Source organism: Magnolia sinica, chromosome 2 (assembly GCF_029962835.1).
Source record: "Magnolia sinica isolate HGM2019 chromosome 2, MsV1, whole genome shotgun sequence".
Lineage (NCBI taxonomy): Eukaryota > Viridiplantae > Streptophyta > Magnoliopsida > Magnoliales > Magnoliaceae > Magnolia > Magnolia sinica.
The window spans coordinates 44,263,564-44,335,652 of record NC_080574.1 but is presented as its reverse complement, the minus strand read 5'-3'; the positions used below and the strand labels follow the sequence as shown (position 1 = coordinate 44,335,652).

The 72,089-nt window shown below is 40.7% G+C and overlaps 1 protein-coding gene across 1 annotated transcript; it reads left to right on the top strand.

The window, feature by feature from the left end:
• The first annotated feature begins 40,345 nt into the window (after positions 1-40,345).
• LOC131237059 (protein STRICTOSIDINE SYNTHASE-LIKE 5-like) lies at positions 40,346-68,895 on the top strand. Its single transcript, XM_058234702.1, has 4 exons — positions 40,346-40,915; positions 51,205-51,512; positions 67,843-67,975; positions 68,446-68,895. The coding sequence occupies exons 1-4, from the start codon at positions 40,499-40,501 to the stop codon at positions 68,719-68,721; spliced, it is 1,134 nt and encodes a 377-aa protein (XP_058090685.1). The 5' UTR covers positions 40,346-40,498; the 3' UTR covers positions 68,722-68,895.
• The last annotated feature ends 3,194 nt before the right edge of the window (positions 68,896-72,089 follow it).

Sequence of the window (72,089 nt, the reverse complement as noted above, 5' to 3'; positions counted from 1 at the left end):
TTTCAGATTTTTAAGACCTCCTCGAGTGTATCCTAAATATTTTTTCGGGAAGTTAAATTTCCTTAGGCACTCTCACTACATGATCTTTTGCAGGTAGTTAGTCTACTGTGGGTCAACCTTTCTTTTTACAGCTGGATATGCATCCCCAGGTCTGTGACTTTAGACATACATTCATACATCCATGCACATGTTCATATTATATTACTCTCATTATGAAATGCTAAATTGGTTGAAACTATGTTGGAATACTATGACACGCATGAATCTTTAAGAGAAATTCTCATTGAGTTATCACTCACCCTATCGTGCGGTTGCACCAAATAGATGCAGGTTTAATGATAGAAGAATACCCCTCAGTTGAGATCTCAGAGATGCCGAAAGAAGAGTTCGACGAGGAAGGACTCTATGCTAGCATAGTTGAGCTGTTTGAGCTCAATTAGTACTCTATGATTTACATGCTTTCGTTATTTGGACATTATGCTTTTAAATTTCCAGGATTGTAATTAAGATCCCCCGCTGAGGGATTTCATTTTGCTTTTAGTAAACTTCTTTGTTATTACTAATGATATCCTTAGCTTATGCAAAAGTTGCCTTTATGTTATGGGATTTACTATTAATTAGATGTATAATAGTTCACTTTAAGACATAATACTCGGGTTCTCAACGAGGAGCAATCAACCTCGTATTGTAAGAACCAGGGTGTTACATTCAGTGTCCGGTCGCTTGAACACCAACGTAGCAAAAGTGAACTTGAATCTAATGTATACATTCTAGAACAGAATGACCTCTCTAGCAACTCAGACCATAATGGAGCCCAAGTAATGATGAGCAGAGGAGGTCGGCCGACCTTCATTAATGGTGGTGCGTGATAGACGTTTTGTGCGTATATTCACAATTCGATCTTGAGACGCAACATGTGGAAGATAAAGAATGCTAGACTTAAACTTTTCGCGAATAAAATGACAATCCACCATTATCCATTTTGCCCTTTCATGAAAAAGATATTAGAAGTAATTTGGATCGCACTTGTATTATTGACATGAAGAAGAGTCGAGGTCGAAAGAGGAATTTCAAAATCTAAAAGAAGTCTATGAAGCTAAATGATCTCACTACTGGCTGAAGACATAGCGCGATACTCAACTTTAGTGCTAGATTTGGAGACCGTTTTTGTTTTTTGCACTTCTAAGAGATAAGTAATGTGCCTAGAAACAGACAATAACCTGATGTGGATCGTCAAGTGAGAGAACATCCTGCCCAATCAATATCAAAATATTCGATATGCTCAAGAGGAGATGTTGAAGAAAAAACAAGGAACGATCAATGGTGCCATGCAAATGTTGAAGTATTCGTAAGACCATATAGACATGTGCAAGGTGTGAGGCTCGACAATAAACTAACTAACCACCTAGACATCATATGCAATTTCAGGTCTTATCATTATTAGGTAAACAAGACTACTGATGAGGTGAGAGATTAGGGTAAGTTGCTCAAATAGATCACCATTTTATTTGTCTTAATGAATATTCAACTCCATTACTATCTCAATTGTTCGTTGATAAAAAATATTGGTGACATTGATGAGATCCTGGGTATATTTACACTGGCTGATGAGTATACCTCGATCAGTCCATGAGACTTCCAAACCTCTAAAGTATATAAGATTGTCTGGATCTTTCATATGAAAGGATGATTGAAAAACATTCTAAAGTTCTGGTATTCCAATTTTATCATTGCCAGTGAGAAGTATCATCAACATAAACTAACAGGATAACAATACCATGGGAGAAAAATTGTATAAAGAGAGGGGTTACAGTTGCTCTGCTCAAACACAACCGTAACCACAAGTTCATGAAACCATTGAAACTAAGCACGAGGAGCCTGCTTTAGTCTATATAATGCTTTGTGAAAACTTGTAAATTAAAATTTTTGGATCGGTAGAACTGGGAGCTTGGGCCATGTAAATGATCTCCTATAAGTTCCCATGAAGAAATGCATTTTTGACGTATGTCTGGTGAATAGACCAATCACAAGTAGCCGCAACAACAAATGGTGTTTGAAAATTTTTTATTTTTGCAAGAGGAGCAAATATTTCTTTACAGTCAATACCATATTCTTGTTTATAACCTTGAGCGACACGATGAGGCTCATACTAATCAAGGGATCCATCCAATTTGAGCTTGATTGAGTATACCTATTTACTTTTAATCACCTACTGACCAGGGTGATGAAGAATGAGATCCAACATATGATTATCTGCAAGAGCTTGTAATTCTTTTGTTATGGCATCCCTCCAACACTGGTGTATAGAAGCCTGAGAATAAGATGTAGGAACGAAGACAGACTCAAGAGCATAAAACATAGAACAAATGAGTCTGTCAAGAAGATGTGACGTTTGGCTAGATCGACATACCTCTAGAAGTGATGAATCGGCCACAAATTGAGTAGCAGGAGGGAATGGAAAAGGTAGCACTTCTACCTCTTCTTGTTAATAGGCCTGTAAAAGAACATGAGATGATCTTGCAACTGGTGGGATATCAAGAAACTGGGTTAATCATCTAAAATCATTAAAAGTAGTCAAATTGGGTGAGACTGGAGTATGAAATGGGATATTTTCTAAGAAAACAACATTCCTTGATACACAAACACGATAAGTAATGAGATCATAGTAATAGTAGCCCTTATGAGTATCTCTAACTCTAAGAAACATGCAATGAATAGATTTTAGAGAAAGTTTATTACGTTCATGTGAAGGAAGATGAACATAACAAACACAACCAAAAATATGAAATAGTGAGTAAGTAGAGAGCGAACCAACTAGAACAAAATATGGATAGACATTACCAAGAATTTTTATAGGCATGTGATTGATGAGATTAATCGAGTGTAACATAGCCTCAACTTAAAAAGTGTGTGTAACAAAAGTGTCTGCCATCAACATGTTGGGAATCTTGACAACGTGTTTATTTTTTCGTTCAACAACACCATTTTGTTAAGTGTATTTGGACATATTTTCTGATGAATGATTCCGTGATCACGTAAATAGGCTTTTAAATTTTAAAAAAATATACTTCCCCCTGAATTTGAATGTAGGACCTTAATCTTTTTCTCAAATTATGTAGCCACTATAATGTAGAACTATTTAAAGATTGTGAAAACTTGTGACTTGGAGTGCAAAAAACATATCCATGTATATCTTGAGAAGTCATCTATAAATATCACATAATATCTCATGCCAGACTTAGATAAAGTCGAAGATGGTCCCCAAACATCAGGACGCATAAGCTCAAAAGGAGTGGTGGATCAAGAAGTACGAGGGGCAAGAGAAATCAATAGAAGTTTTATTAACTTTCATTTTTTTCTAAAATAGTAAAAGTAAACAAATGGGATAATCTATCTAAATAAGGATGGGTAATGTGACAATACCAAAGTTTTCACATTTTATTTGCATTACTAATATCAGTTGAATAATGAAAAAAGAAACAATGAAATAGAGTAACCGCACTGTCAAGATCAAGAAAGAAGAGTCGTCTATCTCTCCTACTCTTCCCAACTACTTTCTCTATTGCCAGATCCTGCACAAAATAACAATCAATAAAATAGATCACTAAGCATTAGATCTATACAAGCTAACCAACAAAGATAATATTGGTAGACAAATTTAGGACATGAAAGACGTTCGTTAGAGTAAATGTAGGATGTGGAGAAGGAGAAAATGGTAATTACAAAACAGAAGAAATTGGTAACAAGCTCCATTAGCAATAGAGATAACTTGATTAGCTTTGTACAACTACACATTATGAAGATAGGCGATAATACATGTCATGTGGTTGGATGCATCAAAATCAAAATACCAAGGAGACTAAGAACTTGTATCTGACAGTCCAACAAATAAGGCTTGCACAATCTGTTGGATCATCTTTAATGAAAGAGGTCCACTTGGACAGGTAGTAGCCGAATCCCTGACAAATGAGTCCTCAATTGCAGTTAAATATGCTTTTCCTTTGCCCTTGATCTTCTTCTTTCTACATTCATGTATACTATGGCCATGGATCTTGCATTATGTATAAAGAGGTCTTGCTTTGCAAGTCGTCACTAGGTTACTGAATTTTAACACCAATGACATTGGATGCGAGATTACAATGCTTTAAATAATAAAACGCAAATTTTAATTAAAAGTTTGAATTTGACTAAACTAGTATTTACCCAAAATAGTAAAATTTGTAAAATATACAAAGTTATAATTTAATCATACAAGATGATTCTTGACAAAATTAGAAGCAATTCCTAAGAAAAATCATGTACTAAAATGCTAAAATGAAAGACATACATCCAACCTAAAACTTACTAAAAAATAGTAAGTTTTTATGTAAAACTACAATTTTGAGTTGAAATAAGTCATTTTCTTGCGAAACAGATTGACGCAACCTATTATGGGTTGGTTCAATTCGCCCCGAATGGCCTGTTACAGTAAAAATTTGCCCCGGGCATCCCGTAACAATACCTAGATAAAAATAGGGTCGTTTTCAATTCACACTTCGAACATTAATTTCTCCTTATTCAAAATGAATCTCTTTGATCCAAACGCGCCTAAGGCCCAGTTACATTATGCCCTACGAAGGACTGGGCCCAGATCTGATGAAATACGTTCACTTTCGTTTGGTGTTCTTTCAGTCCATCTATGCTAAGAATAAGTCTACAACTTGTTCTACATCACTACAATGGACATTTGAAGTGACCGCAATGATGGCTCTTATAATAGAGAGAGAGTGAGACAAGACCGTTTAGAGAAAGAGGACACTTGATTTTAGAAATTTTATGGGAAATGGATTGCATCCTATCCCCGCCTAGAGCATTAAACGCTTAGGGCCTGTTTGATTTTCTAATTAGAGAGGTAATTCAAAGTAAATGGGTAATAATTATTTACCAATGTACTTCTAGTTGGATTTTCAACGTGATGTTACCGCCACCTTTCATTTATAACACTCCTCATGTCACCCGATGAGAAAAATGTTAAATCATGGGGCCCACTATGATGTGTGTGTCTTATCCACACCGTCCATCCCTTTAGCCAACTCATTTTAGGGCATGAGCCAAAAAATGAAGCAGATCCCAAGATCAAGTGGACCACAACACAAGAAACAAGGGGAATTGAACTCCAACTGATATTTTTTCCCCTTTATCCATGACTGTGTGACCATATGAATAGGTTGGATGACAAATAAACATCAATGTGGGCCCTAGGGAGAAAATAGCTTTTAACCATTGACATCTTAATGATCATTGTTCCTTAAGGTGTGGTCCACTTGAGCTTTTGATTTTCTTAATTTTTGGGTTCATGCCGTAAAATGTATTTTTTAAAAGGATGGATGGTGTGGATAACTCACATATATCATGTTGGAGCCCACATATTTAAATCAGTAATGATAGATATTGTATGGACCGCTTTTCGAAATGTAATTCCTGGTGAATTTTGAAAGAAGTGGGGTAAGTAATAATTACTTATTTCCCTGTATTTACCAGGGAAATTAAAAATCAAACGACCCCTTAATGCATCCAAGTAGGGGCTCTGTGGGGCCCATTGTGATGTATGGGTTTTATCCACACCATCCATTTTTTAAGATCATTTTAGGGTATGAGTCTAAAAATTAGGCCGATCCAATGCTCAAGTGAACTACACCACATGAAGCAACAACTATAATGATATGTATCGTTGGAACCTTCTTGGGGGCCGCCGTGGTGTTTACTTACCATCCAACTAGTTAAAAAGGTTGTATAGACCTGAATGAAGGGAAAACATAAATATCATAATGATCTAAAACTTCTGCCACTCACAAGAAGTCTTTAATGGTGGGAATTCAATCCTCACCATGTGGTCCACCTCAGCCTTAGATCCTAAAATGATCTGGAAAAATGGATAGACAGCTAAGATAAAACACATACATCACGGTGGACCCCGCAAAGCCCTACCTGAATGGATTATCATGGAGGCGAGGGTAGGACACGGACACCTTATAATTTTATAGGGTCAAGTACTGGCCCATTGAGTTGAACATTGGTGATTCTATTGGCGATTCCCCTAGTGTTTTAATCCTACCCTTGTCCCCGGATGGGGGATCGGGCAGGCCCATCAATGCGGGATCGCAAGAGATCTGGAGCGAGGTGCGGAGGAAGAAACCATCGACCGAATGCAGATTTTTTATTGGGATCCTTCCATTCACGACATCAATTGAAGACATTCGAGCCAGATTCAGACAGTTCAGCACCCTAGTTGATGCATTCATACCCTCTTTCTCGGTATTTGGTAGAAGCAAAGGATTCTCATTCATCACATTCAAGCACTGGGACGATGCGAAATCAGCGCTGAACCTCCTCAATGGGCGATTTCTGGGCCGACGTCGAATGACGGTCAGCTTAGCTAACAATCAGCCATCTTCCAGGGCCGTTGATGGCAATGTAGGATGCAACAACACACGGATTGGACCCCAGGTACTCTCTATTCCTCACCCTACCCCTTCCTCTTTTCTAGCTACGAACCAGTCAGAACAAACCCTCGGAATCCCAAATAGAGACAGTAGCAACAGGCCTATTCCCCGATCCTTTGCAGAGGCCACTACGCTCCCCACCCCCCTGCCGCCCACTAGCCGTACCATTATCGTGCCTAAGTGGATCTCCGACAAAGGTAGAGTAGATTTTTCTTACGCCTTGGTTGGGGAGGCCATTGATTTGGTCGTTAGCCCCACTTCCCTGCATGAAGGGATCAACTCGTCCTCCTTTCATTCCACCCCGATGGAGATATTCCAATTATCAGAATTTGCCTTCTCCTTGAAATTCACCTCCAGAGAAGTTGTGGTCGCCTTCTCGCATGACAAACTCCTTCACAGTAAGCTGGGCTTGGCCAATATGCGACCATGGGGACTAATGTTGAAAGTTCCGGGTAGAGGAGTTTGGTTTCGTATTGAAGATATCCCTTTACACACGTGGACCGAGCAAACTATTGGACAAATTGCCGAATAGGTTGGAGAGGTATTAGAACTGGATCTGCTCTCTTTATCTGGGTTTAACAGATGGTACGCTAGGGTCTGGATAATTCCATGGCAGAATCTCGATCCCTGTATGAAGCTAAATCTCATGGTAGAAGGAAGACCCTTTCCGATCCTGGTGTTGCTTGAGGCTTCACAAGTAAAGGACCTAGATCTGGGTGGGAAGGAAACGCGTAATGAATCACGCCTGGAGGGAACGAAGCAATGGGTTATTAAATCATTTGGGCACCAACAGGCCACTGTTATCTCAGATGAGGGAAGGGATTCTACCACTTTGATCACTATAGGAGGGGATGAGGGACTATGCCCTCCTGATGCTCGACCAATTGCCTCTTCGAATCCTCAACTGTCTCAGCTCCATCAAGCACAACTGATTGAGAAACCGGTCAGCCAAATGGAAGCTAGGTTGGCCTCTGCTACCCCAATCCTCGCCTAACCCACTCCTTAATAGATGGCACAATGTGCTTCTAGAGATGGAACAGGGCCCCTTGCCGTCCCACAGGGGAGTCCTCACCCAATCCCTCGTTCTGACCCTTCTACTCTACCTCCCCACCCTCAGCTTCAGGGTGGCCTGGACTCGTCTTTACATGAGGGCCTACAACTATCTCTACATACCTTAGCCTCCTTGCCCTGTCCCACACTACATCTCAACCACCTTTAGACCTTCGCCCCTGCTAACCTCCTTGATTTTCACTGTTTTGGATTTCCAAAAATCCATCAATTTTTATTTTTATTTTTATTTTATTTAATTAACCTAAACATTACTTAATAACCATTAGCACTTAATGTCAGTTTATACGGTGTACCAGTGAAGAACCGCACAAGTCCTGTTAATCATGTAACGCCCCGTCCAACCGAACATGTACCGAGGCGTCCCTCGTAGGAATTGTCGCAGACCGCTCGCTTAAACTACTCATGGTTTGGTGTCATAACTAAATTAAGTTAGATTAGCCCATTAAAGTAGACCGGGTTGTGATTGGGCCAAGTGCGCGCCGTCAAGCCAAATGATTTACACTTGGCAGCGGCCCGTGCGGGCTATACCGCAACATGGGAAGGTCGAAAAATTATAAAAATTGAGGGGAACATAGATCTCACGGGCTTGGGGACCATCGCGGACCATGGACCCAATGGACACCGAGAAGTATAATCGCACTTACCGATGCGCCCACCAATGGCAAAATTAAAATCGCACGTGTAAATAAAACTGAAATGTAAGACATTTCAACCATCAGATTTCTTCATAATTTACGATGAGGGTCTAATGTATTTTTCTACACCCGCCCATAAAATCTGGGTCCCGATCGTGGCATGGTGACCGTTGATTGCGAATCAGACTCGTGCGACCAAACCCCATATCTGATCATCCCTAAATTTTGCATGGCCCTTCATCGGGCCATGGAGCACCTATCCTATAAGTTTCATGGTCAGAGGGCCACCAGAACTACCTCGGTTATCCAAACAAGCTTTATATCGCTCGTTGGTGGACCACTAGTTCCAAAACTATAGAATGATGTCCGTCTCATTGGGCTTGACGTCCATCGCGGGAATCGGACCTGGGTACGGTCCAGAACCGGTCAACTTGAGCTGAAGGACGAGTGCATGAGAAGTGCAAATACCCTAAAGGAAGGAGTTGGAACTTAAGTGAATTGAGTCATCCACTCTTATGCAAAGTTGAGGATTTCGGACCGTCGGTTTGCGACCAAACTTTACCCATAGAGTAAGGATATTTCTTTGCTCATATCCGTATAGCCGCGGGCCTGATCGACTATCGATGACCGTTGAACAGACTTCTTATCATATCTGTCGATCGGCGCATCCAAATGGCAGGCCGATCATATCCATACGTAGATCCTCATTAGGGCTAACTATCCTACGGTGTATATTGACTTGTACACCCCATAGTGGGCCCTAGAGGCTAGAAAGACCTTCTCATAGGTCTAGCATAGTGAAAACCCATCCCATAGGGCCATTTACACCAAACCTGACACTATATAAAGGCCTCATTTGGGGCACCCCTCTCCCCATACGAATTTACCCTAGAGAAAGGAAAGAGAGGAGAGAAAAGAGAGAAAGGGAGAAGAGGAAGAGGAGAAAGGAGGAGAAAGAGAGAGGAAGAGTGAAGAAGGGAGTGAAGGTGGACCCTAGATCGAGGTGGGGCCCAAAGAATCAAACCCCACAACTCCCTACCTCTTCTCCAAGAAAAATCCCTCCTCTACAACCACCCATTCATCCCGTTGATTGTCTAGGTAAGACCCATCACCCATTTTTTTCTTAAAATCCTCGTGATGAGAAGGGATTTCATAAATTTCTAACATGCAAATGGTTGTATTAGGGAATCCGGCCGTCCGACCCCAAAAGCCCTCATTCCTAGGTCATTTCCAAGATCTCAATGATCCATAGGTGCGGACTATTACTCTTAGGTGACCTAGCACCAATTTTAATACGAGATTAATGATTTTGATTGCTTGGATGTTATTTTTGAAAGCCTAGAAAATCCTACGAATTGTATGTTGGTTGAAATGGTATGGATTTATATGTTTGACTCTCTCTCATGATGTCGTTTATGTTTCTCACATGATTTGATGTATGGATGATCATATGCTCATGCCGTGTTGATTTTTATACATTGTTGCTTCATATTTCGTATGATTTCATTACTCTTGTGTGTATGATTTCTCAACATGGAGGAAGTGTTAACTTCCTCAATAACCCACACCACACACATACACTTTATTTATAATATTAATGATTTTGCTTGTAGGAAAATTTGAATTGTATGTTGAGCAATATGAGATCAAGGTGTTGAATATGTTTGATGTTACATTGGTAGTTGGCATGTTATAAGTCACTATTCCTACCCTTGGGTTGGTCAGGAACATGAGGAGAGCGAAGGTGGTTCCGTTGGTAGGACCACCTTGAGGCTAAACCCATGGGTTTGGACGAGTACGTGTGGGCGGCAGTAGTTAGGCTACATGGGTCGCTTGTACCCGATGTCGTTCCGCCACATACTTGCCTGAGCTCGTGCGGTTCAGTCCACTGGCTGACCCACCTAGTTTGTTAACCTTGTTTGCTCACACATGTATGGAAACTGGAACACCCCACCACCGTTGTAGCCCATCGATACCGGATAGAATATTGATCCACAGTCTCGTGAGCCGGGCATGGTGGAATGGGACACTATGTCCGAGCTGTCGGCCTACGCTGGGGTGACGCGCCTCCCCGTAGTGACCGCGAGCGACCCCACATTCAGCACCCCCATGTGCTTGAAGTCGGGGATGGGGGAAACCCGACGGGGTCAAGGATCGCGGGGTCTCGGCCTCACACATTGGGGGGTCTTGGCCTCGCAACTAGTTCAGGGCATTTGATACGTGGGGTGTATCAGATTCCCAAATCTGCTGGATGAATGGACTTAACTAAGAACCTGGTTAACATCATCATTGCATGACATTAGCTAGGTTGGCGACTCGGCAGTCGAGGTCGCACTGAGGGAGTGTTGCATTGGCGATCGTTAGATGTTGTCGCACGAGGGAGCGTTGTGGTGAGGGCATACATCATATCATCCTGCATCCATGCACATTAACAAGACTAGATAGATGTTTATGATTGATTGCTTTTCATTAAATTCTTATTATAATTGATGCTTGATGCGACTTAAGGCTAATAGCACCCACTGAGTTGATCACTCACTCCCACTCTGGGACGGTGTTTTAAAACACCAACCAGACTCGTTCATAGATGCAGGTAATACAGATTTCATGGAGTCTGGCGATGCGAACCTCGAGGAGGAGGACGAGTTCCCTTACTTCCAGTTGATGAGCAGGACCCCGTCGGATCAGTAGATGGGTCGTTGGATCGCTGCGCAGAGGGCTCAGCTTTATTCCTTTTGGCATATTATTCTTTGTGATTTTGTTGGGTGACACCATGTGTGACCCTTTATATTTTTCTTGGTCATGTATATGTGTGTATATATATATATATATGTATGCTAGTTCTCTTTCATTTCAGTCGGCAGGTGCATTTGTGCTTCATGTTCCAGGAAGTTCCAGAATGCGCATTTAGACTGGATTAATCGCATATTAATGAAAACCGGTTGTAAGTGACCCCGGGAACTCGGGAGTCGAGCGTATGCACGACCCCCGATTTTCAGGGTGTTACAAGATGGTATCAGAGCAATAGTTTGGAATTCCTTGGGCCATGGGTCATGAACTCACTAACGCGTTCGCTGACTTGAGAGGAAACGCAATAGACGACACAAAAATGCTAGGAACCACCCTAGTCCCTGAACTGTCGCTCCTAGACGGAAGGTAAGACTCCTAGAGTGTTAGGGTTGGGTAGCGAGAGTAATTAGTGACGCTAGAAAAAAGGTCCGAGAGCCTTACGAAGGGCTTGGGTTGAGGAGAGAGAACATAACAATATTAGAATTTGAACCGATAGCCTTACGACACGTTTCAGCCCATTCCTGGGCAAGAAGTTGGGAACTTAATGACGAGACCCGATCTGACTAACTAGGAAATTTAGGTAGTCTAGGCCACCTAATACCTAAGGGCCCGTTTGGCCAACTGCGTTAGGTGGGATTAAGGTGAATGGAATAGTAAGAGTAGCAATACATACATGTCTTAGGTATTGTCCCTAGATTGTCTGTATCCCATGTTTTCCTATACCAGGCTTGGGATGCAAGCAATCAAAGGTAAATCGTGGGATTTCCTTTCAAATTACACTTGAAAATCCTATATCACACCTTCTAACACAAGACTCATTCTACAAAGCCTATAAAATAAGTTTTAAATTTCGTCCTACACCCATTCCTCACATGTTATTCCCAAATCTTGAGTTGGGAGTAGCATTGCAACCCCATTTAGTACAACTAAATGCCCTTAGCCAGACAGGCATAAGTCGAAATCTCTCTTTTCAACATATCTCTTTAAATATTCACCTGGCATCACCCTATTCTTAAATTTCCCGGGTACATTGGTAGGAACGAGTCAGAAATTGAAAGATTTGACAGTTGAAAACATCGTTCTAGACCAAATGAGTGAATACTAGGCCAAATTTAATCATTCCAACCTGCTCTGGGATGAAGACTTAAGGGTGAATGAAAATTTACCAAAAATGGGAAAAACTATAGAAAAATTATATTTTGACTGCTAAACAGGAATAATCTCATGAAACTATTAGGCTCATTGCGTAGATGCACTCCTCCTACCCCAAAATCATATATAGTACTTTCCTGGGGGACTTACCGGTGCCCGGGAAATCGAAAAACTAGGAGTCCCAAGCAGGACCCCAGCGTGCCCACGCCCACCGGGTGTTCCCACGCCCAAAATACATCGTGGGCCGGCGTGGCCACGCCCACCGGGCGTCCCCCACGCCCAAAACTCCAGGGGCCCGGCATGGCCACGTTAGAATTTTCTGGTATTTTACGCCAACTTCAAAAATTCATATCTCCCTCGATATAAATCTGATTTAGGTGATCTGAAAGCAAGATTGAAGCTTAATAAGTCTAGTTTTATATAAAAATAAAATAAAAATTATAATATAATTATATTTGGAATGAATTGACAACTATCTAAAAAAATTGTTGGTTTTAGATGGTGGTTACTTTTAGAATTTTTATAATTTATTTACGACTCCAAATTATATGAAATTTAGTGATATGACTTAAAAATTAATGATAAATCATTATAAAAATTTTAAAAATATTTCAGTTACTAAAAGTATAAGAAACGTTGCAAAAATTAGGGATATGTAGAGCCCATTTCCCTCTACTCCCCCTCCAACATCCTCACTCTCCCATCCTCAAACTCATCTCTTCAAAATCCATCTTCTCCTCCTACAAACTCCCCATCTCCTCTTCCTCATCTCCAAACCACCTTCCCAAACTCTTTCTTAACCATTTTTTTTTCTCTTAACCCTGTTCTTAAGTCCATCTACAAAATCTCATTTACAAAGCTAACATCAAACCTACTCTCTCCAACTAACTCCCATCTTTTTCTTTTTTTCATATCCAACCCAAACCTATTTCCAAAATACATTCCCCAAAAACCAACATCACACTTCATTCCTAAATCCCACTCCATTCACTCAGTCACTTTCAAAACCCATTACAAAAAAAAAAATCCCTTCTCCTTCTCCATTTCTTCAACTTTTCTCAAATCTCACTACCCACTCTCTCAAATTTGCATCTTCTCAAATCATATTTTTCAAAACCTATCTCCAAGACCATTCTTAAAACCCCTTTCTCAAACCCACTTCTAAAACCCACTCTTAAGAACTGTTCACAAAAAAAAAAAATTCTAAAGGTCATTCCCCAAACCCTTTTCTAAAACTCAATCTCAAGCCCCTTTTCAAAATCCCTTCCTCATATCCAATCCACCTTTAGCTAAGAAAGATAACCTTCCTTGCAACCATTGCTTCTTTTTTTTTTTTCCCTCCTGGTGATCCTTTCTCTCATGGGAAAGAAAAGACCGGCTCGCGAGGAGGCGGGCTGAGCCAGGAATCGTCCTATATAATTAAATTAGATTATTTTTAGTATATATATATATATATATATATATATATATATATATATATTTATTCCAAGTAGTTTCTAGCATGGTTGGATTACAACTCCGTAGAAGGATTGAATTTTATTACTTAAGATCTTGTAAGATCGTATTCGATGCAAACTTCGCTAAAACATTATGAGTTCCTAAAACTTTTTCTTCCTTCCCTTTTGCATCGTTCTTAGCGTCATTAGCCCTCCAAATTTTTGAGATATCTCAAAACTTTTGATTCTTTCTTTACCCGAAATCAATGAAAGCAAAGGGTGATTTGGTCATAGCCCACGCCCATAAGATCAAGATGATAATATACAGAAACATGTTTAGGCCTTTAGGGGTGTTTAGCACATGGTATTTGATAGGATTAGGTGGAATGAAATTGCATTTGGTCTGTGTAATTACATCCAACATTTGAAGAGGATGGAAAGGGTAAGATTAGGTGAGATGGAATTGCATTTAGTTCCATGAAATTGCATTTGATCCCATGCATGAATTCCATGGATTTTGAAATCTACTACACATATAGGCCCTACATTGAGGTATGCATTAAACCATGCCATCCATCCATATGCACCATTTACATGTGACATTCTGATTATATACGTGTACAAATGAACGACATCCGTTGTGAATTTGGTCTGCTGATTACAAATTTCATGGTCCACCAAACATGATTTAGCTTAATCCGGTGTTTTCCGTGGAAATTTTTTTTATCCCAAACATGGGATTGGATGGCTGCAATACCATGGTATTTCTAGACATGCAATCATTGTGAAATAATGATATTAATCCCATCTAATACAATTCAACACTATTCAATTCCACTAACCAAACAGGCCCTTAGGCTTCCAAATCCCACCCCATTTCCTCCCTATTCCACTCACCTCTCTCAAATCCAAGGGCTTCGTGGGACCAATGTCATATATGGATTGTATCCATGCCGTTCATTCAGTTTTTCCGAATTATTTTAGGGTATGAGCCAGACAAATAGACGGCTAAAGTGAACCACACAGTGAGGACTGAACTCCCACCACTAAAAACATTTTTGAGGTATATGTGAAAAACGGCATGTCAAAGAATGCACTCTACATGTTCCATAATATGGGGAGGTGTGGATGAGGCCTATTTTGAGATCCTGTAACAGCCTCTTCAATAATTTGGTTAGGAGCCGTGAAGCCCGTGAAGCGATTCATGTGTATGATCAGATAATTTGAGTTGGGATCATGCCTGATCTTTTCACTTTTACAACGATGGTGAAGGTTTGCTTTAAGAATGGGATGATGCATAGGCTAGCTGAGCTTGTTGCAGGTGTAGAAGATAAGGGGTTTGAGCCAAAATGCGGTTACTTTTAATTCATTGATTGATGGATGGTGTGAGTTGGGTAAGACAGAAGTTGCATCAGACATTTTGTTGATAATGGGTGAGAAGGATATTTTGCCGAATGGGGTTAATTATACTTCGTTGATTAAAGCCTATTGTAAAGAAAATGAGATTTAAAATATATATTTGTATATACATGATATAACTCATTTGACTCTATCGCCTAATTTGCTTGCTCGGCTTTACCATTTGAGGTGTGCATGTAATAGTTGTGTTGGGTTTAGTACTAGATGGGACCATGTCAAGATGCGAGGGTAGTCAATGTGAGGCTCCGCCATGGCCGGCTCCTGGATCCTAGTGTCATATCTCGAGTATTTCCCTAAGTGCAGACTATGAAGCATTCACACACACCCTTGTTGCGAATGAGTCAGCCTACCACTATAGTGTAGTCACGCTATTTTGGAGAGGAGTGTAACATAAGAGAGCCTTCAAGGTAAGCGAATTTGTTATACTAGGACTGAAGAATGAGGTTTATTTGGTTAGTTACAAATGAGGACCCGTATTCCTTATGTAGACCTAAGATCTTTTTAGCTACCTTACATAGATAGTTAAGATAAGGCTTACGATGTCATCCCGCGGCTTTTCTAGGGTCACCATCCCTTCTAAACCCTAGAGAGAACTCTTTCATTCTAGATCTACTTCAAACCCATCTCCAAAAACCCATCTCAAACCCCCATCACAAGTCCAACACTAAACCCATTTCCAACAATCCATCTCCTTGCCAAGGGAAGTGGCATTCCTAGCAACTGTTGCCTCCTCCTCCATTCTGTGATTCTTTCCCTCATGGGGAAGAAGCACCCCCACCCTCATCCAACCCAGAAGAATAGAAGCTTAACACATGGATAACTAGTAGTTGTTTTGAGTCAGTTGGGACTATTTCCATGTGTTGAAGGATAATTAGAACTTTTGCTTGACTAGGTTATATTTCCCTTACGTTTGGAATATCTATGCTGAAATCCATACTGTAGGATGTAACTGGCCATACTAATGGCACTTTGAATCCAATATGTATGTATGGATTGCCTTGAAATTTTCTTGTTGCCTTGTGAATGCTTGTATGTATGATTGCCTTACTGCGTCCTTATTAACGTTATTAGCACTTTAAACCACCAGAATACTTTAAAAAATTTCAACTATTCCTTAATTCTTGAAATTTATGAAACTATAGTGCAGTCTGCTCTTAACCCACTAGACATGAGATCGAAATGGTGATATACATATAAGATTTTATACTACTAGAAACCTTTTTAGGATAATCATTTGACCATAGGCACCGTGGGAGATTTAAATCACTAAGTTAGACAAGAATTAAAATGAGAACTCTCTCGGACCAAGACCTAAAGGATAACCTTATAAATAGGAGATTTAAACTTTCCAATAATGGCCGTTTCCTAAACATTTAGATTGATCGGACTACGGAATTACGGAAGTATACACCTGCGAAGCATTCGCGGCTTGACTCAATTCTCAATCCTGGGCGACTACCAATGGACTCACTGCTTTGGCCGAGCAGAAGACCAGGATCCACCAGGGCGAAGAAGGGATACGATGAGCCTTCTACCCTGATCAGGTAGATGATCGACGTATCGGGTTCAAGCCTACTACAACCGTCTCTCCGTATTGGTCTACCATTGAAAACAAATATTTTTACTTTAGATAGAGGAAAACCGTCGCCATGAATCTAAATCTTTATAAATAAATTTTAGTAAACCATCAGAGTGAAAAAGTTTTAAGGGGGGTAGACTAAAATGAGCCAGCCTAGCATAGATAGTATACACCCTACCATGCATATAAACTTGAAATCAACAAACCTAGGCAAATGAAATAATGAAGTCTTTACTTACTACCCTTAGGCAATTTCGGGGACGAAATTATTTTTAAGGGGGGTAGATTGTAACATCCTTGATTTTCACTGTTTTGGATTTCCAAAAATCCATCAATTTTTATTTTTATTTTTATTTTATTTAATTAACCTAAACATTACTTAATGACCATTAGCACTCAATGTCAGTTTATACAGGGTGTACCAGTGAAGAACCGCACAAGTCCGGTTAATCATGTAACGTCCCGTCCAACCAGAACAGTGTACTGAGGCGTCCTCGTAGGAATTGCCGCAGGACCGTTCGTTTAAACTACTCATGGTTTGGTGCCATAACTAAATTAAGTTAGGATTAGCCCATTAAAGTAGACCAGTCGGGTTGTGATTGGGCCAAGTGCGGGCCGTCAAGCCAAATAGCCATTTACACTTGGCAGCAGCCCGTGCGGGCTATACCGCGACATGGGAAGGTCAGAAAATTATAAAAATTGAGGGGAGCATAGATCTCACTGGGCTTGGGGACCATCGCGGACCACGGACCCAGTGGACACCCAGAAGTGTAATCTGGCACTTGCCAGATGCGCCCCACCAATGCCAAAATTGAAATCTGGCACGTGTAAATAAAACTGAAATGTAAGACATTTCAGCCATCAGATTTCTTCATAATTTACGATGAGGGTCTAATGTATTTTTCTACACCCGCCCACAAAATCTGGGTCCCGATCGTGGCATGGTGACCGTTGATCGCGAATCAGACTCGTGCGACCAAACCCCATATCTGATCATCCCTAAATTTTGCATGGCCCTTCATCGGGCCATGGAGCACCTATCCTATAAGTTTCATGGTCAGAGGGCCACCAGAACTACCCCGGTTATCCAAACAAGCTTTATATCGCTCGTTGGTGGACCACTAGTTCCAAAACTATAGAATGATGTCCGTCTCATTGGGCTTGACGTCCATCGCGGGAATCGGACCTGGGTACGGTCCAGAACCGGTCAACTTGAGCTGAAGGACGAGTGCATGAGAAGTGCAAATACCCTAAAGGAAGGAGTTGGAACTTAAGTGAATTGAGTCGTCCACTCTTATGCAAAGTTGAGGATTTCGGACCGTCGGTTTGCGACCAAACTTTACCCATGGAGTAAGGATATTTCCCTACTCATATCCGTATAGCCGCGGCCCTGATCGACTATCGGTGACCGTTGAACAGACTTCTCATCATATCTGTCGATCGGCGCATCCAAATGGCGGGCCGATCATATCCATACGTAGATCCTCATTAGGGCTAACTATCCTACGGTGTTTATTGACTTGTACACCCCATAGTGGGCCCTAGAGGCTAGAAAGACCCTCTCATAGGTCTAGTATAGTGAAAACCCATCCCATAGGGCCATTTACACCAAACCTGACACTATATAAAGGCCTCATTTGGGGCACCCCTCTCCCCATACGAATTTGCCCTAGAGAAAGGAAAGAGAGAAGAGAGAAAAGAGAGAAAGGGAGAAGAGGAAGAGGAGAAAGGAGGAGAAAGAGAGAGGAAGAGTGAAGAAGGGAGTGAAGGTGGACCCTAGATCGAGGTGGGGCCCAAAGAATCAAACCCCACAACTCCCTACCTCTTCTCCAAGAAAAATCCCTCCTCTACAACCACCCATTCATCCCGTTGATCATCTAGGTAAGACCCATCACCCATTTTTCCTTAAAATCCTCGTGATGAGAAGGGATTTCATAAATTTCTATCATGCAAATGGTTGTATTAGGGAATCCGGCCGTCCGACCCCAAAAGCCCTCTCAAAGAATGGAAATCTCATCTTAAGGTGCGGACTATTACTCTTAGGTGACCTAGCACCAATTTTAATACGAGATTAATGATTTTGATTGCTTGGATGTTATTTTTTGAAAGCCTAGGAAATCCTATGAATTGTATGTTGGTTGATATGATATGGATTTATATGTTTGACTCTCTCTGTCATGATGTCGTTTATGTTTCTCACATGATTTGATGTATGGATGATCATATGCTCATGCCGTGTTGATTTTTATACATTGTTGCTTCATATTTCGTATGATTTCATTACTCTTGTGTGTATGATTTCTCAACATGGAGGAAGTGTTAACTTCCTCAATAACCCACACCACACACATACACTTTATTTATAATATTAATGATTTTGCTTGTAGGAAAATTTGAATTGTATGTTGAGCAATATGAGATCAAGGTGTTGAATATGTTTGATGTTACATTGGTAGTTGGCATGTTATAAGTCACTATTCCTACCCTTGGGTTGGTCAGGAACATGAGGAGAGCGAAGGTGGTTCCGTTGGTAGGACCACCTTGAGGCTAAACCCATGGGTTTGGATGAGTACGTGTGGGCGGCAGTAATTAGGCTACATGGGTCGCTTGTACCCGATGTCGTTCCGCCACATACTTGCCTAAGCTCGTGCGGTTCAGTCCACTGGCTGACCCACCTAGTTTGTTAACCTTGTTTGCTCACACATGTATGGAAACTGGAACACCCCACCACCGTTGTAGCCCATCGATACCGGATAGAATATTGATCCACGCCTCGTGAGCCGGGCATGGTGGAATAGGACACTATGTTCGAGCCGTCGGCCTATGCTGGGGTGCCGCGCCTCCCGTAGTGATCGCGAGCGACCCCACATTCAAGACCCCCATGTGCTTGAAGTCGGGATGGGGAAAACCGACGGGTCAAGGATCGCGGGGTTTCGGTCTCACACATTGGGGGTCTTGGCCTCGCAACTAGTTCAGGGCATTTGATACATGGGGTGTATCGGATTTCCTTCTGGATGAATGAACTTAACTAAGAACCTGATTAACATCATCATTGCATGGCATTAACTAGGTTGGCGACTCGGCAGTCGAGGTCTCACTGAGGGAGTGTTGGCATTGGCGATCGTTAGATGTTGTCGCACGAGGGAGCGTTGTGGTGAGGGCATACATCATATTATCCTGCATGCATACACATTAACAAGACTAGATAGATGTTTATGATTGAATGTTTTTCATTAAATTCTTATTATAATTGATGCCTGCTGCAACTTAAGGCTAATAGCACCCACTGAGTTGATCACTCACTCCCACTCTGGGACGGTGTTTTAAAACACCAACCAGACCCGTTCATAGATGCAGTAATACATGGAGCTTGGCGATGCGAACCTCGAGGAGGAGGACGAGTTCCCTTACTTCCAATTGATGAGCAATTCTCCATCCGGTTCAGTAGATGGGTCGTTGGATCGCCGCGCAGAGGGCTCACTTTATTCCTTTTGGCATATTATTCTTTGTGAGTTTGTTGGGTGACACCATGTGTGACCCTGTATATTTTCTTGGTCATGTATATGTATGTATATATATATATATGTATGCTAGTTCTCTTTCATTTCAGTGGAGTGCATTTGTGCTTCATGTTCCGGGAAATCCCGAATGCGCATTTAGACTGGATTAATCGCATATTAATGAAAATCGGTTATAATACCCGGGAACTCGGGAGTCAAGCGTATGCACGACCCTCGATTTTCAGGGTGCTACTAACCTCACACCCTCAGTCCCTTCTATCCTATCTCAGCAGACTCTGCATACCTCAACTACCTTGCCTTGCCCCCTGCCAACCCACACCCACCTTCAGACCTTTAACCCTGCAAACTGCACCCAATTCCTAGGCCCTTAGACCCACCCAATATGCCAACCCTCCCATCTCCTCTGCCCATCTCAACCCCCCACCTGCTCTGTAAACCCCTCTGAATTCCCAAGCCCTCAGACCCACCCTCACTGCCAATTACCTGATCCCAGACCCTCGGACCCATCCACTTTGCCAACCCTCCCATCTCCTCAGCCTATCTCAACCCCCCAATAGCCATTTGCGCCAATGAATCATCCTGGTATGCCTATCGATGGCAATGTTACGTATGAGTGAGAAGGCTGGCTTTCTGGTGTTCAACGATTGTTTAGGGACACCCCTACTCTACCGAAATCGAATCTGGCTTCTCTCAGTCTGATTGCCCCAGCCACTCATAACAATGAAGAAAATCAGATTCTACAGACTTGGGAGAACCGATCAGACCTTGCCACTATCAGAGTGGAAGCTATGTTGTTGGAAACCAATAACACCCACCAGGTGTGTTGTGATCCTTGTGAGGATGGGGCTAATCCAAACACCTTTGGTCAGGGAACAATCAGGCTAGAATGCCCACCGGTCAGTCATCTAGCTCAACAGGCTGCCATTAACGTTGAGAACGTGATATCTGTATGGGTAGACATTGAAGCTGAGGGGGCATCCGTTGAATCTGAAACTCATGTAGATGAAGAAAGTGCTACACCTACGAAGATAACCAAAAGGCGAGGACGAACAACCATTTCGGTGCTCAGCAGAAGGAGTAAGAGACTGAAAAGTATTCGTAGAAGGGTCGAGCAAAAAGGATGGGTTTTCGATGTTCAGCATCCTCTCTTGGAACGTGCGAGGGGTAGATAATGCCCAAACTACCCTCCATTTAAGACATTTAATCAAGAAGCACAAGGTTGCAGTTCTAATTCTCCAAGAGCCAATGATTAGAGCTAGTAAGAGAGACTCCGTGGCTATGAAGCTGGGGTTCGAGTTTCATTTAATGGAAGAAGCTTCTGAAAGTAGAATTTGAGTCCTTGCAAAACAAGGCATTACTGTCCAATTAGTCCGAGCTTCCAAGCAATGTGTCACACTTATGCTCTCCCTTGTTAATTCTCCTCCTGTTATGATATCGGCAGTCTATGCTAGCTACGACAAGGAGCGAAGAAAGGAGCTGTGGGTAGATCTTCGTCTGATTTCTCGTCTAAACAATGGGCCATGGCTGGCTTATGGTGACTTCAACGCCACTGTTAGCACTGATGAACGAATGGGTGGAGTCCCTTCCTTTTCAACATCGATGAGCGACTTCCTTGAAACCATTAACGATTCATGTCTTCTTGATGTGGGGTTCAATGGGTCTATTTTCACGTGGTGAAACAACAGATCAAGTAGAGGGCGAAGATGGGCCAGACTTGACAGGATGCTTGTAAACGCAAGTTGGATCAGCACCCTCCCAAATTTAAAGTTGATCACCTCACGCAGGCCTATTCTGATCATTCCCCGTTGCTCATGAGCTTTCAGGATGACAACGCTAATTTCCCTCGCCCATTTCGCTTCCAACGCATGTGGACCACCCATGAGGATTTCAAGAGGGTTGTAAAGGCTGCCTGGGAGATTGATGTTGTTGCAACTCCCATGATCAAGGTCCTTCTCAAGATGAAACACCTGAAAAGGGTCCTTAAAGAGTGGAATCACTCCACCTTTGGTGATGTGCACAAGAAGGTGCAGTAGGCGGAGGATGAAATCGCTCGAGCCGAAGCCTCCCTCCTCTCTTCTACCTCGGATGCAGGAATTGAGAGACTGAATACAGCTAGGTAAAGTCTTAAGTTGGCCCAGTTACAGTAGGAACTATTTTGAAAATAGAAATCTTGGATTAAATGGCTTCAGGAAGGGGACAGAAACACCAAGTTTTTCTATGATTCAGTGTTGGCCAAGCGTAGAAGGATGACTATTAACAGAATCAAGCTCTCATCAGGGGAAATCTTTGACAATATTGAAGACATTGGTAGGACAGTCATGGACTATTTTAAGGACCTATTTTCATCACAGGTTAGGGCAGAGAACGAAGCCATCCTTTCTTGTATTCCTATTTTATTCACCCACCAGATGAACTCTGATCTAGCTGCCCCTATCATGATTAAAGAAGTCAAGGCTGCAGTTTCCTCAATCCCGATTGATAGTGCTCCTAGGCCGGATGGATTTGACGGTGCATTCTTTTCCTCTTACTGGGATCTCATTGGCAATGATATTTTTGAAGCAGCAATATAACGCCCTGAAATTCGAGGGTCGAACAGAAGCTTAACTCCAGAGTTCCAATGCATCACTTATACAACATAGACAATGATGATTAAATGTTGTCCGTATTAGTGCATTAAACATGAGTGAGATTGTACCAAATTAGCATATCATACCCCAGAGACAGTTAAATTACGCAAGTGGAAGACTGTGCTAAATCTATAGAGCATATAAGCGATTGTAACTCTCCAGAGTATGAATGTCACCAGGTTAAATAATTACATGTATAATTTTAAAATTTACAAAATGATAAAGTGTAATGTCATCTAATCCATATCCCTGTAGCCCCGATCGCCGAATCCGGCGCCGACAGCCTCCGTAGAACCCCATTTTCGGATCCCGGCACCCATTCACCAGGTTCCGATCCTGGAATACTATAAGGAGGATTTCAAGTCATCAGTCTGATTCATAATGAGCATAACAAAAGCATAACCCACAAACAATAACCACAAGAACACCACCACAAAATCCACTAAGATCAAAAACTTTTGAGTACAATGCGATAAAAAGGAAAATACAATGTGATAAAAGAAACAAAACTCCAGAAGCTCGTCTGCACGGTCCAACTACGGCGAGACTATGGCTGTGACTGCGTCCTGGCGTCACCTGCACGCATCAATCGTGCATAAGCTTATGGAAAGCTTAGAGGGTGGTGTAAGTGTGTGCGCAATATAAACGTGCTCAAAATGCAAGGTCAGAGTGATGCGGAATCATGATGATGAGCACATGAATGCAATCAGCCGTACCAAGGCTATGCGGTGCAAGATATGAATGCTATCGGCCATAACACGGCCATGCGATGCAAGATGCAACTCAAGCATGCCAATTCTCAACATGTATCAGTACAGTTTTCATTCTGGATAATCACCGGGGTTCAATACACTCCAAATGGCACTGTCGCTCTCCTAGCCGCACAGCCCAAATGAGCGTAAGAAACCTCACTATCCGCCTGACCAATAGTCTGCCAATACCTATCCGGCACGTCGATAGCGGACCCATTCGCGAGCTGGTCAAATTCAGCCTAGTATTGCCCCTACCCTCGGGCGAGTAAGGCCACACTCCTTTCCAACCGACCACGACACAGTGGGAGACGCGGCCTCCTGGTATTCGGCCCTCGTGCGCTCATATATCCACTCGGTCTCGACATTGGAGTCATCCTCTGGTACCATCGGGTTTAGGGATTTTCACCCAGGGACATCTATGGTGCCCGTATGCTAGAATCAATATTTCCGGTCTCCAATCCTGCCATCCACGATGTATCTGTGGAGGCCATGGCCCTGATGTCGCTAGGGCATATAGTAACTATAATCACACAAATGCAAGTGCATGAGTCACATTATCAGTCATGCAACAGTTTGTATGTACCATGCACTTATATGGGGCAACTCCGCCTATCAGGGCCATAAACAGTTCGCCCAAAGGCATATGCTATGATCGGTCACTCCTCACGTCAGGCATACATATGATGCGAATGATCATGAACCATGGATCTATACTAAACATGCATATAGGGATGGGCTCTGCGTATCACAGAAATGGGCCTAGACGGCCTGCAGAGTATAAGTATGAACCTATCAGTGGCCTTAAGGAGTGTGACAATGCGGACATTTAACCAACATTGTCCTTACAATGTGGACGTCAAACCAACATTGTTCCCAAGGCTTAGCCCGCCATAAAGCACCATTACACAAACCATATGAAATCACACATTGCAATGGACTAATATACATCTCATTGGGCCTCGACCCATAGTTCTCAGATACATCAAATGGGCCATCTCATATGGGCCTTATATAAATCAAGTGGGCCGCATTAGTGGGCCTTATGTACATTGCAATGGGTCATACTCCATGAGCCTTTGAAAACATCACAATGGGTCTCGTAACATGGCCCTTATATATATCAGAGTGGGCCTCGACAACGGGCCACCAATACGTCGAATGGGCCTAACCTCATGGGCCTTATATATATATCAAGGTGGGCCTCCCCAACGGCCAGAAATACATCAATATGGCTCCATCACATGGGCCTAGGGCCCACCATAATATTTATTTGAAATCCAACCTATTCATAAGGTCACTTGAACCTTGGGTAAGGCCCACTGAAATGTTCATTTGAAATCCAACTTATTCATAAGGTCACACGGGCCAGGGAGGAGGGGAACAAAAATTTTCAGCTTGATCTGGAACTTCTGTGGACCCAGAAAGGGGTTTCAATGGTAGAGTTCAATTCACACTGTTTCTTGTGATGTGGGCCGCCCGAGCGCTGGATTGGCCTGATTTTTGAGGGGGGGGTCCATGTCAAATAGTGGCCCACCAAATGGGCGGTGTGGATACAAAATATACATCATGGTGGGGCCCACGGACGGAGCCGTGGGTCCCTGCCTCTTGGCCGCCCGCCCGCCAGCCGCAGGCGCTGCCTGCACGTCCTGCAGCAGCAGTGTCAGCGCTGGCTCTCTCTCTTTCTTTCTTTTTTTTTTGTTTCGGGGCCCACCGAGATGTGATTTACAATCCAGCCCATCCAATATGTGAGTCCCACCTAATTGACCGTTCAGACCAAGTTTCAGATTCATCCAAATTTCAGGTAGGCCCCACCAAGTGTTTTTATATGCTTAGGAATGTCTTCACATGATTTTTGATGGTATGGCCCGCCTGAGCTTTGTTTATGGCTGATTTTTGGAGTGGACGTGTGGGCTGAGGGGACCCATCAAATGGACGGTGTTGATCAACAAAACACATCAAAGTGGGGCCCACAGCTGGGGCCGTGAGCCCCAGCTCGTCCGTCCGTCAACCGCGAGCGCAGGCGCTGCCAGCGCCTGCTGTCAGTAGTAGCAGCAGCAGTGCTGCCTTGAGTCGCTGTGTTTTTTTTTTTTTTGAAAAATATCGTTTTTCTGCGGTTTTTCATAGACGGGGCCCGCATCAGCAAGATCCATACCAGCCATTGGATTCCTTGGTCCAAGACCGACCAAAAGAGTCCAATATGCGCCCCGTTTTGGGCGAATAGAAGCTTCAAAGTGTGTTTTAATGGTATACACTACTATTCCCTATGGTATGGCCCGCCAGAAAATGGGATCAAATTCATTTTTCGGCTCAACGCCTAAAATGAGTTGAGGAGCAATATGGACGGTTTGGATCTTACATATACATCAAGGTGGGGCCTGCATGAGTGGCCCACCACTCCCTTTCCCTTTTTTTTTATAAAGTCCATTGTTGCAACGTCCAGCGTCCAGGGACGCTGGACGATTTGTATATATTCACAGAAATGTAGTGGGTCCCACGTGAATGTGGCCCACCAATATTTATCTTATATTGTATATATATATAAGTACATATTATATTATATATATTTTATATAACATATATGTATATACATATATATATATATATATATAAAAAAGCATTGGGCCATCTAAACAATGGATGGTGTGGATCATCACCTGCAATAGAATGGACCACACCGTCTGATGTAGATGGACGGGGTAGATGTAACACATATTGGTGGGATCCACACCATTACAAAGAAAGAAGGGAGAGAGATAGAGAGAGAGATATTTCGTGAGGTAGAGGAACCCCGCCACTATGGGCCCTCTAGATTAAATCACATACATCCAAATGGGTCCCACCAACAAGTGGGCCCTAAACTTTAAAATAATGGCCAATCACCCACCTTATCTTCCTTTTCCTTGCTCCCTTGGACTCCTTAGCTCCTTACCTTCACTTTTAATGGAGGATGATGGGGGATTAATGGTGTGGATGAGAGATGGGAGGGTGTAGATGGAAGATGGAAGGTGGGCCACACTTGAGAGGGAGAGAAAGCTTGGACGTGAGGGGGGTTGAGTTGCTTGGAGAGATTTGAGAAAATGAGAGAGAAAATGAGAGGATGGGAGTGATATGAGGTGATGGAGTGATGGGTGTAATTAATGAGGCATGGGTTTGTTTGAAAAGTGAGTAAAGGAGGGATGGGTGAGGAGAGAGAGAGTTGACTTTGTGAAGAAAGAGGGATGGGTTGTTGTACTTGAGATAAGGTTGCATTTAATGTTGATTGATGGGACTTATTGTGTAGAGATTCCCTCGAAATCCGCAACGCGCGGTGTTTCTTCGGAATAAACGCTGATCGGCATCTTCTTGCCTGGGTATCGGTTCGGTGCGCAAGTCACGGCGTTGGAACCGCGGCGACGGTGCGATCGCCAAGACATAAGTTTCAGATCGAGCCGACGTCGGTGCGCGGGACCTGGCCTAGGATCGTGCGCAAACACCGAATACGGTGCGAAGGTTGCCGGAATTTGACCGGAAGGACCGCGAAAGCTAATGAAATGGTACGGATTAGGACACGGGTCTTACACGGTTTGTGTAACACAAATTTAAGGTGGGCCCCACCCACAGACATGCTACCAGGGTGTGCCACCAAATAGTTGGATGGTTTGGGTAAGACACATATCGAGGTGGGGTCCATCATCTAAAACTATAACAATCTGGTTGATGTTTTAAAACATCGTCCCAGAGTGAGAGTGAGTGATCAACTCAATGGAGCTATAAGGCAAAGGTTAACATGTTGTCAATTCAGTCGAACAGTAATGATAAAGCAATATAACAAGCATTCATAAGTACTCTAGTTAATGCAAGGATGGTATGTATTAATGATATATGCCCTCGCCTACACTCCCTCTATGACATCATCTCACGGTCGTGCATGTAATACTCCCACTGTACGCAACTCCAACGCCAAAGGCACATGCAATGCGGTGCATGTACATGATTAGCCAAGTTTTTAATTAGACATATTCATACAATAGGTTTGAGAAGCTATCATTTACCCATTTATATCATTTACCCAAACAATTATCCATCTAGGGTCGTCAATCCTAGTTAATCACATACGATAGGCAAGTTCGAGAGTTTACACTCTAGGTCACTATGAGAGGTTCGTTACCATCAACGTAGGCCTATTTTGTACTCGAGGTCACACCACCAATGCCCTACTAACTGGTAGTCTATTTTCGAAGGCTCGTCACCAACTCAACTGGGGACCACAGCCAGGCTGCACCGGGGTAGGCCGACAGCTCTAATACAATGTCCTAAACCACCGTATTCGGCTCACAAGTTTGGGTTACTCACTAGTCACTACGGGGAGGCTCGTCAACCTAGCGCAGGCCGACAGCTAGACCACGGTGTCCCATACCACCATGCCCGGCTCATGAGTCTTAGTAGATCGTGGTACCATAGTTGAAATGGGTTTTATATTGGTAAACGATACCTTAGATTCAAACAATAACGTCCATACATGGTAAACACACAATAGGCCCATCGGTTTATTAGACAAGTTCGACTGGTACAAGCGTACGTTGAATTACTCTGCATGGCCTAACCACTGTCGACAAATAGCGTACAACTCGGATTCATCGAACGTGTCTTGTGTGGCGAAACGACCTCGGCCACTAATTCGGGAATCATTACCGATTGCCTGGACTACGCAATAGTCCCAATCATATTTAAACACAATAAGCATTCATATGTGATAGTCAAACAGCATATGACAAATAATTCAAATATAAATCTCATTTGAGGATTTTAACAAACACATCGTACACATATGGTCATACATAGGCATTTCATCCATAAAGCACATAGTAGTAAGATAGGTTACATGAAGGAAACTGTAACTATAGATAAGGTAATTGAAAATCCTATCTCAACACCCTCATTAAATACATTTCAACAAACATTTTCTCATTCAGGCATTTTATCAAACACTTAGACTGTACATATCAACATGCACGTAATAGATTAGTTATAACGTATATTATAGCAAATCCTTTCACTAGGGAGTTACCACATATACAACAATCATGTATTCTCAAACAACAATCATGGCAAGCACAAATCATAATTTCATATTCATACAAACATTTAAACAAACACATGGAATACATTAATTTCAACATAGTTCATATATAAATGTAATACGAGAAAAATATCACATCTAAGCATATATGATAGCAATCAAGTCATTCATAAATCATTAATTAACATTGAAAGCCTTGAAAACCATAACCTAAATGTTTACATTTTGCATCTTTTGCCGGTACGTCGATTACGAACTCGGTTCGAACCCTATGTCTTTGTCTACAGTACAACGACTACCTAAATCACGAAAGAGGTTAGATATTTTGCTGATTCTCCTACTTCGATTCCTAAAACGAGATTAGGGTTAGGATTCCTTATCCAAATTGAAGTTGGAGACGATCGTGAAGCGATGTGGAATGGTGAATCGAGGCATGGAGTTGTGGAAGAGAATCCTAACAACGATCTCTCACTCTTTATCTTCTCTCCTCACACTTTTCCCCTCTTTTCTCTCTTCTCTCTCCTAGGGTTTGGAGCAAATTCGTATGTGAAAGAGAAGGGGTGGGTTAAGGGTCTTATATAGGCCCAGAATTGGTTCAAATGGCCCCAGAGGCATGGCATACTTAGGTTTTAGCTAAAGAGAGTTTGTTTCTAACAAACGGGGCCCATTTAGGTCTATTACTCACTTATAGCGTAAGGTAAGTTTTCCGGCAATCGATGTAGCCAGGTTAAGATTTCAGTCCGATCGAATTTGTAGATTGACTGTGGAGGACCAGTTTTAGTTCAACGGCTATTGTTACTCCATCAGGGCCACAAGTATACTGACTTGTGTAAGAAAATTTCCCTAATCAAAGGGTGTAGTTGGGTCAGAATCTGATGGTCTAAAACATTAAATTTGGCCTGCAAGTGAACAGCCCAAATCACTTAAGTTTGAGTTCATTTTCTAAAGATATCCGCGTTTCTCACACACTTCGCTCCAGGTTCAAGTTGTGCATTTTTGGATACTTTTTAAACTCGATTCCCGCAATGATTGTCAAGCCTAGTAAGGTGGTCATAATCATATAGTTTCGCGTTAATCAGACTTTCGACGTGCGGTCCAGGTCTGATATGGAGTTTCAATGTGCTCCCGAGAGCAACTGGGTTTTGAGATTAATCCTAAGTTTCTAGAAAATGTTGGATTATCGATTCTAATGGTTTTAGGTCTTGCAATTCGTATAGAAAGTGGTTCGAGCTAATTCCACTGATTATTTAGTTTAGTACTTAATCAATTTTTGTCTAATTTTTAAAGGATTCGGTCCTTAGTGATTTCTACCTGAGGTGGTACACAGGTCTTTGTATGAATTTTTTCGAGACGTTACAAGCAAAGGACTTCCTCCAAGGTGGACCTATCCCTAGATCATTCCAATGCACCCTCATTTGCCTCATCCCGAAGAAGAGCAACCCAGAAACCATGATGGATTTCCGGCTCATCAGCCTTTGCAATGTCATAATGAAAATATTTTCTAAGATAATCGCCTCTAGGCTGGCTTCCATCCTTCCCTCCATCATTTCTGAAGAGCAAGGGGCTTTTGTTAAGGGCAGATCAATAGTGGAGAACATCTCCATCGCAAGGGAAATGATCCATGAGTTAGACCGGAAAGTGTTTGGTGGTAATATGATCATCAAGTTGGATATGGAAAAAGCCTATGACAGGGTTGAATGGCCTTTCCTCACTCAAGTGCTTAAGAAATTTGGTTTCGACCAACATTAGATATTCCAAGCTCAGCGGTGTTGGATGGGCAACTGGTTTTCGATCCTCATAAATGGTCGAGCCTTTGATTTCTTTCCCTCATCCAGAGGCTTACGACAAGGGGATCCCCTATCTCCTTCCCTCTTCATTTTGGCCGTTAAAGTCTTTAGCCGGGGTATTCAAGACCTCTTCCTGACGGGAACGTGCCAGCCATTCAGGCTCCATTCTAACTATCCTATTCTAACCCATTTATTTTTTGCAGATGATGCAATCTTATTTTTGAACGGCAAGATAGGGACGGTATGACCTCTCCTCAGGTTCATTGCTGACTATGAGCAGGTGTCCGGCCAAAAGGTGAATGTCAACAAAACAGTCTTTATTCTGCCATCGAAAGCGTCTCTTGCCAAAACTCACCAAATCAGGAATACGACAAGGTTCAAGCAGGCCACCCTTCCTTGCACTTACCTGGGCATCCCCCTGATGAAAGGAAAAATTCGGGCCAACCTCTTGCTCCCGCTCGTCCAGAAAATTCTACACAAGTTAGAGGGCTAGAAATCAAGAATTCTCAATCCGGCGGCCATAATGGTCCTGATCAAACACGTCTTATTCAGCATTCCTATCCATGTTTTGTCGGCGGTGAACATCCCTAAAGCAACCTGTAGGCTGATGGAAGCTATCCTTTCTAATTTCTTCTGGGGGAATGCGAACGGACAGAAAAAGAAGCACTGAATTAAGTGGTCCAAGCTATGTTATCCACCGTCAGAGGGAGGTCTGGGTTTCAGGACTATATATGGAGGATATTATGACAGCGTTCAGGATTAAAATGGGCAGGAATTTCTTGGAGGGGAGATCTCTTTAGGTGAGATTAATGGTGAAGAAATATTTCAGCAAATTCGTCAAACCCAGGGGAATGACTTCCGCAGTTAACTCAACAGTTTGGAAGGACTTGCAGAAATCTCTTGTGATTGCCACCCTTCATTCGAAATGGCTCCTTGGCGAGGGTGATGTTAATTTCTGGAACCATAACTGAATTGGCAGGGGATTCCTGGCCAGCCTTGTGGAAGGTCCCATTCTAGTCCATCTCAGGGAAATGATGGTAAAGAACTTCTACTCTCCTTCTGGCCGATCACACTGGCATGCCATTTGGGACATCCTCCCTGCTGCTACATTCTAGCTCCTGACGAACACCCCTGTCCATCTGTCGAGAAGAAAGGACATCCTGGCTTGGGACCTTTCAACGTCCAGCGAATTCTACCTCTCTCTTCGGCTTGGAACGAGATCTGGCAACATCGGTAGACTCTGCGATGGACATGTTGGGCTTGGAATAAGGTCCTTCCGCCTAAGATTGGTTTTTTTCTCTGGAAAATTATGCACCAGGCCATTCCGGTGGATGCGGCGATCCAAAATTCTGGTGTGCATCTAGCCTCTCGTTGTGAATGTTGTTGCAATGTAACTAGGCCATCGATGGGCAACGTGGAACCGCACGTCGTCCACTTGCATGGCCCTGTCTCGGTCATGTCTGCCTTGCCTTCCTTCCAACAATCTTCTCCTTCCTTTGGGGCAACATCTTTGCATCAGTGGCCTGGGTCAACCCCTACTTCAACGTTGTCTACTACTGCTCCTCTGTCTCCTTCTCAGCCCCTGGTTGTTGTGCCTCCTCAACTGACCAGGCCCTCCGCCTTCAGTGAGGAGAACTTGGATCATCTTCTCTGTTTCGGGCACACAGCCTCTGTTGGGTGGAATCATTTCCATCGCCTATTTGATGTCCCCTATATTCCCTCCCACTCTATTCAGCAACAGATCAAGTTCTGGTCTTCCAAGGCCTCCTCCACATCTCGTCAGAAGTTCTTATTGGGCCTGATTCCTGCCCTTTTAACATGGGATTTATGGTTGAGTCGAAATGCGTTCAAGTTTGATGGGATTCAGATGTCAGCTCGATCAATTATATCTTGGGTCTCTAGATGGCTGCAGGAACTCGGCAGCCCCATCAGCAGTCATCCTCCCCCGATCGACTCAGGTATTTCTCAATGCCACCATTTTCTCTTTCGCAAGGGGAATCCTGGAATCAAGCCCTAGATAGTTTATTGGAATCATCCCCCTCCCAGATGGGTCAAGCTGAATGTGGACGGCTCCTCTCGTGGAAACCCAGGAGAGAGTGGTGGAGGAGTCTATATGGATTCCCAGGGTCGATTGCCTTCGACCAGTACTATGGTTCTATAACGAATACGATAGCGAAGGCTCAGGCTATGCTTGACGGCATCGTCCTTTGTAGCAAGTTGGGTTTTTCGCATATTATCGTTGAATCTTACTCGAAGATGGTGGTGGAAGCAGTTGCCAACCCTTCTCGCCATTGCCCCTAGAACATTTGGCACAAGATGGGGACCATCCACCATATCAGCCATTCCCTCAACCTGTCCTTCAGGCATATCTATTGCGAAGGGATTGCAGTGGCGGATGCCCTTGCAAGAGCGACTAGTGAAGGCTGTGCTAATTCCTTCTTTCACTCTCCTCTAGGCTTGCCTAGGCGCATCAGAGGCTCCCTGGTCTTGGATAAGGCATGCTTGGGAAACCTGCGAGTCTGATCCCTCTTGGTGGGGGCTGTTTCCCTGCATTGGGTCAGCCGACCCGGGCGTTGTGCCTTGTCTTTTAGTCCTTTGTCATTGGTTTTGTTCAGTACATGACAGGTGAGCTCCTTTCTTTTTGTTGTTGGAGCTCCCCCGGAGCGCTGTACAGCCTTTTGCCTTGATATCAATACAATTAAGCTTTCCTTCAGAAAAAAAAAAAAAGTACTGGCCCCAGGTACAACTGGTTACATGATCCCCTCACGGGAGGGTGGATGAAAATGGATTTTTTACCCTCAACCATGAAGCATGTGGCATGATTTAGTAAATATTGGATTTAAAAGCATTTAATGATAAAATTAACATTTCACGTGAATTTTCTCGCAACAATTCCATCAACTCAGGAGTGGATTAGGTGAGGTCCCGGGTAAGAGCTTGCTCGATGAGGCCCTTTTATAACGGGGCTTACCTTAATGTATGTGTTGTATATCCATGCCATCCATCCATTATTTCAAATCATTTTAGGACATGATCCAAAAAATAAAGTAGATCCAAATATCAAGTGAACCACACCAAAGGAAATAGCGGTGATTGGTCATTAAATTGCTTTTACGGGCCACAAAAGTTTTGGATAAGCATATATTTATATTTCCCCTTCATCCATGTCTACGTGACGTTATCAATAGGTTGGATGACAAATAAATATTATGGTAGGCCTTAGGAATGTTTTAATGGTAGGCGATCAGTCACTCACGTTTCTTGTGGTGTGATCCGACTGATATTTGGATCTGGTTCATTTCCGGCCGCATGCTCAAAATTAGCTGGAATAACAAATGGGGGCGTGGATTGGAAGCGGATTGCGTACTGGGTAACTCAGTACCCTTTGCGTACTAAGTAAACAGTGTGGGGTCCACTGTTATTTATTTATTTTATCCACTCCGTTAATACATTTTAACAGATAATTTTAGGACTAGATCCCAAAAATGAAGCAAATTAAAATCTCAAGTGGACCACACTACAGGAAACAGTTTGATTGAGCCTCTACCATTGAAAAGTTTTTGGAGGCCAATTAAGTTTTGGATCAAGCTGATGTTTGTGGTTTCTCTTCATCCATGTTTTTATGATCTTATAAACAGGTTGGATGACAAATAAAAATTAATTTGGACCCTAGGAAGGTTTCAACGGTGGAAATCATTATTCCACACTGTTTCCTGTGTAATGGTCCACTTAGGCTTTGGATTCACTTCAATTTTGATATCAACCACTAAAATTATCAGTAAAAATGGATGGACGGTGTGGATAAACCATATACATTAACAGTTTTCCCAACTGAGTTTACTCAGTATGATAAAAGCATACTGAGTAACTCAGTACGCAATCCGATTTCGCGCGGATTAGGTGTTATCCAGGTAGCAGCTTACTGGGTGTTATCTTTACAGTGGGGCCCACATTGATGATTTGTTGTATATCCATGGGGTCCATCAGTTTCTCCAGGTCATTTTAAGATGGGGTTCAGAAAATTACGCCGATTCAAATTTCAGGTGGACGGACCACATCACAGGAAACAGCGGTGATTGAGTGTCTCACTGTTAAAAATTCCTAAGGGCGCGCCTATTGTAAGGTTTTGGTAACGTTTATAACAGGTTGATAATGTAAAGATATAAAGATCAGCTTGATTCAAAACTTTTGTAGCCCACAAAAAGATTTAAATGATCATTCATCACTATTTCTAGTGGTATGGTCAACCTGAGATTTGGTTCTTCTTAAGGCTTGACATCGCATCCTAAAATGAAATAGAAGAACAAATAGGCCCCATGGATACACAACAAATAGATCAAGGTGGGCCCCACACGGCATGGGTAACATCGGCTGAGTTGTTACCCGGGTAACAGCTAATCAGTTCCCAATGAATGGACGGAGTGAATATAAAACACATACATCATGAGCCCTTTCGGAAAGCCGACTGGCAACGGAGCCTATGGGGTTGTTTCATGCATTCAAAGTACTTGCAGGGCAAGCCAACAGTTCTCTCTCTTGGCGGGACAGGTCAGTCCTCCCCCTTTTGGAAAGCTCTGCTTCGCCTGTTCCCTATTTTAGATGAGCATGTGCAACTGCTCATTGGTAGTGGTTCCAACAGTATGTAGGGCAGCAATTGGTCTAGGTTAGGCCCGTTGACGTCGTCTGACTCCTTAGACATTCCTGCGTCGTCAGCTGACAGACGTATTGCAGATTTTTTTGACTCTAATAGGCTGAAACGTATCATCTCTATCCCTCTCCCTGACTGGCTACCTGAGATTATTGTCCAAGGAGGATTCTGCACTTCTAACGGCGATGATAAACTTGTTTGGCCTCCTAACCCAGCGGGGAAGTTTTCTGTTTCTTCCACTTGGAATGTCATCCGTTAGCGGAGAGCTGTGCTCCCTTGGCCGAATTTTGTCTGGAATTTGGTGATTCCCCCAAAGATTTCCCTCCTAACATGGAAAATTTTATACCGGTCCCTCCCCATCGATGTTCTCATCGAGCAGAAGGGGGTTCACATGGCTTCCAAATGTTCCTGTTGTCCTGAACAGCACACCTCTGGTCCTTGTGCAGAATCCCCATACCACCTCTTCATGGAAGGTGCGCTCGCCTCGTGCATTTGGCGCCAAGCTGCGGCTATGTTTAGATTGCAGGTTTTCAGTCACTCATCCATCCAGGATCGCCTTCATTGGTGGTGGATTGGGCCCCTGCCTCATTTCATCAACCGCAATTGTTTTCGACTAGCCCCGGTTTTCATCTTGTGGGAAATTTGGAAAGCGAGAATTGAGGCGAGATTCGACAATAAACGGATTACTGCGTCTGTGCTGCTCTCAAGGGTGAAATGGTGGCTTTCCACTCTCTTCCCGACCTTATCTTCTGCTATGCCTTCTCCTTCTCAGCCCAGGGCTGCGGCAGCCAATCATCCTCGTTCCCCTGGAATTGCTCGTATTGTTTTGGTTGTCAAATGGATGAGACCGACAGAGGGTTTTCTTAAGTTAAACGTCGATTGATTGGCCTTGTCCAATTTCGGACCTGCAGGTGGTGGTGGTATTGTTCGAGACCACCTCGATAATGTGCTTCCCGCGCTCACTAACGGGTACAACAATGCCTCAAACAATTTGACTGAAGTGAGAGTTGTCCACGATGGCATTCTTCTTTGCTTGAACAGGGGCCTTCACAATATCATTGTTGAGTCGGACTCAGCCTAGGTAGTGCATTGTCTCCAAATGAACTGCACCCCCTCCTGAAAGTAGGCATATTGGCTTTCCAGAATTTCTTCCCTCTTGGGTAGAGGTTCTTTTCGTCTAGCACATGTTCTCCGGGAAGCTAATGGCCCTGCTGATAATTTGGCAAAGCTCGGCGGCAAGACGCAAACCAACAATGTCTTTGCTACCATTTCCTCCTTGCCCTGTATCACCAGAGGCCTATCTCTTCTTGACAAGGCGGGCCTTGGCTCCATCGGAGAACAAGCTCCTAGGCCTCAGCACTGGTCTTTCCTTCCCTTCTGATATCGGGTCCCTATTGGTTTTTTGGTTTTTGTTTTTTGTTTTCTTGTTCAGTTGGTTCATTGGGTTTTTTGTATAGCAAATGATAGGCGGGGCAGATTCTTTTTCTCTGTACCCCGCCGGAAGTTTCTACGCTGTAATTTCGCCCCATTCCAATCAATACAATCTCAGTTTCCTTTAAAAAAAAAAAAAAAAAAAATAATAATAATAATAATAATAATAATAAAGAATAAAAAAAGAAAAAAAGAAAACAAACATCATGAGCCCTCATGGAGCAAGCTGTCACACCCACCTTAGCTAATCCGCACTCCCCACAGCTCGGAGTGTTGAACACTCAAACCGATACAAAAGCGAACATGTAATCACAACCCTCATTTCTTATCATTCTCAGGGGGATAGCCAAAACCATGGTGGATGCAACGACCTCTTCTCCCACGCCATCCACTACCATATGGCTCGGGCTTCTCTTCTTGGTGGTGATTCCGGTCGTGGTCCTTACCCTGCTCCGCTGCCCTACCACGGCTCGTGGCCGTCCAGAGCCGCGCCGGCCCACAACGATCGGATACTCAAGGTGGTGGATAAGTTGGGTGATGGGCTACTGCATGGACCCGAGGACATGGCCTATGACGCTGAGGCCCATGTTCTCTAAACCGGCTGCTATGATGGGTGGATCAAGAAGATCACGCTTGCTGACGTGGCATTGTCGGTAACCGTTGATAACCGGGCCCATGTTGGTGGCCGACCGCTAGGTGTTGTTTTTGGACGTGATAAGGGGCTCATCGTCGCCGATGCCTATAAGGTAGATTTTTCCTTTATTATTATTATTATTATTATTTTATAACTGGCACTAATTTTCCATTGCTTTCCAGCGAAAGGTTTGGCATACGAGTTGTCATGTGATACTAGACTGCGTATGAGGGTGGTGCACGTGTAGAGAGATGAGAGATGGAGTGAGATTTTCACATGCTTCTGGATCTTTACACGCGCACCACCCTCCATCTACACGTGTGACATGTTACCAAAGAAGTTGACTAGTTGAGACTTGAGAAAGAAAAACACTGTTGGGAATGGGAACGACGTCTCATGAAAGGCATGTAAATCAAACTGTGTGAGGGTGGTGCACGTGTAGAGAGATGGAGTGAGATGTTCACATGCTTCTAGATCTTTACACGCCCACCACCCTCATCTACACGTGTGACATGTTACAAAAGAAGTTGACTAGTTGAGAAAGAAAAACACTGTTGGGAATGGGAACGACGTTTCATGAAAGGCATGTAAATCAAACGGCACGACGGTGGTTTACGAGTCCCATCATTATGTATATGTTTTATCCAGGCCATTCATCCAATTTGGATAATTAATTTAGAGCATTATCCCAAAAATTAATCAGATCCAAATATCTGGTGGACCACATTACAAGAAAACAATGGTGATTGAATGCACACCATTAAAAACTTCCTAAGGCCCACTATAATGCTTATTTGCCATCGAACCTGTTGATTAGGTCATACATATCTAGATGAAGGGAAAACAAAAATATCAGCTTGACCCAAAACTTTTGTGGCCCCAAGAAGTTTTTAATGGTGGGCCTTCAATCACTACTATTTCCTATGGTGTGGTCCGCTTGAGATTTGGATCTGACTCCTTTTAATGCTCATGCTTTAAAATGATCTGAAAAAATAGACGGTCAGGATGAAGGCACTCTTAGCATGAGCTTAAAAAAGCGAGTTTCCTTTTCTCGCACACCTCTCCATCCACTCTATAAAGGATGTGGCGGAAGCTTTTTCACATAAAATTCTTCCGCTGGAATGCTAGGTGGGTCCCACCAAGATGTTAGTGCTAAATCTTTGCCGTCCATACATTTTTAAAAATAATTTTATAGTATGAACCCAAAACTGAGGTAGATCAAATTCTCAAGTGGGCCACACAGTGTTGATTGAACTCTCACCATTAAAAACTTCCTGGGGCTACCAAAAATTTGGATCAAGCTGATATTTGCTTTTTTTCCATTATCTAGGTCTATATGACCTAATCTACAGGTTGGATGTCAAATAAATATCATGGTGGGCCCTAAAAAATATTTAACGATAAGAATCATTATCACCGCTGCTTCCTGTGGTGTGGTCCACTTGAAATTTGGATTTGCCTCCATTTTGGGATAATGCCCTGAAATGATAAGGAAAAATGGATGAACGGGGTAGATTTCTCAAAAACATCATGGTGGGCCCCACCTAGATTTTTAACAAACTTCGCAAATTGTGTGCGTCATTAGGGGACGCAGACTGGATATCGACAGAGGGACGCCGATTTCCTGTGAAAGCCTTTTGCAGGAAGTTCCTGTGTTGGGAACCCAAGTGAGCCAATTGTCATATTTGTGAGAAATCCTCTCCACCCATCTGTTTTTTGAGATCATTTTAGGGGATAAGACCAAAATTTATCAGGATAAAAGACTCAAGTGAGCCGTAATAAAGGAAAAGGTAGTTAGGGAAATTTCTATCGTTGAAACCTCCTTAAGTTCGACAGTGATGTTTACATGCCACCCATACCGTTAATAACGTCATTTGTACTGGGATAAACTGAAAAAACAAATAATAGCATGATTTAAAACTTTTTTGGCCCCACGAACATTTCAACTGTGGACATTCAATTATCATGTTTTCGGCTCACTTGAGAATTGGATACAGTTCATTTTTGGCATCATATCTTAAAATGAACTCAAAAAATGGATGGGCGAATAGGATTTCTCAAAAATATGACAGTGGGCTCCAACTAGGTTCCCAGCGCAGGAAGACTTCTGTAGGAAATTCGCATCCTCGGCAGAGGTTGAGTAGCTGACACGGATTGGATACTGATATAGGTTGAGTAGCCAGAGTCGCTACTGAAGTGACGTCACCAAGTTATGTGTGCCTCACATGATGTATGTGTTATATCCCTACCGCCATACATTTGGAGAAATCATTGGGTGTAGGTGTACTCGCACTTGCGCTTTTTCATTTTAAGCCAGAAAGATGACTGTTCAGTTGGTCACACTTGTTGAGTTTAAACCCAATAGACCGAATCCTTTTGAAAGGGCGCTTAACGCACTATTTCGGAATCCAAAGACTTCCGATTCATCTTTAAACATAACAAAACTCTCTCTGTTTTGGTATACAAATTTTTTGTTGTTGCTGAGTTCATTACCGAGTTAACTCAGCACTTTCGGGTTAAACTGCCCGCGTACAGTGAATGCACCATTGGAACCAGGTCATAGTCGATGTATCCTGGAGGTCAATTGCTATGGAAACTTGTTGCATTTAGAACGCTGTCTAAGGGGAGCAAATTCGATTTCAAGCCAAGTAATTCACATCACGCCTCGACTCAATTCAATAAGTCTTCTATCTTTAAATTTTTATTTTTTTCTTTTCTTTTGTATTCTCAATTTTTTAATAATATATTTGATTCAACCAAAATAAACCTACACACTTATGCACTAAAATGGGAAGTCCAACCATTGAAATTATCCAAATTGTGTTTGAGTCCACCGTACTGTGAATGTTCTATCCAATCCACTCATATGACTCACTGCAGGAGCATGAAAGGCTCCCCACGTATCACCACTACATTCGAAGACTCATGCATGTGAGCCACACCGTGTGAATTTAGAGTTATTTTACACTATTCCCTATGTTGTGACCCACTTAAGTCAGGCCACAGCAAACTCAGTTGGGTATAAAGAGGGGATGAAGTCCAAACAGTTGGACCACAAGCTATATTCTACCTAGCCAAGAACGTCAACTTTGTAAAGGTTAACGTGACATCCAACTCCTTCAATAATAATATACAAGTGTGGTCCATTGGTTGAGAGGATGTGGCTGATTTTTATTTAAATTGATCATCATCATGAGTTCAACATATTGGACGGCTTGGATGTAAAGTAGTTATAATAATAATAAAAGGTGAGAAGTTATTCACTGTGTGGACAGTAATTTATACTCCAAACCTACTGGACTTCAGACCTCCTACATAAATAATTCTTTGCCATTTTTGGCATCTTGCCTTTTAATATCTCCATCATCGTCTTGGAGTCTTCAACTCCGAAATCGACCCAAAACCATACAACGAAAAGGCCACCGTGTGATCAAAACCACTCATTTCTCACCATCTTAAGCGAAGACCCAAAACCATGGCCGGTGCAACCACCTCCACCACAACATCCACCACCATATGGCCCACCCTTCTCTTCTTGGGGGTGGTCCCAGTCGCCGTCGCGATCCTTCTCTACCGAGCTGACGGGTTCGACCCGGCTCCGCTGCCCGACCACGGCTCGTGGCCCTCCAGAGCCGTGCCGGCCCGCAATGATCGGATACTCAAGGTGGCGGAGAAGTTGGGTGATGGGCTATTGCATGGACCCGAGGACATGGCATATGACGCTGAGGCCCATGTTCTCTACACCGGCTGCGATGATGGGTGGATCAAGAAGGTCACGCTTGCTGATGTGGCATCATCGGTGACCGTTGATAACTGGGCCCATGTTGGTGGCCGACCGCTCGGCGTTGCTCTTGGACTTCATAAGGACCTCATCGTCGCCGACGCCAATAAGGTAGTTTCTTTTCTTCTTCTTCTTCTTCTTCTTCTTCTTTTTTTTTTTATTTTTTCTTCAGAACTAGCCCTAATTCCCCGGTAACATCTTGTGGGGCCCACCTTGATGATCAATTATATATCCACACCGTCCATCCATTTTTCCAGACCATTTTATTGGATGATATTAGAAATCAAGCATATACAAATCTCAGGTCGACCACACGGTAGGAAACAGAGGTTATTAAACTCCTACCATTAAAAACATCCCAAGGCCCAACGTAAGCGGATCCGTAATGTTTAATTTCCATCCAACCCCATGATAAGGTCGAACAGAACTTGATGAACGAATAATGGAAAGTTGAAATTGATCTAACGCTGTTGTGGCCTACAAAACGTTTTAGTGGTAATTCACCACCTTTTCTGGTTGTGGTCCACCGGAGAATTGGATCAGTTGAAATTTTGTTTCCTAAAATGCGCTGTAAAAACAGATGGGGGGCTTCCGCATACAACATATTTATGAAGGTGGGCCCCACACTGTAAGGGGTGTTACCCGGGACGCGATTTAGCTACTGAACCCGACAGTAGCGAGTTGGCTACTGGGGTGACGTCATCGCGTTCTTTGGGCCCACCATGATGTATGTGTTGTATCCACACCATCCATCCACTTAGAGATAATTTTAAGTCATTAGCCAAAGAATGAGGTAGATGCAAAGCTCAAGTGGACCCACCGTAGAAAATCGGCGTCCGCTTTGAATGGGAATACCTGACCAACCAGAAGCCTTGATTCTACCTCCTATCACGTTTTCTGCGTGTGGGGCGCTGCCCGTACAAGCGTACACCACTACGCTGAAAGTCTGTGATTTCCCAGAATTCCATGGGTAGTACCATTATTTTAAGATTTTTGGGTAATGACCTGATTTTTGGGTCCGAAGATCTAATCAGCACATGTGTTTTAGGGCTGCTTGGTTCAAGCAAGGTTATATCATTGATAAGCAGTTGTCCATGGTTTGTAAACGCATGATTATCCGCGATTATTACGATTTCGTGTGGTACAGGGCCTGGTAGCCCACGCCCAACCTTATTAGCCTGACCTGCTTTTAAGTAGGGCTTGGTCTACAAGCCAGCCAGGCCTGGATTTAAATTATTTTATTCCGGCCTAGCTCAGCCTAACCCCACCTAATCTGAGTTTATATTTACATGTGTTATATCTTACGAATACACAATTCCAATCCTCGATTAAACAATCCATCATTGATTTCATTCCTCTAAAATATTTATTTCTTTGTGTATGTGTGATCCATTTGATAAATGCAAAGTTCATTCAGTACTGTTTCTTATAATATGGTTCACTTGAGATTAGGATATACCTCATTTTTGGTCTCATAACCTAAAATGATTTATAAAAATATGTGGACAGCATGGATGAAAAACATACATCATGATAAGGCCCACAGAGCACCGACCACCAGCCATTCATGTCAGGGGAGTAGCCAATCCGTTTCCACTTTAGGAAGGTTTAACGGTGGTCATTGCTCTTCTCACTGCTTTCTTGGTGTGATCCATCGGAGTTTTTGAGATGGCTGATTTTAATATTCTTGTCGCAAAGTGGTTGTTCAAAACAGATGGAAGGTTGGATTTATCACTGAAATCTCTTTAGACCCCATGCGCAGGGATATTTTTTCTGGCCAAGTCACCGGCAAACCGCTCCAGACCTCAGGGTACACAAATATTCCTATTTCCTACGCCCGGGTGCATGGACCCACGGAGATGTCCGTGACATCCACTCCGTTTATCTCAATAGGAAGCGGATATATAACTCATGCCGGACATACCACACGAAACAGTGGGAGTCGAACGCCTGAGGTTGATAGAAGTTTCCTATGGGAATGGTATTTGTTCTTACAGTTTATCTCCAGGAGGACGAACCAGATAATTGCATCAACAATTATGGTCACCTCCAATGAGTTTTCAACAGGGTGCGCTTTTGTTCCCAGTATTTTGTTGGTGTGGCCCACCTGATTTTTGGATCTTCCATTAGTTGTGTCCCATCTGAGTTGTGGGTCCAGCAGATTTTTGGTCCTATTGCATAATTTTGACGATAAAACCTGATAGATGGTCCGGATTTTAGTGGACCTATGTACCCGGTTTATTTTTATTTTTTATGCACTGCGATTAAAACAAGGAGCTGGGGAGGATTCCGGTCCCACTTTTTATGGGACACTGATAACGTGGAAACGTTGGGCCCCACCAATACAATTACTTGGGAAGAAAATAATGTTCAACTCATTAGGTGGGCTACAAGTTTGAAATTAATGACCAACCGACCGTCCGAGTCAGCATACAGGTGTGGCCCACCTATTGGGATTTCCTTGATTTCTGAGAAGCTTATGATCTTCATGATGGAGCCCACCATTTTGACGGTAGTGATATACTACACAAGTCGAAATGTTGGCAGGAGAGACCCTATATACGGCTCCGCAAGTTGTGTCCTTAGCCTTTATGCTGTCATTTCTCTTTCTTTAATGTTCTTCTTAAAAGGTGGCAGAGATCAGTTGGAGGACTTGTTCTTATTAGTTTAAATAATGTGATATGTGCCCATCAGGTGATATGATATAAATTTAATTACTTGCTGGGATGGCCCACCACAGCAGTTCGCTGCTGGAGCCATCACACGCCGCCCATTTGTTGGACTACATGCCTGGCGCACTCGGAGTCGGTAGTGATCACTCCAGTACTGAGATGGGTATTAGTTGGTGCTGGAAAAGCGCCATTGGTTCCACCATGATCAATGTGTTTTATCTATCCTATCCATCCCATTTTTTTCAGCTCGTTTTAGAGTATGAGCTAAAAAATAAGGTAGATCCAAATCTCAGGTAGAGCACACCAAAGTAAACATTGGTGCTTGAATGCCCACCATTAAAAACGTCTCGGGCCCACAAAAGTTTTGGATCAATGACTTAGGGAAGAGTGTCAAATGATGATGAGAGAGATCATCGTCTTTCCCAAGTAGTTAAAATTTTAAATCCACAAAAAATAATAAGAGAAAATTTAAATATTTTTATTGAATAATCTGTAATGTGTATTATTTATTAATTAATTATACCACTAATAAAAAAAAAAGAGAGTAAAATCCTAATTTGAATCACTTTCTAATTTTAATAGAAGTCATAATTCAATTAGAATAGAGTTTACCTAACATAGCAAGATTTGCGAAAATTAGAAAGTCATAACTTGACCCTTCAGAGAATTCCATACATGATTACAATCCATCTCGAAAAAAGATAGAAATGTAATTCTCTAAAAATAAGGAAATACGATAAAAAAATGAAATTATTAAAATAATAATTTTTTCTAAAATTTTATTTTTGAATGGTAAGCATGCATTTTCTCACGAAGTAGACGGATGTGACTCACATTGTGGATCAATTGACCTTAGATGACTTGCTCCATAAAGATCGATAGATTGTGCGTCCCGTAACGATACCTAGATCAAAAGTTATAACCGATTTGTGGTTTACATTCAAATGTCAATTTCTTCCTATTTGAAATGAATTTCTTTGAACCAAATACACCTAGGCTCAGTTACACCATGCTCTACATATGATTAGGCTTAAATTCGACAAGCTATGTTTGCTTTTGCTTCCGCTTGACCTTCTTTTGGCCCAACCATGCTAAGAATATATTTGTGCCACATCCTACATCTATCAAGGCCTGTGTGAACTAATTTATAACTTCAATGACTAATAAACATTACAATAGCCACTCAAAAGCTTTTAATGGTAGGCATTCAATCACCACAGTTTCTTTGGTGTGCTCCACCTAAGATTTGGAATTGCCCTAATGTTGGGATCGTAACTTAAAATAAGCTGGTAAAATAAGTAAATGACATTAATGTTAGTGCATCAGTTTGTCAATAATGTGAGCTGAGGAGTCTTGAGTCAGTTGAGCCCCCTTTGGAAAATATTAGAAAGACCGAAGACTTGAAGACTTGAAGTATCAAGGCATGCAGACAACAAGTAAATTGAGATGCCTTGGCAATCCTAGCCCTAGACTCCTTAAGTTTCAAAACAATTTACCTCTAGATAATACATTCCCAATAGAAAACAATGTATCTATCATCTCAAGCCTTTGCCTTAAAATAAACATTATAAACTAGTATTATAAAACTTCAAAGCCACTAGAAACCATAAAATCAAACAACAACTTTCTACAAAATATCAATCGAATCAACGAGTCATCGATCAATCAAATATTCGATTGGTTGACCTATCAAAAACGGTCAAAACTGTCTAAGGAGATTTATTAGTAAATCACTAATTAGTTCGATTGATCAACTCGCCATTATAAATTTATTAGAGTTTTTCTTTATATAATTTGCAACCGGATCTGTGTAAATGATGGATATTTGTGAATTAGAAGCCCTAGTATATTCCACTCTTCCTCAACACTCTTAGGCTTTATCCTAAAGAGTTTCATGTCTCTCCTCTTGTGATTAATCACTCTAATGAACATTTCAGGTTCCATTATGAAGATGTGCATGAACTCCTCAAATTTTCTAGATATTAAACACCATCCCAATAAGTAAATTCTTGTCTATAATATCTAGAATATCCATATAGGTGAATCTCCTTATTAGAACCAATTATCCATTAATTGTAGCAGATTTTGCCATCCTCCCATTGCCTTCGTAGCCTCATATGTACATAATGTGCAAGATATCTAATCGTAGGAGCTGAAACATCCGCATCAAGATTGAGAGAGCACATGAGAAGCAGATTCAAGAAGAGAAAATGCGTCTCAAGAAGATGAATTAACAAGGATCAATCCAACAGGTATGTTGTTATTTTAAAGTCCACGTACTATGTTATGTAGGATTGGGTATAGAGTTTGTAACCCAAACTTACATAGGTCTTTGTGTAAGATCGTATTGCCACCAGATATGGGTGCGTATGTAGGCCATCAACACTGGTGTAAACATGTAAGCCCTTGTATAGGATCGCCTCCAACAAGAGTGTACGTAGGTCCTTTGATTAAGAATGAAGTTATTGGTTAATTAATAAAAAACTAATTAAGTCTCCATGGGAGCCATCGATATAGGTAAAAATGTGTTCCACCAACACAGGTGAGTACATATAGGTCTTTGTGTATGATCGTCACCAACACTACTGTATAAGTGTAGGTATGTGGTGAACCTATAAAACTATTGTGAATATTAGATGTGAACATATTGAAAACCTTTGAGATAGTAAAATTTGATACACTCAAGGAGAGTGTGTTCGTTGGCAGTGGAGTAGGCAATTAGCCGAACCACTATATATCGTTGTCTTTGTGATTCTGATTTGAGTATAATATTTTATTTGTATTTGTGACTTGAATGGTTTAATTCATATGAATGCATAATTAGATTGTATGTTATGTGCTTAATTGATTACACACGCACACACAAAATATTTATCTCTCACATAGACTATTACACTCTATTAGTTGTATCTTAATTAGTCTATATTTTTTGTTTATATTTCCTAATTACATAAATTGGTAAAGAATTTTAAAAAGACTTATTCCCTCCCCTCTAGGACATATAGCCATAATTCTAAGCTCTGTCAAGCTTCCGTACATAGCGTGTGGTGTCATGTTAGACTATTTATGCAATTTCAATGGATAAATCATACATATCTTGACAAGGTACATAAAGCTTTTTCCAGCACCAACACAACCTCAATACTGGAGGGTTATAACTGAATTTGAGTTCATGTTTGACACACACTAAGCGATAAATAAATAAATAAAGATACAATAGAAGAAGAAGAAGATGGGTGTGAATTAGGTGTTATGCAGTAACAGCTAAGAGGGTGTTATCTTTATCGTAGGGCCCACCTTGATAATATGTTGTATATCCACTCTAGTCATCCATATTTCCAGCCCATTTTAGGACGCAGTCCCAAACATTAAGCATATTCAAATCTTAGGTGTAGTATAAAAAACTATAAGAAAGAGTGATGATTGAATGCTTACCATTAAAATTTTCCGAAGGCCCACTGTAAGAAAATCCATAAAGTTTATTTGTCATCCAACCAGTTGATAAAGTCAAACAAAACTGAATGAAGGGAAATCACAAACATTAGCTTGATCCAAGACTTTTGTGCCTGAAAAAGCTTTTAATGATCATTCACCAATTTTTTCAGTGGTGTGGTCCAACAAAGATTTGGATCTGCGTAAGTTTTGGAATAACATTCTTAAATGAGCTGAAAAAACGTATGGATGGAGTGGATATGAATTACATTCATGAAGGTGGGCCCAACACGGTAAGGGTAACAGCTTATCCGCTCTCGAAGAAGATACCTTCACCCTCCATTTAATTGACTATCTTACCCGTCATGTTTGTGTAACAGATCGCGACTCATTGGGCATCCTAGAAACAAAAGGATAAAACAGTCATTCACAAACAGCACACGTATCTTGAAAAGATTACCTTTAAAAATCTCCCCTCCTGAAGGGCCCGCATGATGGAAGCGGATTGCAGTCTAACTCAGTACGCTACTGACTAAAGTCTGTGGGCCCATCGTGATTCGTATCTTTATCCACTCCGTCCATACATTTTACCAGATAATTTTAGAACTTGGGTAAAAAAATAAAGTATATCCAACGCTCAAGTGGACTACACCACGGGAAACAGGGTGAATTGAATGTCTATAAGGCTATCCATTTGGTAGAGCAGACTATGTACGGCTACGTAATCATATGTTAAATTATTTTTGCTCGATTTTTTCTTTTCTACTTGCCTAATTAACATGAAAGGCTATTTAGTAGGTGTCAATGGACCGAGCTCGGGCCTGAAAAATTAAAATTTTGAATAGGCCCTACCTAATGGCACGGCCTAAAACAGTTCAAAATCCGAGCCAAGACCTACCAGCTCCAGCCTGTTGACAGCCTACTATTTAGGCATGAATGTGTGTAACCCAAGATGTCGCGCATCACTTGGTAAACCTACTTCAACAAGAATAAATCTGTGGATTAAGGAATCACTTAAGTAGGTGGATCCATGACTGTAGGAATATCTATCATGATGTATGTGTTCTATATCCATGATGTCCATCCATTTTGCTAGCTCATTTTAAGGCATGAGCTCAAAAATGAATTAGATGCAAATATCAGGTGGACCACATCACAGGAAATAGTGGTGATTAAACGTCCACCATTAAAATCTTCCTAGGACCCACAATAATGTTTATTTGCCATCTACCCATTGGTAACATCACATAAACCTGGATGAAGGGAAAACACAAATATCATCTTGATCCAAAACTTTCGTAGCTGGGAAAGAAGTTTTAATGTTGGGTGTTCAATCATCTTGTTTTTTATGGTTTGATCCACCTGAAGGTTGGATTTGCAATGAGGTAGTAAAATAGATGAATGACATGAATATACAATACATGCATCACTTGGCTCCCACAGTCATGGATCCACCAAATCTAAATCCATCGCAAGGGAATTGCCTAATGAGCCTGCCAACACATTTTAAAATATGGGCGCAAAAAATTAAGCAAATCCGAAGCTGTAGTAGACCACATCACAAGAAATAAGGTGATTGAATGCTTATCATTAAAAACTTTTTGAGAGCTGCAAAAGTTTTGGATTAAGTTAATGTTTGTGTTTTCCCTTCATCGTGACCTCATGAACTGGTTAGATGTGAAGTAAACATCATGAAAGCCCTAGGAAGGTTTTAATGGTGGTGTTATTATCAGTAGGCGTCATTATCGTAACTATTTCCCAACATTAATGTTCTTTTCAGTACATATTATTTGCACAGTTCACCCTACGTATGAGTGGACCATCTCTAAAATATGTACCACTTGATGGTTGATCCAATATGGTAGATTCCACTCCCTCAAATTGGATCTTCAGTATCCCAAGCATTTCTAAAAGTAGGCGTATTGCGGTAAATTTAAGGATGAGGATGGGTTCAATTGTAGACTCACGAGAGTTTCAACACTAAGGTCTTAGGTTCGAGTACCCAAAAATGAAAAAAAAAAGAAAAAGAAAAAAAAGAAAAGAAAAGATGAGGATGGTCATTGGTAGTTGACGATTTAGCATATTCAATTCCATCCACCTCATACTTTCTTCGTCTTTTTAATTCTTGAATTCATTAATCTTATGAAGGCAGCAGAGATCAACCCTCACCCTCCGTAAAGACTCTTTCAACCCCATACATCCATCTATATCTATGTTGTCCTTGTCATCATCATCTGTATTAAATATAACTTACTAACATTGGATATTTTGCCCTTACACTTATTTTAAGAACTTTTATCACTAGAGGATAAAATTGTCATTAGAAATGCAAGTGGTTAATAAAGGATAGTTGCACCATTTACAAGCAAAATCAAACTTGCTTCCTTTCACTACTTGTAATGTGTAGTTCACGTAGATTTTTTTAATCTCTACGTGTAGCTCCCATCATGATGACTATACGACATCTACTTCAATATATTAATTACATCAACTCAACTTGAATGCCAATTTAAAAATTAGGTTGTTCAAAGACTTGAGTATGCTACGGTAAATAAAATAGGAAAAATGAGTTGTCCACCATTTACTTCTTTCTCTTTGCAACATGCAATTACGTGTTACTTTCACATTTCTTCTCTCCCCTTCAAATCTCTCTTCTCTCTCTATCCCTTCCTGGCATGTGTTACAGATAGTGACATATTCCCAACTTCCATAAAGGGGAGCAGATTGGGTACTTACCCCGCTGGGACCTAGCTAGAGATGGACGGACTTGTCAAGGGCTTTGTTAGGCCCATCCTGATATATGTGTTTTATCCAAGCTTAATACAACACGGAAAGCAGTGGTGACAATGGTCCCACTGTTGAAACCTTCATAGTACACACATTGATATTTATTTTCCATCCAACCTATTCATAAAGGTTGCATAGACAAGTATGAAAGGAAAACATAAATATCAGCTTGATTCAAAACTTCTTTGTCCCAGTAGGCTTTCAGTCCCAGGGGCTTTCAGTAATTGTTATTCAGTTACAACTATTTCCTATGGTGTTGTTCACTTATACATTAGATCTGCCTTATTTTTTAGCATATCGCCTAAAATGATTTTTCAAAATGGATAGACGAAATGGGTAAAACACATACATGACGATGGCCCCAGTTAGGGCCTGACAGGACTGTCCGTCTCCATCGAAAACGGATTGGCTACTCCACTCCCCTACCACTAGCCGATGGCTTGTGGTCGGTGCTCTCTGTGGGCACCAGCATGATGTATGTAGTTCATCCATGCCGTCCATTTATTTTTGTAGATCATTTTATGATCTAAGAATGAGGTATATGCCAATTTCAAGCAGACCACATTGCAGGAAACAGTGTTGATTGAACCTCGACCATTAAAAACTTTCTGGGGGCTATAAAAGTTTTGTATCAAGCTGATCTTTGTTTTTTTCACTTCTGTTTTTTTCACTTCATCTAGGTCTGTATGACCTAATCAACAGATTGGATGTCAAACAAACAATACAGTGGGCCTTAGGAGGATTTTAATGGTGGATATGCAATCACTATTGTTTTCCTGTGGTGTGGTCCACCTGAGATTTATATCCCTATCATTTTTGGGCTCAACCCCTAGAATAATAGTGGCGCCTGCAGAGCACCGACTACTAGCCACTGGGCTAGTGGCGGGGAGTAGCCAATCCGTTTCCGTCTCCAACCGACGCGGATTGCATCCGACACTGGCCCCAGACGGTGGAAATCAGTCTGGGCAGGGCTCTGTGGGGCCCACCGTGATGTAAGTGTTTCTCCCACCCCGTTCATAGCTTTTTTCAGATCATTTTAAGGTATGATCCTAAAATTGAAGCAGGTCTTACAGATGCAGTACCACACCAAAGGAAACTGCAGTGATGATGACACCCACTGTTGAAACCTTTCCAAGGGGCACCGTGATGTTTTTTTTTTTTACCATCCAAGCTATTCAGAAGGTCACGTAGAAGTGGATGAAGTGGCAAAAAAAAAAAAGTATCTGCTTGATCCGAAACTTCTCAATCCCCACTTTGTGGTCCACTTAAGCCCTGTTCCGGCCACATTGTTTGGTTCATGCATTAAAATGACATAAGAGAAATGATCAACGGCGTGGATGAAACACTTACATCACGGTGGGCCCACAGAGCCGTCTATAACTCCGTCGCGGTGGAGTTAGTATTCAATCCCCGCCGTCGGTAAAGGGACCAGGCTCCACTGGTTCGAACTAGCGGCATAGAAATAAATGAAGGGCAAAACAGTCATTTATAAACACAGTGTGGTGGCAGGGACTGCTGAGGGTCACGACAGAGGGTGCGGTGGAGCTGCTGACCAATGAGGCCGAGGGCCTCAAATTCCGTTTAACCGACGGTGTAGATGTCGCCAGCGATGGAATGATTTACTTCACGGATGCATCGCACAAATACAGCTTGGATGTTGCCATGATGGACATTATGGGGGGCCGTCCATATGGACGGCTGATGAGCTTCGATCCATCGACCAAAAAGACACAAGTCCTTGTTCGTGGCCTCTATTTTGCCAATGGCGTCGCACTCTCCCCACAACATGACTTCCTAGTCTTCTGCGAGACCGTCCTGTAAGTTCTCACTGACTCCAAACCGTTGGATCTTGATCAGATGATGATATTATGTGGGGCCCATGATTAAGTCGTCTAAACCGTTTATCTGATGGGTTCCTCCATAATTGGAATAAATGACCCTTCTGATCAGTGGCCTACAAATAGATGGTTTATGATTAGAAAAAGCGATAGTCCAGGCAAAAATCCAATGTCCACCATCCATTTCTGACGGTTCTGATCATCTAACTAGGAGCCCCACTTGTAAGATGAACGGCACTAATTAAGTTTATAAAGTGGTGGGTATAAAAGCTTGCGGAGACAGTCACATGTAACGTGTACGCCGTACTGATTTTAGAATCCGGATCCTCCGCTTACCCCCTAGCAAGGATTTCTACCAACCCCGTTACATTGCAACGAACAGAAAATTTTCATATGTCAAGCATAGAATATAGACTCTTGATCAGGTGGGTGCTTGCATCTTCCTCATGTAAGGAAGTGGATTAGCTGACTAACTCAGCGTGCTACGGGATATTGAGTTAGCTCTGTAGGCCCATCGTGATGTATGGTTCTTATCCACTCCATCTATCCATTTTATCATCTCATTTTAGCCCATGACCTCAAAATTGAACCATGTCCAAAGTTCTAGCAGACCCTACTATAAAAAAAACGTTTGTGTTTTCACTTCATCCATGCTTGTGTTATCTTATGAAAAGGTTGGATGACAAATAAACATCCATATGGGCATCATTATCCTCATTGTTTCTTGTGGTGTGGTTCACTGGAGCTTTGGATAAGCTTCTATTTTATGCTCACCTCCTAAAATGATATGAAAAAACAGTTGGACAGTGTGGATAAGACAAATACATTCACAGTGGTCCCACCAGCCTTTCATTCATACATACTTAGGGCTTGTTTGTTAACTATGAAAAATAATAATCAACGTGGAATTGAGAAAATGCACGATGTTAAGTGTTGTTGGTTAATGCTGAATTCGAAAAGTACTACGTGATTTTTCATTGATTTTTTTTGGTAACAGAATAGTTTGTGTAACAGAGAATCCAACTTTTAACATGTGGAACTTCTTTAGGCCCTACCATGATTTATGTATTAGATCCACACCATCCATCAACTTTTTCATATCCTTCTAGAGCATGAGCCCAAAAACAAGGCATATGTAAAACTCAAGTGGACCACACTATAAAAACCAACGGATATTGAATAACTATATTTGAAACTTTCATCTGATCCAATTGTTGTATTTTAAATTATTTTAAAATAATTAGTATTTCAAAATGTCCATTGGGACGGGCCGTGGCCGTGGCTATAGGTGCACATGTGCCTCACTGATGTGTCTTTTCACTTAAGTCTGAAAGGTTGCATTCTTTCAAATTTTGTTTTGAAAAGTTGTCTTTTGAAGTCTAAGGGTCGCACCAATTGGGTTTAAATCCAATAGTCACAACCCTCTATGAAAGGGTGTCTCTACACCCTTAAGGGTGTCTTTTCAAAGTCTATAAATAGACTTCTGATTTTAAGTTTTGAAATGGATTAGAAAATCTGGTTTTCTCTTTAAAATATGTTCAAGTATTTTCTAGATCAGGTTAAGACTACAAGTGGTTCGAGCCCGTGTATAGTGGGTGTACCGCTGGGACTGGGTCATAGTCGTTGTATCCTAGATGTCGATTGCTCTGGAAACCTGTTGCACTTGGGACGCTGTCTAAGAGGAGCAAATTCGATTTCAAGCCAAGTGACTCACGTCACACCTCGACTTTTATAAACCGATAAGTTTTCTCTTTTTCTTAATTTAAATCTATTTTATTTGAATAGTTTTTCAAACTCCATATCCCAACAATCTTAAAATCAAATTTGTTTGAAAAACTATTGAAGAATTATGATTACATCTATCTAGTTGGAATAGTCCAAAATGAAACCAAACCAACCTGATTTGTGAGCCATGACCCATATAATCTAGAGTTGTCATATCCCACCTAATATTCATGATCTTGTAGATACTTTTTTTTTTTTTCAAAAAGTGGGCTCCTGCCACTGAATTTTTATTAAACCTGTAAGCTTTACAACCAATTTTCATTTCGGGGCTCCCCTGGAAAAAAGGACCAAGGGAGACCTATCATATGAGAAAGGAAAGGAAAAACAAACCACGAAGCGCCAAAACAACACGCTAAGAGGAATACCCAAAGCTGAACTTCCTTACTCTAATTGAACCCAGACCCACCTTATTGAGGAAGAGGAGACTGCAAATGCTGGACGGGATATCAGAGAACCTGTCATACGAGGAAGAGGACTGGCTCTCGCTGCCCTGGTGTGCCAAAGCGTCAGCAGGGGCATTTCCTTCCCTAAAAATGTGAGCGAATTCAATGCGACCCCTACTTTTCAAAAGCATAATCCGCTCTAGCCAATAATTCCACTTCCAGCTCATTTGGCTGATCCCGTTCAACATCTTCACCACTTGCAGGGAGTCGGATTCGAGGATGATATGCTGGAGCCCCTTAGACAAGACAAGGAGTAAGCCCTCGAACACAGCTCACAACTCGGCATAAGAGTTAGAACCAATGCCATAGCTTGAAGAAAAAGCACAGATGAACTGGCCCTTAGCGTCCCTGCAGATTCCACCTCCCCCAACTAGCCCCGGGTTACCTCTGGAGGAACCGTCAACGTTCATTTTCACCCAGTTAAACATGGCCTGATCCACCTGACTACCTCATTTTCACCCAGGAGGTCGAGCCGTGGACTAGACTCAGCTGCGCACCATTGGACATTGAACCTTTCTTGAGGGCGTTGTCCAGGTAGTTAAGAATGGTATACTCCCACCAAACTACTCTCCCCATCAGCACTCTCGAAGAAATCGTCTTTCCCTCAAAATGTGCAACGTTTCTCGCTTTCCAAAGCTCCCATAATAGACAACCAGTGATGAGCTTACCGATCAGCCGGGGGCTTCTCGAACCTACCATGGCGGCCCCCCATTGAGTCAATCTAGATTCCACCATCAATGCAGACTAGACGCTGATCTGAAACCGAGACCCCAAGCTGTTCCAGGCTAGTTTAGCCAACTCACTGTCCAGAAAAATATGATGGATGGACTCCACCGACGCACCACCATCACTGTGAAGCAAGCAGCAATCGCACTTAGATGCAAGCTGAATTCCCTGAGGCTGAATTAACTCATCCACTAGAATGGCTCCGTTTAACAATCTCCAGAGGAAAACAGAAATCTTAGGAGGCATCTTAGCATGCCACACCCAGCGAGCCCAAACCTTCCTAATCCTGCTGACTCTACTAGCAGACCTAGCCGAGCTTACCGAGAATCTTCCTGACGGGGTGAGAGGCCAAACCGGAACTTCAGGGCCATCAAAAATACAGAATACATGTTGAAAAATATAATCAATTGCATTCTGAGGCAAATAGCAAAAGACCACAGAGGGAGGAAAAGGGTCATTAGTTCCCAAAAGGCTGTTGACCTGTAAATTTAGTAGTTGAGCAGGAATTGGGACCAAAACTAGGCTTTGAAGAGGGCCCAGACCTGTCCAATTAACATTCCAAAGATTGCAATTACCCACACCGAGCTTCCACTGCACCACATAGTCGACTAGGGGAAAGAGATTCTTTATTTTTTTCCACATCGGGGACTGAGCACTATGGGATCTTACATTGGAGTGCACCATCAAATCCGCACTATATTTTGCAGCCATGAACGTAGCCCACTTGGATGAGCCAGTTTTGAAACGGATGGTCCATGCCATCTTGATGCCGAAAGCTTACATGGATTCTAATAACTTCTGAATTCCCAGACCACCTTCCATCTTGATGTAGGAAATACCCTTCCAACTACGCCAATGCAGTTTCTTTCTACCTTCAGCACATCCCTATAGAAAGTCAGCCAAACGCCTTTCGAGGACAGCCAGAAGTTGGGCAGGGATGTGAGTGGCAGCGATAGTGTGGATCGGGATGCTACCGAGAACATGGTTAAGTAAGACAAGTCTGCCTGCTTGAGACAAACATCTGGCCTACCAACCGTTTATACGGCCTTTTATTTTGTCGAAAAGGGGCTGGAAGTGGCTGGTCATTACCCTACCAATTACCAACGGAACCCCAAGATAGACGAGGTGAGTAGTCGCCTTCGAGATCCCCAACAGACCCTCGGTTGCTCTAACTCTGGACGACGTGAGCTTTGAATAAGTGAAAAAGGAGCTCTTTCGAAAATTTATGGCTTGACCCGAGGACTCTTGATACTCATCAAGGAAAGCCTTCAACTTCCGAAGGGAGGCTTTGCCCCCGTTGACGAACAACAGGGTATCGTCAGCATACAATAGGTGGGAGACCCAAAAACAGTCTCTGGCAACCCTAAAGGGCTGGCATAAGCCGCGGTCCAGTAAGCTAGATAAACCCCTACTCAGGACTTCAGAAGCGATAATGAACAGGCTAGGGGATAGAGGGTCTCTTTGCCGAAGACCTCTTAAGGACTTGAAGAAACCCGCCAGGGAACCGTTTACTATGACTGAGAACCAAACATTTGCCCAATAAATCTCAATCATTTGGATCCACCTGGAATTGAAGCCAAAACGGAGCAAAAATTGCTTGAGGAAAGGCCACTCCACCCTGTCGTATGCCTTCTCCATATCAAGCTTGATTACCATATGCCCTCCGCGAACCTTTCTATTGACGTCTCTAAATAGCTCTTGAGCTAGAGCGATGCTTTCCGAAATAGGCCTTCCTTGAATAAAAGCCCCCTACTCTGGCGAGATGATGGATGGGAGCACACGGCTCAGCCTAGCTGCAATAACATTCGACATGATTTTATATAGGCAATTACATAGATTGATCGGGCGGAAATCAACGAACTTAGATGGGGAGGCTGATTTAGGAATTAGTTAAATGAGGGAGGCTAACACAGCCCTTGGGAGATTTTCGCCTTGGAAGAGAAAGGTGGCTGCCTTGAGCAAGTCTCTACCCACCACTTCCCAGCAGGCCGAGAAAAAACCACTAGGAAAACCATCTAGACCCGGAGCCCCATCAACTGGGATGGCCTTGACCGCCACGTGTACCTCAGCAAGGGAAGGAAGGGAGAGCAACTTCTCATTTTCCTCATACGAGACAAGGGAAGGGATGACCTCGAGGATATTTGACTGATTAGCACACCTACCTGACGTGAAGAGATTAGAGAAATAGCGGACTACTTCTTCTCTAATAGCAGACTGATCTTGTAGATACTTATTAAGTAACTTCTTTGGACGCATGTGGTTACTATGCGTATTTATTGTATGGAAATCATCGAGCATAGAGAAGGTGTTTTTCTTGTTTATATATATATATATATATAATTCTTTGGACCACATGTACAAAAGTGAGCATATGCATTGACTGAGAACGATTATAGTACTTTAAATCTTGATATCTATAAATGAGAATAGTTAGACTATGATAAAACAAATGAGAGGCTTGAATTCATCAACAATTGGCCGGGTTCGTTGTAACCCCCGTTAGCACAAAGTATGATTCTCATGTTGTTAGTTGGGTCAGACTAAGGCCATCTTAGGTACTAGAGCTATGACATACATATGGTCTTTATGTCTCAAACATATGTCATTCTATCACACACATGTAAAATCCAAGAAATCTATAGTGCCTACCTCTTGGATAATATTAGGCCCTATTCACTCATAAGAAAGCCTGCATTTAGTAGATTTTCTCAAAATCATGATATGACATTAATGAGCCTTTCTTTTTAGATCTAAAAATTTACAATTTATTTTCTCATAACTTGAGCCAAACGTAACATTTATATGAAAATAAATCAAATTGTTGAACCATACTGAGTAGGATATACAGTAATCTCAACATCCATGTACAATAAAGAATAACCCAAAATATATTTCAAAATGGAATTTTGTGTTGGGATTCCCACTATATTAGGAATTCTTTTTTGTAAACCACCATGCATGATTAAAAAGAAAACTTTGAAAAGAAAAATATAAAAAAAACTTAAAAATGCAATCTTCCAACGTATCTTCTAAAATGCGCTTGATAAGTTAATGGTGTGGTCACTATCCCTTAAGTCTGTTAGTTGCTCACATGCGGATGAGTAATATTCATTATATAGTCAACCGGATGAAGGATCTAAATCCGTCACATACGTGCTATAAATAGAATTCTTGGTTTTGGAAAATTTAGTTGTTAATTATAAGCACTTCCATTATTTTCAAGTTGGTGCAACCCTTAAGAAGGTTCTAACAAGGAGTATCTAGTGGTTATAACCATTCTATCTGAACTTGACATATTGCATTGTTCACTCCCCAAGTATAGGGTTGTGATGTAGTAATAAACTCGGTGAGACCGAGGTCGAATCCCAAGGGACCGAAACCTGTACGTAATCTGAAAATAACTAGAACTAGAACTAGAATAAAATAAAATCTAAATCAGGTGGAATTGAGGAATAATGATGAAATAGTAAACTAAAATATGTAGATTCAAAGGTATGAAACTAGGGATTCAGAGGATCCACTTGTAGAGATCAGGGAGATCTTATGCCTGCATCAAGAATCATGGAAATTAAACTAAACTTGATCTAGTTTTCACGAGATGAAAGGTATATGAATTAGAATGGATTCCATCACCAAACCATGCCCAGGAGACGATGGCGAACAACAGGACTTCCTGACGTCATAATCACAATAAGGAAAAAGAAATACTCAAAGCCATTGCAGACCCATTGTAATTTCAGTCACAACAGATCATTAAAAACTAAAAGCATTCCCTTAATTATCAAACTAAAATCAAAGTTAGTTTATAGATTTAAATTAAATTACCAGCATAAAATGGAGTCTCCCATCTCGCTACAAGCTTCACCTCTTAGTCCTAGCTAAGAGGTTTAGCCTAGCCACATGATTAGGCTAATTCCAAAAAATAACATAAATAAAAAGAAAAATAAATAAATAAAACAATTTCACTTTCTGTCTCTGTGCTCCACGTCCAACCCAAGCTAAGCTTCGATCTAGAATAAATATGCTCTCTCTTTCTGTTACTTTTATAGGCAATGAAGGCAATAGCAGCGTCAGATCCTGCTGGAGTCGGAGAACTTCCTACATGTGTTTTCTTTACGCAACGCAGTAGGCCTGCGTTTTCCTTACGTAAAGCAACGTGCATAAGAGAACCTACGCTGGCTGTTTGGTGGGGCCCATTCCTGATATCGGCGGAAGAATTCAAGCCGTCCATTAGATGAAGAACGAAACATTAGTTAGAAATGACGTGGTATGGCTTGCATTCGGTGTGGCCCACAGAGAGTTTTCTTACACCGTTCGTCTTCTTTTAGACGGTTTGAAAACTGATCTTCATTATCTTCTGAAATTTGGTCACCTAGGCTTGGATGAGAGGGCACGTAGGCTCCTGATAGACGGTCCAGATTAGATCGTTGGTGTACGGTGGTGGCCCACAAGATTCGTCCGCAGGCTCTATTGTGAAACAGAGCCTGCACATTCAGCGCTGTGATGGCTGGTGGGTCCCAGATTGACCTCAGAAGGAAAATCCAATCCGTTCATTGCGTTCCTCTCAAAAAACTAGCTAGAAAAGGATATTTCTGTATGTCTTTTGGTTCGGCCCATTGAATCTTTTCTTTCACCGTCCATCTTGCGTTTGATCACTATTTACACGTGTGTGCACGCATGGGAATAGAAGGACACCTAGGCGGGGGTCCAGCCTCCCCTCTGAACGTAATGGACGGTCCAGATCTTGTAAACGGATGATGAGTGGGGCCCACTGGTGAAAACTTATGGACGATGGTAGGACGCTGTCTTTTTTTTGGTTTGGAGAAGATGGAGTCGGTCAGCATGTGCTGACCAACTTTGAGAGTTATAGTGCACGGCTAGTGCACTTGTCTACCGTGCACACATGATGTACATAAGGTCCCTAGAAGATGTTGGTAAGAAATCTGCTCTGTCCATCTGTATTCTCATCTCATTTGACGCGTTGATACCAATTTTGAAGCATATCCAGATAGCAGGTGGGCCCAAAATCAGAGTTTTAGGGGCTGATCAGCCCCCTACTCTGGCGAGATGATGGATGGGAGCACACGGCTCAGCCTAGCTGCAATAACATTCGACATGATTTTATATAGGCAATTACATAGACTGATCGGGCGGAAATCAACGAACTTAGATGGGGAGGCTGATTTAGGAATTAGGTAAATGAGGGAGGCTAACACAGCCCTTGGGAGATTTCCGCCTTGGAAGAGAAAGGTGGCTGCCTTGAGCAAGTCTCTACCCACTTCCCGGCAGGCCGAGAAAAAACCACCAGGAAAACCATCTGGACCCGGAGCCCCATCAACTAGGATGGCCTTAACCGCCACGTGTACCTCAGCAAGGGAAGGAAGGGAGAGCAACTTCTCATTTTCCTCATACGAGACAAGGGAATGGATGACCTCGAGGATATTTGACTGATCAACACACCTACCTGACGTGAAGAGATTAGAGAAATAGCGGACTACTTCTTCTCTAATAGCAAACTGATCTTGTAGATACTTGTTAAGTAAGTTCTTTGGACGCATGTGGTTACTATGCGTATTTATTGTATGGAAATCATCGAGCATAGAGAAGGTGTTTTTCTTGTTTATATATATATATATATATAAAATTCTTTGGACCACATGTACAAAAGTGAGCATATGCATTGACTGAGAACGATTATAGTACTTTAAATCTTGATATCTATAAATGAGAATAGTTAGACTATGATAAAACAAATGAGAGGCTTGAATTCATGAACAATTGGCCGGGTTCGTTGTAACCCCCGTTAGCACAAAGTATGATTCTCATGTTGTCAGTTGGGTCAGACTAAGGCCATCTTAGGTACTAGAGATATGACATACATATGGTCTTTATGTCTCAAACATATGTCATTCTATCACACACATGTAAAATCCAAGAAATCTATAGTGCCTACCTCTTGGATAATATTAGGCCCTATTCACTCATAAGAAAGCCTGCATTTAGTAGATTTTCTCAAAATCATGATATGACATTAATGAGCCTTTCTTTTTAGATCTAAAAATTTACAATTTATTTTCTCATAACTTGAGCCAAACGTAACATTTACATGAAAATAAATCAAACTGTTGAATCATACTGAGTAGGATATACACCAATCTCAACATCCATGTACAATAAAGATCAACTCAAAATGCATTTCAAAATGAGATTTTGTGTTGGAATTCCCATTATATTAGGAATTCTTTTTTGTAAACCACCATACATGGTTAAAAAGAAAACTTTTGAAAGAAAAATGTGAAAGAAACTTAAAAATACAATCTTCCAAAGTATCTTCTAAAATGGGCCTGATAGGTCAATGGTGTGGTCACTATCTCATAAGTCTGCTAGTTGCTCACATGCGGATGGGTAATATTCATTGTACAGTCTACATTCTGAACGTTAAATCCGTGCTTTTAGTATCCCGATCCAGTCCAAGCTCGCAATTAAACCTTGCAACACAAACATGATTAAAATAAGCTATTAAATGGTACTATGTTCATAAATCCAGGCAATAACTAGGTCTGATATGTAATATTTGACCCTCAACAGCATGAGATCAAATAGCATTCCGATGACCCTTGATCTAGTGCACTGATCTGATGGACCTTACATGGGTACAAAATCGCCTAATATGGAAGGACTCGAATGTCTCAATAATAAGATTTCTTGGATAATCTCATTAAATAAAAAAAAAGTGACGATGGCTCAAATCCAAAAGGGTATAAAATAATAATAATAATACTAATAATAATAATGAACCGATAATCTAACCACTTATTCAGTGGGAATGAAGTAAACAGCTAGAATCATTTATCGTAATTGTTCGTGGGTTTATTCTCTTTTGAATTTGCTCTTATAGGCAACCTTTTAATATTTTAACAGATCATTGTAGTTCATACACATGTAATCTATAATTCTATATGCTATATGTCTTTGGATAATCTAATATAGGCCCAATTTTGATGATCAAGACTATTCAACTAATGTGTTGGACCATGTATAATGTGTGTCACCAAAATATTCTTCCATTGGACAATCTTACATGTCCAACTTATGAACTGTAAGTGGATGGTTTATTGTCTACTTTATGATAAGAGATTTTGGAAAGATATTTGATGGCGACTAATGGTGGGTGGCACAAGAGTGCATGGTTTAAATTGTGAAAAAATGCGGCCTACTATATTATTGGTGTTAGAACAAATATAACATATCATTTTGATCAAGTGCATGTTAAGGAATTAATTTTTATGTGATTGATGCGCATAGAATGAATATCTATATTGATGTTGATCTTTAGAAATGCAGTAGAATGCACGGTTTCACACTAAGGCGTTACTGCACATATGTTTGTAACATGAATAGTTCATTAGTGGGTTATTCTTTATATTTATGGTGACCTAAAAATTAAGTTATAATGTAGATCAACCATTGGTATGAATGACCTTTATGATAATGAGTGCACATAAGGAATAAATCAGTATGTTATATTGAACTTAATCAAATCAATCGGCAAGTCTATCAAACCATATGCCCACTTATTACTGTGTATCTATGGACAACGCACATTATTCATTTTGTATTATTGCATGTATCTTGTGGCCTTTGATCCATCCTATGTGGGTTGATGATTAATATATTCAAATCTTATATTCATGTGTTACATGTACAAAATATATTCTTCTCATTATAATATGAAACATTAAACAATATATGACTCTTGATACATAGATACTCAGAAATTGTACATATCTGGAAAAGATCCAATTTATAAAGATTTTAAATTGTGGGGGTTATGTACTTAGATGCACTATAAGGGTCCAAAGTTATAGATCCATACAGATGTTATATTGGCTCATGTGGGATGATTGTGCTGATATATTTTTAAAATATTACCTTTTGCGGAACTAATAGATGAAAGGTCTAGATCTTGCATGTGTGCTACTTTTCTGAATATTAGGTATTCGATAACTCACATTATATGAATGCTTGTCTCTTTAGAGTTTCATTTACCATGAAGCAAAAGGTGACTTGATTTTCTCAAGTGGACTAGTAGTGAATGTGCCTTAATTCAATGTTAATTCTAACTTACATTTTATTATCTAGAAAGTAATATTATAGAATATTGAGTCCAATAACAGATAGACCGTTGTCATATATCACCTAATTATTTGACAAATTACATTCACTTTGGCGTCGTTTACCATATTTTCTAGACAAAATTATTTGTTTAGAAAGGCGGAGGAAATGTTATTTCCATCCGATCATGTGCCAACGTAGAACACATGTTAGATCTAATTAATTCATATGATAGTTCCTACGAAAGATTTTTCTTTTAAACTCTTGGTTAATGGGTTTATCAGGTAGGATATATAGATAAACCATTTAACTCATGAAGTATAAGTTTAGTCAATAAGTATTTGATAAATGGATTAACATAAAATTAAAAATTTGCACTAAGGAAACTGTATGTTAAATGTTATGGATCAATATGCATATGTGTTACATTGGCATCATGTAGGTTTTGGATACAAGATATCTGGAATCAAACTGATTACATGTTTTAATGATCTAATTGGTAGCCATCAAATAGATGGTTAGAAAGAAAATTATTAGCAGTTTGAATTCAAAGATAATTGTTAGATCAATGAGATTTTTAGGTTATATTTTATTCTCATTGGAGGCTAGATTTAGATATTTGGAATTGGTATTCATATGAGACTATAAGTTTATGTGATGAATTATGTTGTTTTACCATCAACAAATGTATCTAATAACTAAACTTAAGCACCTATGGAGCTCATTGTTCAATCCGTCGATCAAGATACTTGATAATGAACTTGCACATTTCTTCTCCATATTCAGTTGCCAAATATCCATTGATTGTGTTGAATTCTAATCACTAATTGATAAATTGGCCAACCTTTTATATGTCAGGAAACATGTGATAACATGATAATGTTGTAATATGATTACATGAAGGTCATACTCTATTTTAATTGTCATATGTCTATTCATGACAGATTCTCCAGCCTCTTTGTACTATAGATACAATAAGTTCGATTTACTTTACCACCAATTGGTTGAATAGTAAAAGTACATTCAAGACTAAGAAAGTTGGTTGTATTCAGAGCCGGTGATATGACAACTATCATAATAAAAGTGATGCTCAGTATTTGTTGCTTGAGGGAGTCCTAATAATTATTGACTTTGTGAAGTTAGAAATGAGTTTGGTATGCATTGACTTGAGATATGAATAGTCAAAGAGGATGCGACTAACTGCCGAAGACTTGACTAAGGAGCAAAATGAGGAATCTGCCTAAACAGAGGCTCGTTTTTATGTAGCTAGTTAGTGAAGTAATAACTTATCAAGGTGATGATTCGTAGCTATTTCGAAAGGATAATCAGCCACATTGGGAGTAAGACATAGCCTAACTCCTATGGAAGGTAACAATGGTTAATTTTCCGTAATAAGCGAAAGCCTGACAGATAAATGACGGGTGGAGGTAAAAGGCCTATGGGTCATAAATTCTTCGACCAAATGACTATCTAAAATATTAGTCAATGATACATCGAAGGGAATTGGGTTGATCGTAATATATAAGTTACCAGTGTTGGCAACACAATCTATACAAGTAGAGATCTTATGTGATAGGTTTAATAGGTAAACAATAAGATACAAGGTAGACGATTGCACTGATATATGAGCCCTTTCTATGGTGTATAGTGCGAGCAACATTGAAGAAGGATGAGTTTTTGAACTCTTAATGAATCCATAGCCATATATTTGGTGGTGTACCCAATTACTGCGTACACTTGATGGAATTCACCTATATGGGTGTGAAGGTGGAGGCCGCTTCCTATAAGAATGTAGGTGAATTCTCTAGAGCACTCATGAAATCCAAGAAATGGTGCATGGCCAAAATGCACCGAACCATAGAATCACTTAAAGTGAAAAAGTTGTGTGAGGGGCATGTACTTGCGATTTACATCAAAAGGAATCAAGTTCAATACTATGGTGTCACCTAATTCCTATATACCTATCATACTTACTCTAATGTCGATTCAAGTCTATGGTGACACTGACACCATTTCACAACTCTTCCATCTTAACCCGAAATGTCAACAAAATTTGAAACATGTGGGGGATTGTTGTATTTTAAATTATATTAAAATAATTAGCGTTTCAAAATATCCATTGGAACGGGCCGTAGTTGTGGCCATAGGTGCACATGTGCCCTACGGATGTGTCTTTTCACTTAAGTCTGAAAGGTTGCATCCTTTCAAATTTTGTTTTGAAAAGTTGTGTCTTTTAAAGTATAAGGGTCGCACCAATTGGGTTTAAACCCAATAGTCACAACCCTCTATGAAAGGGTATCTCTACACTCTTAAGGGTGTCTTTTCAAAGTCTATAAATACACTTCTGATTTTAAGTTTTGAAATGGATTAGAAAATCTGATTTTCTCTTTAAAATATGTTCAAGTATTTTCTAGTTCGAGTTAAGACTACAAGTGGTTCGATCCCGTGTACAGTGAGTGCACTACTGGGATCGGGGCATAGTTGTTGTATCCTGGAGGTCGATTGCTCTGGAAACCTGTTGTACTTAGGATGCTGTCCAAGGAGAGCAAATTCGATTTCAAGCCAAGTGACGTTGTCCAACGTTCGGTTTAACTTCTCGGTGTTTTCACTTCATCTAAGTGAAAATGACATTATAAACGGTTTAGATGGAATATAAACATCAAGGTGGTGAGCCTAGGAAGGTTTCAATGGTAGGTATTCCTTTCCCCACTATTTCATCTTGTATGGCCCACTTGAGTTTTGGATCCTTCTAATTTTTGGTATCTTTTCCTAAAATGAGCTCGAAAACCGGATTGACATGTTGGATTTCTCACAAACATAACAGTGGCCCCCACTCAGAATCCTTGCGCAAGAAACTTCTTGCCAATAATGAGAGAGATTGGACAATGCAACTTCTTGCCAATAATGAGAGAGATTGGACAATGCTTATTATGCCCCACTATAACATATGTGTTTTATCCATACTGTTCATCTATTTTTTTTTTAAAGATCATTTTAATGCATTGGCTTAAAAATGAGAAAGATCCAAATCTCATGAAGACCACACCACAAGAAAACAATGGTGATTGAATGCACACCATTAAAAACTTGCTAGGCCCGCTGTAATGTTTATTTATCATCTAAGTTGTTGATTAGGTCACATAGACATGGATGAAGGGAAAACACAAATATTACTTTCATCCATGACTTTTTTGGTCCCAACGAAGCTCTTAATAGTGGTCATTCAATCACCACTATTTCCTATGGTCTGGTCCACATGAAATTTAGATCTTCCTCATTTTTTGGATCATTCCCTAAAATGATTTTAAAAAATAGATGTACGGAGTGGATAAAAAATGTATGTTATGGCGGGGCCACACGATACCGTTCAATCGCCACCTCATTGTAACAACTTTAGTCATTTTAATAAGCAATAGTTGAATTAAATGGAATGATTTTATTTTTACATGATAAAAAATAATTTCTTTGTAATGTAAAACATTTCCAAATAGGAAATAGGGCAAATGTGTCAAATTAACAAATTTTAGACATTTCAGACATTTGTTAACAAATAGGTTGTTTCGAATTCAATACTTAATTTTTAGACTTTAACAATAGTTATCAAACAAGTTTTTTGACTGTAGATTTAGATTTTGTGTTTAGATTTTACATTCAGGCTTCAGATTTCAAATTCAGGCTTTAGACTTCAGATTTAACAAATGGGACCTTAGAGCTGTACATGAGTTGAATAGAGTCGAGCTTAGCCTAGCTCAACTTGGCTCAGTCAGCAACCTACCCTAGCTTGAACTCGGTTCTGCTCGGCTTGGTCAACAGCTCGAGCAACTCAAGCTAAATTCAAACTAAGCTTGAGCTCAATCTTTTGAGTTGAGTTCGAGCCGTTAAGCTGAATTCGAGCTTAGGTTTTTAAATTGTTAATATATATAATATTTAATATATATTATATATTATATATAATATAAAATTTGGGGCAAAAATCTAAAAAAAAAAAAAAAAAAAACAAACAAACAAACAAACAAAACCCCTTTTTACAATAAAGGATCAGAGTGCCTTGGCTTTTTTTCTTTTTTTTTTCAAAAGAAGTGAAGTCATGCATTGGAAATTGGATTGCGTGCTTAGTAACCCATTGTGAATGTATGTGGCTTATACATGCCATCCATCCGTTTTTTCAGCTCATTTTAACAGTTGAGCCAAAAATTAAAGCATATCTAAAGCTCAACAGGAAAAGGTATGAATAATGATTTCCACGGTTGAGACCTTCATAAGGCTGACGGTGATGTTCAGGAAACCACGAAGACATGAATAAATGTAAAACACAAATATCAGTTTGATCCAAAACTTTTGTAGCCCTCAAGAATTTTTCAATGGAAAACATTTAATTTATACTGTTTTTTGTGGTGTGGTACCCTTGAGCTTTGGATATGCACTATTTTTGTATTCAGGCCTGGAAAAATGGATGAACGGAGTGAATAAAATACATAAATCATGGTTGGCCCCGTACTGAGTTACTCAGAACCCTATCTGCTTCCCATGCAGTGAGGAGTTAGTGTCGCTCTTTCATCTCAACGTTCAGTTCTAGTTAAAATTTCTATTTTCATTTTTATTTTATTTAAGATGTTAGCAAGCTAGGCTAATCTCTTAGCTAAGGTTAAAAGATGAACCTTTTGATGAATTCTGATATTTAATTTCATTTTTAATTCAAATTAATGATTTTTTAAGTTGAATTGTGATTATGTGTGATTGAATTTCTAAATTGAAAAAACGAATCAATCTGTAAAGTTGATTGATCTATTGTTAACCTTGAGTATTCTTAGTAAAATTATATCTAGTACATGCAGTAATTGGGCCACGATTTTAGAAGCAATTATACGGGTGGGAGAACTTCGGCCAAGTATTTCTCTGCCATATATTTGTTTCATAGACTATGGCCCACCTGACGAGTGATTCTTGGGTAGCACATCTAAATAGTTCCATAGTGGTCATCATCTTCATCTGAACGGTATATAAATTGATCACTATTGAGAAATGACATTTCTACCCCTCAAAATAAACATAACTAAATTACCCCTCCCAAGTTAGAAGTAACACTCATCGTAAGTAGGGTGGTCAAGTGGCCAGGCATACAGTTAGCTTAGACTCAGATTTTGAAAGATTCAGGTTAGGCCTATTTAAAAATTTGATTTTTTGAAGCCAGGCAAGTGTTCCCTACCATAAACTTACTAGAATTTGCTTTTTGATTGTAGGAGGAGGTGTAGAAAATATCACATCCAAGGTGAGAAGAAAGGATCGGTGGACGACTTTGTCGATAACTTGCCTGGATATCCCGACAATATCAGATGTGATGGCGACGGTCATTTTTGGATAGGAATTGCAATGGTTTGTTCTTTTTTACCTTAATCCATGGCTGCATTTTTTATTTTTTATTTTTTCACAAACACTAAATAATGAAGGCCCGGTACTAAAGGCCCGGTACTAGAGGAGGCGATGCTGGCCCCACCATCCAGATTGAATTTGATTTAGAACTGATTTTAGGCCTGAGCTGATATCTAGGCCCACAAGTTTTTCATTGGGCTGATTGCTGACCAGCCGAAAATAAATGGCCAGGATAGTACCCAGTTTTAACCACCTTTCAATCGAGGCATGTGCAGAGCCTAGCTCCAGGCTAGTTCCAGGCCTTACAAATAAATGGGTCGTGCTGAGATTGATGATGAGATGTCCCATTTCTACCCCTGTTAGTTCCAACCTGCAGATATTGGCCTAAGGTCTTACTCGCACTAGGTTCATGGACTGTACACATGGTCATGTGCCTTTCATTTTATTATTTATCTTGGCCTTTGATATTGTAGGGAAGGACATTGTTTTATGATTGGATGATGATGAACCCATTCATAAGGAAGACAATCGTGATCATTGAGAAGTTCGTAAAGATGCCTAACATGCAGCAGGACGGCGGGGTATTGGAAGTCAGCTTGGAGGGTGAACCACTTGCCTTATATTCGGACCCCGCGCTCTTTGGGGTCACCGGCGGGCTGAAAGTAAGAAACCATCTTTACTATGGTTTGCTTGCCGGAAGCTACATAGGCCGCATCGATCTCACCCGACATGCAGCACGTGCCGAATGAATCTCCATGTATAGGTGCACTATTTTCTTAATAAAAGAAAAGATGGCGTGCTTGGGCTTTGTAAGGTATTAAAGAGAACAATCGAAAGAGCATACGTTTAACATTTCATGTATGATCTGCCTTGCTTGGTAGCAAACGCCCCCTAACATGATAAAGGCTCTAGTTATTCGTACAGCTGCATGTAGTCATACTGTTTGAAGTACTCTTAGAGAGGTTTATTTTGGAGATATAGCTTAGTCTGCAGTTGAATTATTATTATTATAAGAGCTAGATTCTTGGGTTATTTAGTTGCCAAACCTGGGCCCATTTTTATGCGTGGTACGGTCTAGGCCATCGGACACGCTAATTAGCTTAGGCTTGGAAATCTACTTTATCTAAAATTGTAGAAAAGCAATATAATTAATAAAAAATCTCTTTTTAGCCTAATGGCTAAAGTGTTTGATATTTAAGTAGGAGTCACGTGTTCAAGTTTTGATTGATTGATGTAGTAGCATTTATGGGCCTGTTTTAGTGGCCATTTCAGTTTCAAATCAATTCAATTAATGATGATTTCTACTGTAAGAAGAAAAGAGTGGATTTAAAAAATTGACTTCGTATGAAAAATCTCATTATTTATTAGATAACCAAAATCTACGCTGGAGAAATGAATATAGTAATGACTGCTTTATAGAATTGGTAGTTTTCTTTAGAAATCTAACCGCATAAAATGTCTAATTAAGGAAAGGTGTTTTCTTTTTCCACAAGTACATTAAAGGGAGGAGCTTGTAAAGTTGTGCTAGGATTATTACAAATTTCTTGTAAATGTAAATGTAAATGTCGCTTGAATGAGCAATTGTAGAGCTAGCAAACAAGAAGAATCCATATGCAAGGGACCCTTGTTTGTCAATCCGAACCATTAATCTAAAGGGGCTGGCTAAAATAGAGGACCATGCAGACCATATAATGAAAGCCCGCCACATTCAACACTGTTGAAGAACGATTTGGGCCTTTTCTGGGTTGGATTGTATTTGGGGCCAGTTTGGCCCAGTGACAGGCCAGATGGAATTTTCCTAATTTGCATCACATTATTAATGAAATAAGAGACGAGGTCAGAACCCACGTCATTGATCTCTCCTTTACTCAATCTCCCTTTCTTTCTTTAATACTTGGGAAGCCAGTTGGGTTCTTACGGATCAGCTGTATAAGATTGTGAAGGCCAAATCTTAATGACAAGTTGTTTGTCGACTCGTTGGGTAAGGATCTGGTAATGAAAAGCAACGTCACTACAAGAAATATGATTTTTACCGACGAAATTTTTTTCATTAGTAAAAAGGACTTTTACTGACGAAAATAATTTGCATCGGTAAAAGTAGACTTTTACCAATGAAATTCTAAATTCGTAGGTAAAAGTCCCTTTTACCAATGAAAATTTTCATCGATGAAGATTGTTTTCAATTTTCGGAAAGTTTACTTTTACCAACGGAAATTTTCGTCGATAAAGGCTGTCCGTAGATAAAAGTTGTTATAAATTTTTGAAAAAAAAAAAATCAAAAAGTTTACTTTTAGATGAGACTTTTACCTACAAACATTTTCGTCGGTAAAGGCTGTTTTCAATTTTTCAAAAAACAATCGAAAAGTTTACTTTTACCGATGAAACTTTTTGTCGGTAAAAGTTGTTTTAAATTTTTCAAAAAAAATCGAAAAATTTACTTTTACCTACAAAAATTTTCGTATGTAAAAAATGTAGATAAGACTTTTACCTATGACCATTTTCATTGGTAAAGGTTGTTTTCAATTTTTGAAAAGAAAATCAAAAAGTTTACTTTTATCGACGAAACATTTTCATCAGTAAAGATTGTTTTAAATTTTCAAAAAAAAAAAATCGAAAAGTTCGCTTTTACCTACGACAATTTTCGTAGGGAAAAAATGTGGATGAGACTTTTACCTACGAACAGTTTCGTTGGAAAAGCCTGAAAATTTTACTTTTACCGACGAAACTTTTCGTCGGTAAAGGTTATTTTAAATTTTTGAAAATAGATTCAAAAAGTTTAGTTTTACCTACGAACATTTTCGCAGGTAAAAAACGTAGATGAAACTTGAAACTTTTCATTGGTAAAGGTTGTTTTCAACTTTTGAAAAAAAATTCAAAAAGTTTACTTTTACCTACGAAAATTTTCGTAGGTAAAAAACGTAGATAACACTTTTACCTTTTCAATTTTTCAAAAAAAATTCAAAAAGTTTACTTTTACCGATGAAATTTTCATCGGTAAAGGTTGTTTTAAATTTTTTGAAAAAAAATTCGAAAAGTTTGCTTTTACCTATGAACATGTCTTAGGTAAAAAATGTGAACGATACTTTTATCGACGAAACTTTTCGTCGGTAAAGGTTGTTTTCAATTTTTGAAAAATGATTTGAAAAGTTTACTTTTATCAACGAAAATTTTCATTGGTAAAGGTTGTTTTAAATTTTTGAAAAAAAAAAATCGAAAAGTTTACTTTTACTTATGAAAATTTTCGTACGTAAAAAACGTGGATGAGACTTTTACCTACGAATTTTTCAATATTCCAACACAAAATTCCTGATATACACCTATTACAATATATTCTTCCCGATATACACCTGTTATATAATATATTTCATCATATCTACATTTACATCCATCTAAACCCAAACTACGTAAATCCATCCAAACATAAACTACATCCATCCAAACACAAACAATCTTCCACATCACATTCATCCATGCATAAATACATATAAGTTTAACATCGTAAATAAATATAAAAAATTATTCATAGCCTATTTCCTGGTGGGGCTCACAAAATTCAGTGTGGTGAACACATCGCCGACTGTGCACACACACCTAGGTCCTTATTCATGCCTTTATGGTAGATTCAAAATAGTTTCAATACAAGGTCACGAGTTCAAGTACCCATTATGGTCGTAAGCGACTCTGATGTGTGAGTGTGTTAAAAAAAAAGAAAGAAAGAAAATACTGATTTATCTTTTTTGTTAAGCCTAAAGGTACTTGGTGATTTCTCATCAGGTAGAAATTATTATTAGTTATTTTTAAAAAGGTGAGATTAGGCCACTTATAATTATATTAATATGATAAAATGTTGTACGTATATTTGAGCAGACACCACAAAATAAACAATCCTATGGAAAAAAAAAAACAAATGAAAAGAGAGAGAACATATGAGAGATGATCCTTATCTCCTTTGATGGATTCAAGCTGCATGTGCCCTACCCAACTTCCTATAAGGAGAAGTTATATGAGTCTTGAAATAATGTTGGTGACAAATCCACCTTGTCTATTAATATTATCATATTGTGTTAGAACATGACTCTAAAAATGAGATAAATCTAAATCTCAAATAATCTATACT

Bases quoted from the DNA above. Each gene is read 5' to 3' on its own strand.
- LOC131237059 (XM_058234702.1), top strand. From the start codon at position 40,499: ATGGCCGGTGCAACCACCTCCACCACAACATCCACCACCATATGGCCC. The intron at 40,916-51,204 runs GTAGTTTCTTTT...GTGTGGTGGCAG, and splicing joins TCGTCGCCGACGCCAATAAG to GGACTGCTGAGGGTCACGAC. The intron at 51,513-67,842 runs GTAAGTTCTCAC...TTTTGATTGTAG, and splicing joins GTCTTCTGCGAGACCGTCCT to GAGGAGGTGTAGAAAATATC.